The 72,089-nt window shown below is 41.1% G+C and overlaps 1 protein-coding gene and 1 pseudogene across 6 annotated transcripts; one reads left to right on the forward strand and one right to left on the reverse strand.

Annotated features, from left to right (window-relative positions):
• The first annotated feature begins 2,480 nt into the window (after positions 1-2,480).
• LOC115847338 (serine/threonine-protein kinase pim-1 pseudogene) lies at positions 2,481-3,538 on the forward strand (annotated as a pseudogene).
• Positions 3,539-14,654: 11,116 nt separating this feature from the next.
• TMEM192 (transmembrane protein 192) lies at positions 14,655-45,507 on the reverse strand. 6 transcript variants are annotated; one of them, XM_030847039.3, is made up of 7 exons: positions 43,570-44,784; positions 42,304-42,373; positions 38,467-38,613; positions 33,470-33,734; positions 30,251-30,385; positions 17,458-17,560; positions 14,655-17,135 (listed from the first exon to the last, which is right to left on the reverse strand). In XM_030847039.3, the coding sequence occupies exons 1-7, from the start codon at positions 43,806-43,808 to the stop codon at positions 16,997-16,999; spliced, it is 1,098 nt and encodes a 365-aa protein (XP_030702899.1). In that variant the 5' UTR covers positions 43,809-44,784; the 3' UTR covers positions 14,655-16,996. The 6 variants fall into 6 exon arrangements, 5 of the variants coding, with proteins under 5 accessions (XP_030702899.1, XP_030702904.1, XP_030702901.2 ...); XR_009564051.2 differs by lacking the exon at positions 43,570-44,784 and adding an exon at positions 27,815-27,871 and having other exon boundaries at positions 17,114-17,135; positions 40,956-43,509; XM_030847044.3 differs by lacking the exons at positions 42,304-42,373; positions 43,570-44,784 and adding an exon at positions 44,871-45,253.
• Positions 45,508-72,089: the final 26,582 nt, after the last annotated feature.

Here is a 72,089-nt window from a genome sequence, read left to right on the forward strand (position 1 = left end):
TAAAGAGCATGGATTCCCATCTGATTCAGGTCTTACAAACTTATTACAGGAAGATGAGGGGTTTCCTATCTGATAGCCTATATATTTTATCTACATATCTATTCACTTAGTTTCTTTCTTGGTATAAGTTACTGTAAACAATGTTTAAAGGGTTCTGGTTTCAAGTCATGTTTAGAAAGTCACTTCCTATACCCAGATTGTAAACATGGTCTCCAATATTTTCTTATATATTTATGTAAGGGTTAATTTTACTTGTCAACTTGACTGGCTATGGGGTGCCTAGGTTAAACATTTCTGGGCAATGAAAGTAGATGAAGTCACAGGGTGTGAGTAGACAGAGATGACAAGAGGGCCCAGGACTGAGCCCTTGGTCATTCCAACCTTGAAAATCCAGGGAGAGAAACTTCGGATGCCAAACAAAATGGAATAAGCCTGCTATAGTCTATCTCTCCCACCGATTTTGATCTTGGAGAGGCAGCAGTGGGCAGTGGCTTGAAGCGAGGTCTTAGTTCTCTGCCCCGGAATCAGACCTGGGGAACCTGGATGAAAACCAGGAATTCTTGACCAGCAACGTCTACAGGCTAGAAGCAGATTTCCCTGGCTCTTGCCCCCGGGTGAAAACTGCATTTCTCAGGAGGTAAAAACTATAAAAACAGGTCCAAGGTATATTATTAGAGACACAGCACAACAAGTGGAAGAGCACACAGAGAGACGGTCTGTTTATTTAAGATAGACGCAAGGTAGAGATACACACCCAGAGAGAAAGGGTGTGGGCCTCCCCCCTAATGAGGAGGAGTACAGTAAAGAAGCTGTTAAATCATTTATATAGGGCAGCTCTTCCCGGTCTTTGTTTACCCTTAGCCAATTATCTGGTTTCCTTTTCCACACCTGACCTGCCCTAGGGCCCTCCCCAACAGGAGTGCCCAACTTTTTTCCAAGATGGAGTCCAGCCCAGAGGCCTAGGGGGAGCCTTGGCATCACCTCTTCTAGGGTGGTGCCCCCTCCTTTTTGACCCGCAAGGGGTCTTTCTGCCCACGTGCAGTGTCTCCCTTGCCCCAAGGATGGGAAATATGTGGCCTCCTGATCTTTACTCCAACAGGGTTTAGCCCCTCTGTCCTCGGGAGACAAAGCCTGGATATTTACCCTGTTTCTGTAGTTATTTCTCTTTCCAAGAGCAAACAGGAGGCAGGTTGTAAATATCTAACCTGGAGCCCACCTATCTCCTGTCTCAGGAAATGCAAACAGGAGGCTAGTTGTAAGTGTCTGGCCTGAAGCCCATCTTTTTCTCACCCCAAGAAATGTAAACAGGAGGCCAGCTGTAAATGCCTAGCCTGGAGCCCATCTATCTCCTGCATCAATTTCAACTGAAACCTGGACAAAATACGAAAAGCAGTTACCTGAGGAGTCTGAAAAGTAATTAAGGGCAGGCGGACTGGGGAGGGAAGGCAAAACTTGTAGACCAAGCTGTAAGGTGGCAGTGAGTTTCCTGGGGTTTCCCTCCTTTACTCTCAGCTTTGACCCAAGAGTGGGATGGTGAATAGAAGATGGCAAACCCTTGGAGAAAGACCCTTCTAGTGAGAGGACAGGGAAAGGGCACATGGAGAGTGTGAGTTCTCGCCTTGCTCTGCCTGAGACCAGTTCACGACCCAGCAGGGAAACTGCACTCCCGGGCTACAGAAACGGGGGAAAGAGACCACTTCTTACAAAGAGTGTGTGTGTGTTGGGGGGATGGATTCTCCTGTTATTTTTTCTCTTTTGCCACTTTGTCCTCAGGGAAGGCCCGATTGCTCAGAACTGCGCAATAGCATGGGAGGTTAAGTTTGCAGGAAAACACCATCATTTTGTCCACATGTACTAGGAAAAGAAAGTCAGCGAGTGTGGGGGAAGCAGGTGGAACCTGGAGAAGGGAATTCCCTAACTCTGTGGATAGCTCCAGGCCCACCTCTAGCTGCTTTGAGAAATGAGCTGCAATGTAAACCCACAGGAAGTCTCAGACAGCTCCTGAGTGGCTCATGCCTGGGGCACATCCAAATATATTAAAAGCCTCTTAAAAATCAGCAAGAAAGCAAACAACCCAGTTTTTAAAATGGACAAATGACTAGAACGGACATTTCATCAAAGAAGATAAAGAGATGGCAAATAAGTGCACGAAAGATGCTCAAAATCCTAGCCATCAGTGAAATGCAAATTTAAAATAAAGATACTACTACACACCTATTACAACAGATAAAACTTTTAAAGAGTGACAATGTCAAGCTCTGGCCAGTAGGCCGAGGCTGGAACTCAAGTTGCTGGTAGGAGTGCAAAATGGCACAGTTACTTTGGAAAATAGTTTGTCAGCTTCTTTCAAAGTTAGACCAGGGCCGCTGTGGCGGAGGAAGCGGCACCGGCTGCGGTAGCAGTAGCTACAAGCTACCTGTGCCGGGGCGCTGCTGCACGCACCCCAGGAGCCGTCTGCCCCGCTGCCCTTGGAGCTGCCTGACCCCGCCAGCTTGTCTGTCAGCCCCCAGCCCGGCAGCGCCCCCAGGAGTCCTCCGACTTGCCTTTGGCCTTTTGTGCCACCTGCAGCCTCAGCCCCAGCTGTAGGCACAGCCACCGGCACAACCCCAGCCCCAGGTCCTGCTGCAGCTCCTCCAGACACAGTCCCTGCGCCGACACCCTGGAGGTTGGGATGCTCTTCTCCAAAATCAACTTGCTTGCCCACCTGCGCGTCGCGCCCTGCCACGACCTTCACGGCACCAAGCTGGCACCCGGCAAGGAGAAGGAGCCCCTGGAGTCGCAGTACCAGGTAGGCCCACCACTCAGGCATCTGTGTCGCCGACAACTTGCCAGTGACCAACAAGCACGTGGAGAAGGACCGGATCTCCAACTGCGGAGAGCTGCCTAATGGCACCCGAGTGTCTGTGGAAGTGGTTCTGCTGAAGAAGGTGAGCTCGGGCTTCCCCGGCGTCATTAGGCTCCTGGACTGGCTCAAGAGGCCCGACAGTTTCGTCCTGACCCTGGAGAGGCCCGAGCTGGCACAAGACCTCTTCGACTTGATCACGGAAAGTGGGGCCCTGCAGGAGGAGCTGGCCCACAGCTTCTTCTGGCAGGTCCTGGAGGCACCGTGACATCAAGGACCAGAACATCATTATCCGCCTCAATCACTGCGAGCTCAAGCTCATCGACTTCGGGTCAAGGACGCCGTCTACACGGACTTCGATGGGACCCGAGTGTACAGTCCTCCAGAGTGGATCCGCCGCCATGGCTACCATGGCAGGTCGGCGGCCATCTGGTCTCTGGCGATCCTGCTGTAGGATATGGTCTATGGAGATATTCCTTTTGAGCATAATGAAAAGATCACTGGGACCAAGTTTTCTGCAGGCAGAGGCTCTCTTCAGGGTGACAGCATCTCATTAGATTCTGCTTGGCCCTGAGACCATTAGATCAGCCATCCTTCGAAGAAATCCAGAACCATCCGTGGATGCAAGATGTCCTCCTGCCCCAGGAAACTGCTGAGATCCATCTCCACAGCCTGTCACCAGGGCCCAGCAAATAGCTTTTCCGAAAGGTTTTCCCCTCTCTGTCAGATGCTCACGGGAGGGGAAGTATCTGTTCCCAGCATCCCAAGTACCAGTGACACTTCTCTCCAAGCAGGACAGTGCTTGATACAGGAACAACATTTACAACTCATTCCAGACCCCAGACCCTGGAGGCTGCCTCCCAAAGGCAGGAAGAGACTCCACTCCAGCCGCCTTAGGCCGCGACTCCTCCCACAGATGCTCTCCTTCTCATGGAGTCCAGCATCGCTGGACTCTGCAAAATCCCTGGGGGCGGGGGACTGGGCGTGTGTCAGAATCCTGCCATGGAACTGTTCCCTTCATCAAGAGTTCTGCTGAATGTGCGATGTGTCAGGTAGGGGGAAATCGGGGTGGGGTGGGATAGGACTAGCACCATTTTAAGTCCCTGTCACCTCTTCCGACTCTTCTGAGTGCCTTCTATGGGGACTATGGCTATGCTGGGAAAAAACTTGAACTTGTGTCTTTTACCTGTTGCTTCTCCAAAAATCTGCCTGGGTTTGGTTCCCTCTCTTTCTCCCCCACCCCTTCACCCCCGTCCTTCATATGAAAGGTGCCATGGAAGAGGCTACAGGGCCAAATGCTGAGCCACCTGCTCTTTTTCCACCTCCTTTAGTAAAACTCCCAAGTGAACTGGTCTTCCCTTTTTGGTTTTAACTGTTTCTAAGACAAGACCTCACACACACACACAAAATGCACAAGCAACGCACGTCCAAAACAACAACAACAACAAAACTGTAAATGTGTGTACAGTTGGCATGGTAGTGTACAAAAGCATTGTAGTTGATCTAATTCTTTTTTAATTTTGCCTTTAAGTTATTTTACCTGGTTTGTTTTGTTTTGTTTTGGCTTTTTTTGAAAGATGCGCATTTTAACCTGGAGGTCAATGTTATGTATTTATGTATTTATTTAATTGGTTCCCTTCCTGCTTCAAGCTTTCATGGCTGCCACCACAGTTTTCTTTTCTTCTTTCCTCCTCTGACTTGGGGACCTTTTGGGGAGGGCTTCAGCGCTTGCTCTGCTCCTTCATAGGGTGACAGGACTCAGGTGGGACAGCTGCTGCAGCTCCCTGACTGCTGCGGGCCCCCTGGCCTGGTTTCCCAAGTGGGTATGGGGTTCGTGTGTGATGGGGGAGGGGCGTATCTGACTTCTGTACATAGGGTGGATATGTGAAAAGCAGTTCTGGATGGTGCACGTTCCGCATCCTCTCTGGGGCTGTGTTTTGAGCAGCATGTGGTCTTCTGGTTTTATCTGCGTGAAATACTGTACAGGGGAATAAAAGAGATTTTTTTTTTTTTTATACTTGGTGTTTTTTGAATAAAAACCTTTTGTCTTAAAATAAATAAAGTTAGACCATATGACTCAGCAATCCCACTCCTAGGTATTTACCCAAATGAAATGCAAGTTTCACTTCAGGGAAGTTCACACAAAAATCTTTACACAAATGTTTACAGCAGGTTTATTCATAATCACCCCAATCACCTCCTTTTGGGAAGCAACCCAAAAGTCACTCAACTGGGAGATGCATAAGCAAACTGTGGTACATTCCTGGAATACTATTCATTAATGAAACAGAATGAACTATTGGCACTCAGGACATGGATGGATATCAAGTGTATTACGCTAAGCAAAAGAAGACAGACTCAAAAGGCTACATACTGTAGGATTCCATTTATATGACATTTTGGAAAAGATAAAACTATGGAGGTATGGAACAGATGTATCCTTGCCCACAGTTAAGAGTGGGGGTAAGGTCTGAGTATAAAGGGAATGTAGAACTAGGGTATTTTGGGGAAAAGGGCTGCTGACACTGTTCTTTCTCTTCATTGTTGTAAGAGTTTCCTATAAGCTGCTATAACAAATTACAAAACATTTGTGGCTTAAGACAACACAAATTTACCATCTTACAGTAAAGATGGTAAACAGTCCTAAAATCAAGGTGTTGGCAGGGCTGCATTCCTTCCGGGGGCTCCAGGAAAGAAATGGATTACTTCCTTCTTGCCTTCAGCAGCTTCCAGAGGCAGCCCACATTCCTTGGCTCAAGGCCCCTTCCTCAGTCTTCAAGGCCATCAGTATAGCATCTTCTAATCTGTCAACTTCCCTTGTCATACCTTCACTGACTCTCCTGCTTTCCTTTTTTCCTTATAAGGACACTTGTGATTACGTTGGGCCCACGGGCACCTCCATCCTTCATGACGCTTAATTTAATCACACCTGCAAAGTCCCTTTTGCCATGTGAGGGAATAAGTTCATGGGTTCTTGGGATAAAGACATGAAAATCTTGGCGGGGGGCCATTATCTTGTCCACCACAACCCATCCTCTGGCTCCCAAAGAGTCACATCTGGCCCCCACCCAAAAGACATTCACCTCATCTCAACCTCCCCAAAGTCCCAACCTACTACTATTGTGGTATTGGTTATACAACTTTACATGTACATTTTCAAGTCATAAAGCTGCATACCAACAGTTAATTTTACTGTATTTAAATGTTAAAAGTGGGGGTAGGAAAAGAGGAAAGAGCAAAGGAGACTGAGAATTCCACCAGTAAGGTGGAAAGAAACCCCAAGACTGTGGTGACCTGCAGATCAATGAATGTTTAAAAGAAATCCCTTCAATGATAGATTACCCATAATTTATCAAATGTCAATAAACAGTCTGTCCAAATAAGATGGTTCTCCAAGAAATTTTTATGAAACAGCCCACAGTATGGACTTCTGTGGAATTTTTGATGTAATCAATGAAATAAATATATCAAATTTGAAACATTGAAAAAGAAAAAAAAGATTTTTGACCTGGAAGCCAAGTAAAGAAAGTACATCAAGGAGGGCATGATAAACTCCGAAGCTGATGACATCTAGGAAAATAAAGGTAAGAACCATCTCAGAGACACGGAGGCCTCCTTGACAACAGCAGTCTCTGTGGAGCAGTGGAAGCCAAGTGAGCTAGAAATGTGAGGTCAAGAGAGAATCAGAGAAGAGACAGTTAACACAGCCTTGAGTTACCCCAGTGGCCATCCTTGAACTATTTGTTATTGGCCCCCCAGGAGATAAGGAGCTTGCAGGGGAATGCAAACCAACACACCACGTCCTCTGCTGAGAAGTCTTGCTGTGAAAACGTCAGCTCATCTTCACACTTGCTGACAGATGTTGATTTACATCATGGCTCGCTCAGGGCCTTAATCTCAGAGACTGTCCTCCGGGCAGGCTGGCCACACTCTGGAAGTGTTCTTCCACCTGTTTTACAATCTCCACGTTTCTAAAAGGCATTTCCTCTTCTTTTATTTGGTCATTGTGAGTTTATGCCTTAACTTTTTCTTTATTATCATTCTAGGGGTCTAAGGAGGAGAGTAGTAAGTCTGTATGTTCAATCCACCCACCCTCCTTTCTTGCAAACACCAGATTTTCTTTGTATATATGGCACATGTTATTACTTAAAAGGTGGTTTATTAACTGGGCTGGGTTGTAACTTACATTTTAAAATTTAATATATGTTGAACATTTCTTTATTAATTAGAAAATAATACCTAGTCACTGTAAAAATATTAACTAATACAGAAATAGAATAAAGAGCCCCAAATCCCTTGTTCAGCCCCCACCTTTCAGTCTCCCACTCCAGAGTCACCTCTTTCTAGTGAGAGCTACTGGTTTATTATTCTTCAAATATACTGTGTTTGGTACAAATTGAAGGTTTGTGGCAACCCTGCCTTGAGTAACTCATCATCATTTTTCCAACAGTATTTTCTCACTTCTTGTCTCTGTGTCACATTTGGGTAGTTCTCACAATGTTACGATTTCAAAAAGGTTACAGCTTGTTGAAGGCTCAGATGATGGTTAGCACTTTCTAGTAATAAGGTATTGTTTAATTAAGGTATGTACATTGTTTTGTTAGATACAGTGCTATTGCACATTTGATAGACTATAGTGTAAACATAACTTTTATTTGCACTGGGAAACCAAAACATTCATCTGACTCGCTTTATTGTGATATTCACTTGACTGTGGTGTCTGGAACGGAACCTGCAACATCTCTGAGGTGTGCCTATAGTTTTGACCACTATGTATCATCTACAAGCTGCATGTATTTATCTTTTGCTTATTTTTCTTTGCTTTGTTTTTTTAAATCTGAAATTTAATATTTGGATAGGTATAAAAATCAAGATTCAAAATTCAAAGGTAGAAAGGGATATACAATGAAGTCTCACTTCCACCTAATTCCCCTTCTCAGAGGCAACAAAGGATACTAGTTTTTACAGTTTTAGAGAGAGTCAATGGATATATAAGGAACTGCATGTATAAGGAAAATGTACACTTATCTTCTTTTTACACAAACAGTAGCATACTAGCTAGTCTGTACCCTGTTTTTACTCGAAAACATATATGGAGATTATTTTTTCTCAGTAAATAGAAGGTTGCCTCATTCTTTTTGATGGTGCTATTTAACCAATCCTCTCCTGATGGACATTTAATTTGTATTCTGATTTTGGTTAAAACAAATAATCATGCAATTAATGCTTTCGAATTGGTGGGAGTATATCCCCAGGATAAGTTCCTGGAAGCAGTGTTGCTGGGTCAAAGGACATATGAAGTTGTGATTTTGACAGATATTTCTAAATTTGCCTTCCACAGTTTACAGGTCCCAGTGGGACACCAGTGCGCTTGCTTCCCACACCCTCGCTCACGGAGCAGTTAACACGTTCTCACGTCTGGTTTGCTATCTCATTGCAGGTGAGTTCTAATTTTTTTTATGACTGAGACTTATCATCTTTTCAAAGGCTTATGAAGCATTTGTGTTTTCTTTTCTGTGAACTCTGTTCCTGTGCTTGGCCCTTTCGGTGGCAGTTGCTCTTTTTATATTAGAGAATTCTGCCCTTAGTCTGTGTAAGGAGCACCCCCCAGCCTGTGTGTCTGCTCTCCTCTCACACATCAAACAGTCCTGCCAGGTCAGCTGGGGATCCCACAATTTGTGATTCTGCAACCACTCACCTGTAGACAGCATCAGCTCCCACAGGCTTAGGGGTTCAGTCCCACAAAACTGCCGGTCCCACCCACCCCACATGCCTGGGGAGCCGTCACGAGCCCGCGTCGTCGCCTGTGCTTCCCACAGCCCCTCCTTGGTTTCCTTTAATTTCCTAGAGCAGCTCACAGAACTCAGGAAAACATTCCACTGACTACATTGCCGGTTTCTTCTAATAACTCAGGAACAGCCAGATGGAAAGGATGCATAAGGCGAGGTGTGTGGGAAGGGGCATGGACCTGCCCCCCACTGCCCCCCACCGCCCCCCTGAGCACAGCACCCTCTTCCCATCTCCAAGTGCTCATCAAGAACACCTGGGCCCCATCTTTTGGGGTTTTTAGGGAGGCATCCTTACAAAGGCACAAATGAGTAAATCATTGGCCACTGGTGACTGAGTCAACCTCCAGCCTCTCTCCCCTCCCCTTTCTGGAGGCTGGTAGAGAGGGGACTGTAAGTTCCAGCCCTCTGATCACTCGGTTGGTTTCCCAGGCAGCAAACCCCAATCCTTAGGGCCTTTCCAAAAGTCACCTCATGAAACTCAGTTCAGCTGCGGTTGGCTTTGGAGCTATTCAAGAAATGATGACAACAGACCAAATATTATAAGAAAAGATGCTCCCATTGCTGTTAAACGTAGGAAATTTCAAGGGTTTTAGGAGCTCTGTGTCAAATATATATTTCTTATTATAAATCACACTCTCAGCCTGTGACTTGAAGTGTAAATATTTTTTACCCAGTTTATTTGTCCTGTAACTTTTGTCATGTTCATCTTACAACAGTTTTTCCCAAGGGGAAACTTTAATTTTTATGTAGTTAAATATATCAGGCTTTCCACTTATGGCTTCTATGCCAATCCTAAAAACTCTTAGAGCTCCCCTCTCTGAGATGATTTTGAAAACATACCCCATTGTTTATTTCTAATACTTTAATAGTTTCATTTTAAACTATGAAATCTTTGAATCAGCTGATTCAGAAGTTACAAACTGTAAGGTAGAGCTAATAACCTAAGTTTTTTCCTTGGTGCTTTACCCAGTTGTCTTAATACCATCTACTTATTGAGCTCACTTCTCTGTGATTTTAAGTGTCACCTTTAAGTACTAAATTCCCATATATGCTTTGGTCTGTGTCTTTATTTCCTATGTCGTTTCTTTGATCTGACTATTCATGGACAGTATCTCACTGTTTGTTACTGTTATTATAATAATGGGCCCAATATCCTATAGCATTAGTCCTCTCATAGATGAACTGAGGAGGAATCACCATGTTTCTGGTGTCAAGTCTCTACCTGAGGACATGCCACGCCTTTCAAGTCTTCTATTGTAACTTTCAGTAGTGTTCTTAAGTTGTCTTCAAAAAGATTTAATCTTTTTTGTTATTATAGATGGGGCTTTTTCTTGAACTGTATCTTCTAACTGGTAGTTGCTTGTATGAAGCAACAGATATTTACATATTAAGTTTTCACCCAGACACCTTACTGAATGCTTTTATTTCTGTATTTTTTAATAAAAGCTTTTCTAGCAGGATCTTTGGAGTTTTCTGGGTATTCAATCATATTATCTGCAAGTAAAGGTAATTTTCATTACCTTTTCAATCTATAAAGACCCATATTCTTTTTCTTATCTGAATATTTTGTTGGAACCTCCAGAATAATGTGTGGACATTTTTGTCTTAATTCTGAAGTAAATGGGAACATATCTGACGTTTCCTACTAACTTTGTCTGTTTTCTGTTGCATTATTTCTTTTCAAAATGAAAATCTTAAATAGGAATATTTGACTCTTGCATGGTAAATATGTTTCCCATACTGGTAGGTTTATTCTTAATTTTATATATGGTACCAGCCAACTTCTATATCAGTATATGTGTATTTGTATATATATATTTAATCACCTGAAACCATTTCAGTGTATGTATTATGAAATCCCTTTATCATATTGAGATATTTCCCTCTCACATTTTTCACTATTATAAACATTACTGCCATAATTTTACATGTCTTTGTGCACTTGTGTATCATGCAGGATAATGGCTGTAATTTTTTACTTTTAAATCTTTGCTACATCTGAAATTGGGATGTTACATTCCAGTCAGGGAAGAGAAAAACAACGTAAATAAGTAAATTATATAATATGGAAGGTGGGAAGTGCAATGGGAAAAACACAAACAGGGTGTAGAGGCAGAAAAATCTTCCCTTCTTCCCTCCTAGTTTCTTTGGCTGGTTTAATAATAAAATGGATATAAGACAGATTAACAGGAGAAAAACAAATTTAATTTTGTATGCATGGGAGCCCCATAAAAAGATGACTTGTGAAGAAGTGATCAAGCAGGAAGCTACCCTTTTGTAAGAAACATTTACATTTATAAATGAAATCTCTATTTGTAAGGGTATCTCCCTCTCTGTGCCAAAAAGAGGCGGATGACTCTACATCTTGATAAAGTGTTACCAATGCAGAAGGCAAAGACCTAAATCTGTGTAACAACCATACTCTTGTCAACTGTGCTTTGCCTGTAGCCTCCCATAACCAGCTCTCCCACTCCCAAACATCTTTTGTCCTTAGCTGGATGGTATTTAAGGTGGTGGCTTGGGCCACTTGGGGGAGTTACTCAGTATTCCTGGGTATCTCCCATGTATGCACAAGGTATACATGTTATTAAACTTCTATTTGTCTCCTGTTTACTATCTTTTATTACAGACGGGTGTCAACCAAGAACCTAAAAGGATAGAGGAATATTATTTTTCCTCCCCTACACAAGGTTTGTTTATACAGCCTTCTTGGCCCTAAATTCCCTGTCTGGTGATAAGGATGTCTTCTACCCTCCTGGTGTTACCAGACCAAACCTGGGTCCACTCACCCACCATGCTGCAAAGCCAGTCTACTGACACCAGGCTGTGGTGAAGAAAGTACAGCATTTATTTCAGGGCCCAAGTAAGAGGAATGGGCAGCTCATGCTCAAAAGACCCAAAACTCCCAGATGGTTTTCAGGGAAAGGCTTTTAAAGGCAACAATTGGGGTGAGGGTTGCAGGGTACATGACTTTCTTCTGATTGTTTGGTGGTGAGATAACCAGGTGGGGCTCCAGGAAACTTAATCATCAACCTTCTGGTTCCAACCAGTCTGTGCTTGTGGTCAGCTTGTAGTCAACATCCTCCACCTGAGTGGGGTCTTAGTTCCTGCTGAACAACTCAAAGATATGCAGCAGATTGCTATGTATAGCACTTGAGGAGGAAGCAGGACTCTTTATCTCTGCAGTATTGTTTCTTGACTGCTTTTCCTTTGTGTCTGCATTCCCTCACTCCTCTAATTAGTAACTGCTTGTGCCTGCTCTTTGGAACTCAGAGAAGGCCTAGGAGATTAAAGCCCTTTTCTACAAACAAACAAGAAACAGACATAGAGGGGCTTTTGTACCCAGGAGAGCCCTGCCGGGTCCTGCTCAGTTTCACTGGGGAGGGTGCCTTTCACGTGGCAGATTTATCTCTTGCTTTCTCAGGAAAAAAGGAGGGTAAGAGTTTACTTCTGTTTTTTTGTTTCTTAAGTGACTTTTATGAGTGGTAGGGTTTTGTTGTTGTTGTTGTTTGGGATTTTTTGTTTTTGTTTTGCTTTGGCCATGCTGCAGGGTATGTGGGATCTTAGTTCCCCGACCAGGGTTCGAACCCGTGCCTCCTGCAGTGGAAGCGCAGTCTTAACCACTAGACTGTCAGGGAAGTTCCAAGAGTTTACTTCTTGTAGTGGATGTCTCTCAAGTAACTGTAGTTCAAAATAACCAATATGCCAAAGTGACATATTTTGAGATGACATATTCTGAACCCCTAAGGTAAGGGAGATAGAAGGGGCTGAGTGGGGAGGAGGCCTCACTGAGAAAGAGACATGAATAAAGACTTGAAGGAGGTAAAGTTACCTAGGAATTGATCATTCCAGGCTGAGGGAACAGGGGTGCAAGGTCCTGAGGTGGGGACGTGTCTCAGAGTCCAGAAACAACAATGTGACTGAAACAGAGAAAGTGAAGGAGCAGAAAGAGGTGAGGTGGGTGGGAGCTGATCTTCTAGAGCCCTGGAGGTCACTGCCAGGGACTTGGGATTTTACTGATTAGGGAAACCTCAGAGTAACACGCTATGTCAAATGTGTTTCAGAAAGATGTCTTTGGCAGCTACACTAAACACTGATGCTTGTGGTGGTGGGGGGTAGGGGCGGGGGGAGAGTGGTGGTTAGAATCTGAAAGACCACTTAAGAGACTACTGCAACAATCCATGTGAAGGTGATGGAGTGTGACTCTATTGTAAAGGAAAAGCCAGCGACCCCCGTGGAGATAGAGAAGGCTGTGGAGGAGAGCTCACCTTTGCAAAATGCCTTTCAGTCGTTGCAGCGGAGATCTAGAAGAGAAGCAGCGTATACACGTCTGGAGGTCAGGGAGGACACACCTGGAAGTGGCCAGCTTGTACACTGCACTATAGCCATGAGGTCAGCAAGAGCGAGTGCCTGTGGAGAGAGAAGAGGCCCAGGAGACACTAACACCAAGAAAAGGAGCCTGCAAAGGAGACAGGACAGGAGGCCAGTGTGGCTGGAAGAAAGCCAGGAGGCTGCAGTGTCCTGGAAGCCGGAGTAAAGAAAATCAATCAAGGAGGGAGTGGGCAACTGAGAGGAAAGGTGCAGGCAGGCTGAGGAGGGCACTCAGCCCTGGTAAGAGGTATCCTACCCTTGGCCTGGATAAGAAGTTCCAGTGGAACAGCAGGATGAAAAGCTGGGCCAGACAAGAGAGGCTGCGAGGGGAAGAATTAGAGACAGGCTTACATGGTTTACAAATAAACAACCTTCCTTAGGAAACCTAGGAAACATTTTGAAATTTTTGTGATTTGTGATTGGCATATATTCAAGGTTTGTTTCCTGAAGAATTCAAGAGGCTAACAAATGGGAGTTTTGTATTCAAGGCTCACAAGAGCATCTCTGATCAGTTTGCGAGATTACCAAATAACAGTGTCTTCTGTAAAAAGGATGGTGAGAGAACGTAAAGTTCATTTTGTTTGCCATTCTGTTTTCTGAATGGTTGCAGAACATGGAAGCTAAATTCTTTCCACAAGTCATATTAACATCAGAATCTCCATGAGGCCTAACTTACAGAAGGAGAATTGCATTCTTCAATCCCGATACTGGCTTGTCTGTCTGCTGTGTTCACTTCCTCCCCCCGTCATGCCCCAACCCCGCCACGAGAATGCAGGTTCCATGAGAACAGAAACCACCTCTGTCTGACTGACCCCTGTTCTCTGGTGCACACCGGCTCTCAACTAAACGTTAAGTATTAAATGAAATGAAATGCCTGTGTATGGAGACATTTTTAGTTGTCACAACTGGAGGTTGCTACAGGCATCCCAGCAGTCAGAAATACTGCTAAATATCCTACAACACACAGGACAGTCACCATAACAAAGATTATACCACCCAAAATGTCCATAGTGCCAAGGTTAGAGAACCCTGCCTTAGAGAAAAAAGGAAAAAGAATTAACTCAATTCATGTGAAGAAAAACGGCCTCCAGCAGAAGCCTGGGGGTGCAGGGTGTGTGTGTGTGTGTGTGTGTGTGTGTGTGTGTGTGTGTGTGTGTGTGTGTGTGTGTGTGTGTGTGTGTGTGTGTGTGTGTGTGTGTGTGTGTGTGTGTGTGTTTGGCTGCACTGTGAAGCTTGTGGGATCTTAGTTCCCTGACCAGGAATCGAACCTGGGCCCTCAGCAGGGAAAGCACGGAGTCCTAACCACTGGACAGTCAGGGAAGTCCCAAGCATGGGTATATTAAAATTCCCTCAAACACTGCTGGCTCTCACCCGATGTGGCTTTAGGAATTCATTTGTGTGAACTTTCCACTGGTGCTACAGGGAAAGAATCCAGGCTGTAGTGTTTGAAGAGTACGTGGCAAAAGAACCCAAAACAAACTAGCAAATATTTCCAACAAATAGAAACTGAAGACTATCCTTATATATAAAAGAAGATGTTTGTTAGAAAAAGAATATCCCAGGAGAATAATAAGCAAAAGACTTACACATGTACATCACAAAAGATTTGTAAAAGGCCAAAGAATACGGAGGAAAAGAGCTCTAATTCATTAGTATTCAAAGAAATTCAGCAAGTCATGATGCTATTGTCATTTGAAATAAAATCCCCAAATTAACAATACAGAAATACAATACAGACATATACATATATACCCATGATAAAATGTTACTTTACCTGCCCTAGTTCAGCTCCACATACTCTGCCACCCACTTTCCTACACCACACTGGCAGTCTGATCCTTCTGAAACTAAAACCGACTGCCACTTCCTTGCCTAGAACACTTCAGTGGGCCCCATTCCACTGGAGGCCCCTTGGCCTAGAGAGTGTTAGGGTCCCCAGAATCTGCCACTGGTCGTTCCTCCTCCCATGTCCAGCACCACCCTTTGGGCTCAAGCTATACACAGTGCAGATGATCATCTGTAGCTGTTCGACCTTCTTGTTTACTCATAAATTTCCCTGGAATACCTAAAGCCTTTCCCCCCAGGAAACTCTCTGAGCCGGAGCCCCTATGGCACTCTGGGCTTAGTGTCATCATTTCACTTAGGACAGAGCCCGGAAATCCCAGTCCTCTCCTTAGAATGTAAGCTACAAGCTAGGACTGTCTTATTAATTTTTGTATCCACGGTGCTAGCACAGTATCTACTTGGTGCGCAGAATGATTAACATTTAAATTGTTTTGTTCATTCCTTTCTTTCATTTTCTTTTATTGTTTGAAATGTTCAGTACTGAGTTTAGAAAAGAGTGTTGGTGATTATACAGACAGCCCATCGGAACTTGAGTATTCTAACTTTTTAACTAGACCTTTCTCTGTAAACCAATGTTCATCACATAAACCTTAGAAACTGACTGTAGATCCAAACTGAATTTAAAAGTAAATGAGAATTAACCATCTACCACATGTATTTTCCCTAAGGAAAACAGCTAAAGGCAAAAGCTCTTCCAGAACATAGAGACAGGTTTCCACAGAAGGCAATGGCTTTGAGACATATTAAAAAGGAAGGAAAAAAGAAAAAAAGAGAGGAAGGAAAAGTCAGGAAACTTGGATACAATCTTAACTTTAAAAATACAATTTTGGCTTTAGTTTGTGAATGTTTTCAATTTGGGACTCAATGGTTTTGACTACAGGTGACACACAATCACCTTGACCTCAGCAGAAAACCTTGAGAATGCTCTGCAATGGCTGTATCTAAAGGAAACAGATGTTTGCCCTTCAGATGTATGGTATGACTCAATGAACACATCCCTTGCCAAATAGTTATGTACAGCTCAAGGATTTTTAAATCAAATATTGATTATTCAGCTAAATAAAAAAGAAATTCAGCAGCATACATAATCACACATATCCCCTTCTCTCATGTTAAGCTTTCACACAGAAGGCTTTCTGAGGCAGCATGTAAAGGTGCCAAAAGCAAACTGATACATGAAAAGGCCATGCTAGGAAAACTGGAGAAACAATGCCATTTATTCATAAATATGCTTCATTTTATCCAGAGAATTAGATATGTTTAATATCTATATATGTTGATATGACATTTTTTTCATCATAATTTTTAAGTATAATCCAAGACTAAAAAACATATTCTTTTTTTCTTTCAAACTTAAAGCTACAGAAGACCCCTTTCCTGTCACTGAACTTATTAATCCAAAGACAGTCAATACTGAAATACATGGCTACCTCTCAAAGAAGGGCCAAAATAAAGAGAAAGCCCGAAGTCTTCTCTAATTATTTCAGCTGCTGCCAATGGCAGGCGCTCCTGCTTTCACAGGCAGCACTGGTCGGTCTAATGCTGGTCCAAGTAATCTTCAAATCTTATTTCTGGAGAATGGAAACCTGTAGGGGCTGCAAAGTAAATCATCCAGTGAGACCTTGGTCCTACAGTGACGAAATTCTTATAAAAGCCATAAGGGCCAAGGCTATCCAATACCACACAAGCATATAAAATACATAAGGCTCCATGGGAAAAAACACTAACCATGAGAAATGATGACTTCTCTCACCAGTATAAAAGTGGGAAAAACTCAAGCCCAGTTGTAAATAGGTTGTCATTTTAGACTTCCTCTATAAAAAGCCAAATTATTACCAGGTCCCAATAAGTATGGAAGAAGTGCTGGTCAAGGAGATGTTTAATCTATACCTTTGATCCTAGGATAAACCAGGCAGTTAAATAATTTCAAAATGTGCAAAACAGACATTCCCCTTGAGTTCGCGAGGCGCTACAAAATGTCTTTCAAATGATCCGCGAGTCCAACTTATTAAACAGCCACACAGGTGAGAACCAAATTCAGGTTTCCAACAGAAATTGTAGAATGTTACTTGGCAAAGCTACATTTCCCTAAGACAGCTTGTCAGGTAGCCGGTCAGTCTAAATCACTCTGGCTCCTCTGGAATTGCTGTCAAATCCCACTTGGCTGAGAGCTGAGGTCAGAGGACGTGAAGGCCAGCAGACGCTGGCTGAGCAGGGCATTGTGCCGCTTCAGGTACACTATGATGTCTCCTTGCTTCTCCACAATCTCTTCCAGGCTTGAGAGAGTCCTGCACAGAACCAAGGTATTCATGAGTTACACATGTTCACCAAAAGTCTCTTTGCAAATGGATCTCTACTAGTTTCCAGTACAGCACATTATATCCGTTACTTTTTCTTAGATTTTATAAGCCAAGGCAATATCCCCAAATGAGATTCTTTCTTTAGACTTGGTTTCACCACAGCTGAGAGGAAGTAAACAAATCAAACATAGTTGTAAACATATTTTAACATATGCAGAGTCCTTAAACTCCAAGCATCAGAATGGTCTCTAGATTTCCAGATGGAATAAACTTTTAAATCTCTTTCACTAATCTTTTACTCCACACTTACCTGAATCCAGTCTCCGAGGTAATATTGCTGGGGTAAGCATAGATTTTTTCTTCTTCAAGTACATCAGGCTGTGGCTTGGCTTTATTAAATTTTCGAATTTTCACTAAAATAATAAAGTCATTATTGTCAGGTTATCCAATCACGAAAAATTTTCTAATTCCATTTATTCAAATTTCATTAGTAATTGGCTATTCTTTTCAAGTAATATGCAAAAAAAAAAAAAAAAGGGTTCATGAAGTGAATAAACAAATAGGGAAAATGTGCTAAAAGGGAATGGAAATGATGATGCAGAAGCAGGAGAAGAGTCAGGAAAGAGCCATCAGTGCTCATTGCCCGGAAGTGAAGACACGTGGAAGAGCCAGGGAATTCGGCGACCTGGAGGCCACTGACGAACCTGAAGCCTTAACCCCAACATGAGTGTCCCTGGAGACGTGACCTCTGGTGAGGTAATCAAAGTAAGAACAAAGTAATGGGGGCGGTGCTGATCTGAGAGATGAAGGGACACCAGGAATGCACGGGCACAGAGCAAAGGCCACGTGAGGACACAGCGAGAGGCGGCCACCTACACACCAAGGAAGAAGCCTCTGGAGAAGCCAGGTCTGCGACACCCTGATCTCAGAGGTCCAGCCTCCACAACTGAGAGAAAATAAGTTTGTGTGTCTTAGTCACCCAGGCTGGGTATGTGCTCTGGCAGCCCCAGCAGCCTAATGCACGTGGATAGAAGTCTGCTGCAGAGAGTTGAATAATCAGACACAACAAGGCTGTTGTTCCCAACCTCGCAGGTGTGGCTACAGACTGAGCTGAACAATCTGCATGTCTGAGTAAGAGCCACTGTCCGGGGGCCCTGACCCACCTGCGTAATAACCCTGGGACACGGCTGGAATGAGCACTCCCACCACAGATGGTGACAAGGGGCCAAGAGAAAGGGCTGAGCCAGGCCTCAGTGATGGCAGTGACTGTCCAATGAGACTGGCCTTGAGAATTGTTCGTGCAGCTCCAAATGGGTCAAGTATTCAACACGTGGGAAGGGGGAGGGGAGGTGGGTTAGGTCCCAGCACAATTTTTAAAGACTCCACATATGATTCTTTCCTTTCTTGTGACAATCCTTGAGATATAATTCACATACAATGCAATTCCTTCAAAGTGTACAATTCAATGGTTTGGTACATTCAAACAGTTGTGCAACCGTCTCCACAATTTTAGAACATCTTGTCACCCCAAAAAGAAGCCTGGGATCCATGAGCAGTCTCTCTCTAGGTACCCCCACCTCCAGGACTAGGCAACCACTAATGTGTTCTCCTTCTCTATAGATGTGCCTGCTCTGGGCATTCCAAGTACACAGAATCATACAACATTTACGTCTGGCTTTTTTTTCTCTCAGCATAATGCTTTCAAGGTTCATCCATACTGTAAGTGTCAGTGATTCATTCCACTATTCCTTCCTTTTTGTGGCTGAATACTATCCTCTGTATGGGTAGAACACCTTCTGTTGGTCTAGTCCTCACTTTATCCTAACACCATTTAGGTTGTTTCCACTTCTGGCTGCTATAAATAATGCCATTTGTAAAAGTACACATGGACCCAGAAGTGCATGTGCTGAGTCATATGTTCAACCTGTCATGGAACTCCCAGGACCCACAGATGATTCTGATGTGACTCTCAGATGAGAATGAGGCTGGAGAAGATTAAACAAAGAGGTTAAAGAGAAATGTGAGAAGGTTAGGAGACATGCAGAGGGTTCAATCAGAAAGGACCAGAAGGAAGCGGGCAGTGAGATGCCGAAAGAACCAGTGAGGGAATGTAACAAGAAGCCCTTGATTTTTAGGTGGTGGCCAAGAGAGTTAGAAAAGAGAAGCCCCTCACACAAAAACAGACACACACAGATCAACACACAGAAACAGAACAGAGGACACAGAAATAAACCCACACACTTATGGTCAATTAATCCATGACAAGGGAAGCAAGAATATACAATGGAGAAAAGAATCTCTTCAATAAGCATTGCTGGGAAAACTGGACAGCTACATGTAAAAACTGAAATTAGAACATTCTCCAACATCATACACAAAAATAAACTCAAAATGGATTAAACACCTAAATGTAAGGCTGGAGACTATAAAACTGCTAGAGGAAAACATAGGCAGAACACTCTGACACAAATTGCAACAATGTTTTTTTGGATCCATATCCTACAGTAATGGAAATATAAGCAAAAATAAACAAATGGGACCTAATGAAACTTAAAAGCTTTTGCACAGCAAAGGAAACCATAAACAACACAAAAACAAAACCTACAGAACGGGAGAAAATATTTCCAAACCACAAGACCAACAAGGGATTAATTTCCAAAATATACAAAAAGCTCATATAGCTCAATATCAAAAAAACAAACAAACAACACAATCAAAAATTCGGCAAAACTCCTACACAGACATTTCTCCAAGAAGACATCAAGGTGATCAACAGACACATGAAAAGATGCGCAACACGGCTCATCAGAGAAATGCAAATCAAAACTACAATGAGGTATCACCTCACACCAGTCAGAATGGCCATCATCAAAAGTCTACAAAAAAGGGCTTCCCTGGTGGTGCAGTGGTTGAGAGTTCACCTGCCGATGCAGGGGACATGGGTTTGTGACCCGGTCTGGGAAGATCCCACATGCCGCAGAGCGGCTAGGCCCATGAGCCATGGCCACTGAGCCTGCACGTCTGGAGCCTGTGCTCTGCGACGGGAGAGGCCACAACAGTGAGAGGCCTGCGTACCGCAAAAAAAAAAAAAAAAAAAAAAAGGTCTACAAAAAAAAAAGTCTACAAATAAAATAAAATAAAAAGTCTACAAATAATAAATGCTGGAGGGGGTGGGGAGAAAAGGGAACCCTCCTGCACTGTTGATGGGAATGTAAATTGGTACAGCCACTATGGAGAACAGTATGGAGGTTTGTTAAAAAACTAAAAGCAGATTTACCATATGATCCAGCAATCCCAGTCCTGGGCATATATCCAGAGGAAAAACATGGTTCAAAAGGTTACATGCAGGGGACTTCCCTGGTGGCACAGTGGTTAAGTATCTGCCTGCCCGCGAGCCGCGGCTAAAAGCGTGGACCCCAAGGATGGGCGCGAGCCGCAGCTAAAAGCGCGGATCCCAGAGACGGGCGGGAGACGCTAAGGCTGCTGCTGCCAGCACCAAGGGGCCTGTGTGCGAGCACAGGTCACTATCCACACCCCTCTTCCAGGGAGCCTGTGCAGCCCACCACTGCCAGGGTCCCGGGAACCAGGGACAACTTCCCCGGGAGAACGCACGGCGCGCCTCAGGCTGGTGCAACGTCACGCCGGGCTCTGCCGGCCGCAGGCCCGCCCCGCACGCAGTGCCCCTCCCTTCCCCCCGGCCTGAGTGTGCCAGAGCCCCCGAATCAGCGGCTCCTTTAACCCCGTCCTGTCTGAGCAAAAAACAGACGCCCTCCAGCGACCTACACGCGGAGGCAGGGCCAAATCCAAAGCTGAGCCCCTGTGAGCTGTGAGAACAAAGAAGAGAAAGGGAAATCTCTCCCAGCAGCCTCAGAAGCAGCGGATTAAAGCTCCACAATCAACTTGATGTACCCTGCGTCTGTGGAATACATGAATAGACAACGAATCATCCCAAATTGAGGAGGTGGACTTTGAGAGCAAGATCTATGATTTTTTCCCCTTTTCCTCTTTTTGTGAATGTGTATGTGTATGCTTCTGTGTGAGATCTTGTCTGTACAGCTTTGCTTCCACCATTTGTCCTAAGGTTTTATCCATCCTTTTTTTCTAAATAATTATTTTTTAATTCAATAACTTTATTATATTTTACTTTATTTTATTTTACTGTATCTTCTTTCTTTTTTCCTTCCTTCCCTCCTCCCTCCCTCCCTCCTTTCTTTCCTTCTTGCCTTCTTCTTTCTTTCTTTCTTCCTTCTTTCCTTCTCTCCTTTCTTTCTTTCTTTCTTCCTACTTCTACTAATTCTCTCTACTTTTTCTCCCTTTTATTCAGAGCCGTGTGGATGAAAGGCTCCTGGTGCTCCAGCCAGGAGTCAGGGCTCTGCCTCTGAGGTGGGAGAGCCAACTTCAGGACACTGGTCAACAAGAGACCTCCCAGCTCCACATAATATCAAACGGCGAAAATCTCCCAGAGACCTCCATCTTAACACCAGCACCCAGCTTCACTCAACGACCAGCAAGCTACAGTGCTGGACAACCTATGCCAAACAACTAGCAAAACAGGAACACAACCCCACCCATTAGCAGAGAGGCTGCCTAAAATCATAATAAGGCCACAGACACCCCAAAACACACCACCAGACGTGGACCTGCCCACTAGAGAGACAAGATCCAGCCTCATCCACCACAACACAGGCACTAGTCCCCTCCACCAGGAAGCCTACACAACCCACTGAACCAACCTTAGCCACTGGAGACAGACATCAAAAACAACGGGAACTACGAACCTGCAGCCTGCAAAAAGGAGACCCCAAACACAGTAAGGTAAGCAAAATGAGAAGACAGAAAAACACACAGCAGATAAAGGAGCAAGATAAAAATGCACCAGACCTAACAAATGAAGAGGAAATAGGCAGTCTACCTGAAAAAGAATTCAGAATAATGATAGTAAAGATGATCAAAAATCTTGGAAATAGAATGGACAAAATGCAAGAAACATTTAACAAGGACCTAGAAGAAATAAAGATGAAACAAGCAATGATGAACAACACAATAAATGAAATTAAAAATACTCTAGATGGGATCAATAGCAGAATAACTGAGGCAGAAGAACGGATAAGTGACCTGGAAGATAAAATAGTGGAAATAACTACTGCAGAGCAGAATAAAGAAAAAAGAATGAAAAGAACTGAGGACAGTCTCAGAGACCTCTGGGACAACATTAAACCCACCAACATTCGAATTATAGGGGTTCCAGAAGAAGAAGAGAAAAAGAAAGGGACAGAGAAAATATTTGCAGAGATTATAGTTGAAAACTTCCCTAATATGGGAAAGGAAATAGTTAATCAATCCAGGAAGCACAGAGAGTCCCATACAGGATAAATCCAAGGAGAAATACACCAAGACACATATTAATCAAACTGTCAAAAATTAAATACAAAGAAAGCATATTAAAAGCAGCAAGGGAAAAACAACAAATAACACACAAGGGAATCCCCATAAGGTTAACAGCTGATCTCTCAGCAGAAACTCTACAAGCCAGAAGGGAGTGGCAGGACATACTGAAAGTGATGAAGGAGAAAAACCTGCAACCAAGACTACTCTACCCAGCAAGGATCTCATTCAGATTTGATGGAGAAATTAAAACCTTTACAGACAAGCAAAAGCTGAGAGAGTTCAGCACCACCAAACCAGCTTTACAACAAATGCTAAAGGAACTTCTCTAGACAAGAAACACAAGAGAAGGAAAAGACCTATAATAACGAACCCAAAACAATTTAGAAAATGGGAATAGGAACATACATATCGATAATTACCTTAAATGTAAATGGACTAAATGCTCCCACCAAAAAACTGAATGGATACAAAAACAAGATGCATATATTTGCTGTCTACAAGAGACCCACTTCAGACCTAGAGACACATACAGACTGAAAGTAAGGGGATGGAAAAAGGTATTCCATGCAAATGGAAAGCAAAGGAAAGCTGGAGTAGCAATTCTCGTATCAGACAAAATAGACTTTAAAATAAAGACTATTAGAACAGACAAAGAAGGACACTACATAATGATCAAGGTATCGATCCAAGAAGAAGATATAACAATTGTAAATATTTATGCACCCAACATAGGAGCACCTCAATACATAAGGCAAATACTAACAGCCATAAAAGGGGAAATTGACAGTAACACATTCATAGTAGGGGACTTTAACACCCCACTTTCACCAATGGACAGATCATCCAAAATGAAAATAAATAAGGAAACACAAGCTTTAAATGATACATTAAACAAGATGGACTTAATGGATATTTATAGGACGCTCCATCCAAAAACAACAGAATACACATTTTTCTCAGGTGCTCGTGGAACATTCTCCAGGATTGATCATATCTTAGGTCACAAATCAAGCCTTGGTAAATTTAAGAAAATTGAAATTGTATCAAGTATCTTTTCTGACCACAATGCCATGAGACTAGATATCAATTACAGGAAAAGATCTGTAAAAAATACAAACACATGGAGGCTAAACGATACACGACTTAATAATGAAGTGATCACTGAAGAAATCAAAGAGGAAATCAAAAAATACCTAGAAACAAATGACAATGGAGACACAACGACCCAAAACTTGTGGGATGCAGCAAAACCAGTTCTAAGGGGGAAGTTTATAGCAATACAAGCCCACCTTAAGAAGCAGGAAACATCTAGAATAAACAACCTAACCTTGCACCTCAAGCAATTAGAGAAAGAAGAACAAAAAAACCCCTAAGTTAGCAGAAGGAAACAATAGCAAAGATCAATAAAAATAAAAGCTGGTTCTTTGAGAAGATAAACAAAATAGATAAACCACTAGCCAGACTCATCAAGAAAAAAAGGGAGAAGACTCAAATCAATAGAATTAGAAATGAAAAAGGAGAAGTAACAACTGACACTGCAGAAATAAAAAAGATCATGAGAGATTACTACAAGCAACTCTATGCCAATAAAACGGACAATCTGGAAGAAATGCACAAATTCTTAGAAATGCACAACCTGTCAAGACTGAATCAGGAAGAAATAGAAAATATGAACAGACCAATCACAAGCACTGAAATTGAAACTGTGATTAAAAATCTTCCAAACAAACAAAAGCCCAGGACCAGATGGCTTCACAGGCGAATTCTATCAAACATTTAGAGAAGAGCTAACACCTATCCTTCTCAAACTCTTCCAAAATATAGCAGAGGGAGGAACACTCCCAAATTCCTTCTACGAGGCCACCATCACCTTGATACCAAAACCAGACAAGGATGTCACAAAGAAAGAAAACTACAGGTCAATATCACTGATGAACATAGACGCAAAAATCCTCAACAAAATACTAGCAAACAGAATCCAACAGCACATTAAAAGGATCATACACCATGATCCAGTGGGGTTTATTCCAGGAATGCAAGGATTCTTCAACATATGCAAATCTATCAATGTGATAAACCATATTAACAAATTGAAGGAGAAAAACCGTATGATCATCTCAATAGATGCAGAGAAAGCTTTTGACAAAATTCAACACTCATTTATGATAAAAACCCTGCAGAAAGTAGGCATAGAGGGAACTTTCCTCAACATAATAAAGGCCATATATGACAAGCCCACAGCGAACATCATCCTCAATGGTGAAAAACTGAAAGCATTTCCACTAAGATCAGGAACAAGACAAGGTTGCCCACTCTCACCACTCTTATTCAGCATAGTTCTGGAAGTTTTAGCCACAGCAATCAGAGAAGAAAAGGAAATAAAAGGAATCCAAAAGGAAAAGAAGAAGTAAAGCTGTCACTGTTTGCAGATGACATGATACTATACATAGAGAATCCTAAAGATGCTACCAGAAAACTACTAGAGCTAATCAATGCATTTGGTAAAGTGGCAGGATACAAAATTAATGCACAGCAATCTCTGGCATTCCTATATACTAATGATGAAAAATCTGAAAGTGAAATCACGAAAACACTCCCATTTACCATTGCAAAGAATAAAAGAATAAAATATCTAAGAATAAACCTACCTAAAGAGACAAACGACCTGTATGCAGAAAATTACAAGACACTGATGAAAGAAATTAAAGATGATACAAATAGATGGAGAGATATACCATGTTCTTGGATTGGAAGAATCAACATTGTGAAAATGACTCTACTACCCAAAGCAATCTACAGATTCAATGCAATCCCTATCAAACTACCACTGGCATTTTTCACAGAACTAGAACAAAAAATTTCACAATTTGTATGGAAACACAAAAGACCCCAAATAGCCAAAGCAATCTTGAGAACGAAAAACGGAGCTGGAGGAATCAGGCTCCCTGACTTCAGACTATACTACAAAGCTACAGTTATCAAGACGGTATGGTACTGGCACAAAAACAGAAAGATAGATCAATGGAACAGGATAGAAAGCCCAGAGATAAACCCACGCACATATGGACACCTTATCTTGGATAAAGGTGGCAGGAATGTACAGTGGAGAAAGGACAGCCTCTTCAATAAGTGGTGCTGGGAAAACTGGACAGGTACATATAAAAGTATGAGATTAGATCACTCCCTAACACCATACAGAAAAGTAAGCTAAAAATGGATTAAAGACCTAAATGTAAGGCCAGAAACTATCAAACTCTTAGAGGAAAACATAGGCAAAACACTCTATGACATAAATCACAGCAAGATCCTTTTTGACCCACCTCCTACAGAAATGGAAATAAAACCAAAAATAAACAAATGGGACCTAATGAAACTTCAAACTTTTGCACAGCAAAGGAAACCATAAACAAAACCAAAAGACAACCCTCAGAATGGGAGAAAATATTTGCAAATGAAGCAACTGACAAAGGATTAATTTCCAAAATTTACAAGCAGCTCATGCAGCTCAATAACAAAAAAACAAACAACCCAATCCAAAAATGGGCAGAAGACCTAAATAGACATTTATCCAAAGAAGATATACAGACTGCCAACAAACACATGAAAGAATGCTCAACATCATTAATCATTAGAGAAATGCAAATCAAAACTACAATGAGATATCATCTCACACCAGTCAGAATGGCCATCATCAAAAAATCTAGAAACAATAAGTGCTGGAGAGGGTGTGGAGAAAAGGGAACACTCTTGCACTGCTCGTGGGAATGTGAATTGGTTCAGCCACTATGGTGAACAGTATGGAGGTTCCTTAAAAAACTACAAATAGAACTACCATATGACCCAGCAATCCCACTACTGGGCATATACCCTGAGAAAACCAAAATTCAAAAAGAGTCATGTACCAAAATGTTCATTGCAGCTCTATTTACAATAGCCAGGAAATGGAAACAACCTAAGTGCCCATCATCGGATGAATGGGTAAAGAAGATGTGGCACATATATACAACGGAATATTACTCAGCCATAAAAAGAAACGAAATTGAGCTATTTGTAATGAGGGGGATGGACCTAGAGTCTGTCATACAGAGTGAAGTAAGTCAGAAAGAGAAAGACAAATACCATATGCTAACACATATATATGGAATTTAAGGAAAAAAAATGTCATGAAGAACCTAGGGGTAAGACAGAAATAAAGACACAGACCTACTGGAGAACGGACTTGAGGATATGGGGATGGGGAAGGGTGAGCTGTGACAGGGCGAGAGAGATGCATGGACATATATACACTACCAAACGTAAGGTAGATAGCTAGTGGGAAGCAGCCGCATGGCTCAGGGATGTCGGCTTGGTGCTTTGTGACCACCTGGAGGGGTGGGATAGGGAGGGTGGGAGGGAGGGAGATGCAAAGGGAAGAGATATGGGAACATATGTATATGTATAACTGATTCACTTTGTTATAAAGCAGAAACTAACACACCATTGTAAAGCAATTATACCCCAATAAAGATGATTAAAAAAAAGAAAAGAATCTGCCTGCCAATGCAGGGGACACGGGTTCCCGCCCTTGTCTGGGAAGATCCCACATGCAGCGGAGCAACTAAGCCCATGCGTCACAACTACTGAGCCTGTGCTCTAGAGCCCCCGAGCCACAACTACTGAGCCCACGTGCCACAACTACTGAAGCCTGTGCACGTAGAGCCTGTGCTCCACAACAACAGAATAAGTCACCACAATGAGAAGTCCTCGCAATGCAATGAAAAACAGCCCCCGCTCGCCACAACTAGAGAAAGCCCGCACGCAGCAATGAAAACCCAATGCAGCCAAAAATAAATAAAGCTGTTTAAAGAAAAAAAGGATACATGCACCTCAAGGTTCATTGCAGCACTTTTTACAATAGCCAAGACATGGAAGCAACCTAAATGTCCACTGACAGATGAATGGATATAGAAGACGTGACACATATATACAATGGAATATTACTCAGCCATGAAAAAGAATGAAATAATGCCATTTATAGCAACATGGATGGACCCAGAGATTATCATACTACATGAAATAAGACAGAGCAAGACAAATAGCATATGATTATCACTTATATGTGGAATCTAAAATATGATACAAATGAACTTACTTACAAAACAGAAATAAACTCACAGACACAGAAAACAAACTATGGTTTCCAAAGGGGAAACGGGGTGTGCAGGGAGGGATAAATTAGGAGTTTGGGATTAACAGATATACACTACCGTATATAAAATAGACAAACAACAAGGACCTACTGTATAGCACAGGGAACTATATTCAATGTCTTGTAATAACTTATAGTGGACAAGAATCTGAAAAAGAATATATACATCTGAATCATTTTTCTGTACACCTGAAACTAGTACAACACTGTAAATCAACTATACTTCAAAAAAAAAAGATATGAATAGCCCCTTGGCTTCCCATGGCACGAGAACAGCGCGCCCACCCAAGGGCAGACAGGGACTGAGCGCTGGGCTCCACCACGCAGGCCGGGAGAGCTCAACAAAAGAGAAGATGGGGCCATCAGGGGGCCAGGCGGGATGCCAGGAAACCAGCTTCCCAGGACAAGTAAAGAACGCATCTCAAGGAGGGAGCGAGCCACTGTGTCCAGTGCCACTCAGGAGATGAAGGCTGAGACTCGACTGTCTCATGAGGCTTGCCTATAAATTGGAGTTACGTTCGTATGGCATTTCCTTATAATGATGTCTTCCATATAATAACTCCAAGATAAATGAAGAAACTTGGAACAAGTTTAAGTTTCTTGAACTGGGCAAAAAGAAATAACAGTTACAGGATATTAAAGTAAAAGTTAAGAGGCAGAAATAAAAGACAATAGCTCAACAACAGAAAAATGTCCATCTTTCAGACTCATCTTTGTGGGGTTTTTTTTCCTGAAGGTGTTCCTTTTTTCTTTTTTAATTGAAGTACAGTTGATTTACAATGTTGTGATAGTTTCTAGTGTTTGTGGTTAATTTTAAAATAAATTAAATTCCATGCAGTCAGCATATATCAGATCACAGGCCAGGCAATAACACCAGTGCAATCTACATGAAATGAGAATCTTCCACTCTTCCTTTCCACCACAATAAGCCAAGAAGAGCTCTCACTAAACCGCAGGACATTGGACATGGGCCTGCTGCCCCTTACAGTCCTTTCCTCCTGAGCTGAAGCCCAAACATCAGGGCTACTGGAAGGCTGGTAACTGAGTGGCATTTTTTGAATCCTTGCTTATTTATTTATTTTATTTTTTTGCGGTACGCGGGCCTCTCACTTGTTGTGGCCTCTCCTGTTGTGGAGCACAGGCTCCGGACGCGCAGGCTCAGCGGCCATGGCTCACGGGCCCAGGCGCTCCACGGCATGTGGGATCTTCCCGGACTGGGGCACGAACCCATGTCCCCTGCATCGGCAGATGGACTCTCAACCACTGCGTCACCAGGGAAGCCCCGTTGCTTATTTTTAAACAAATGGAAAGCTAATCAAATCACCACAAAGCTTTTAAGTTTTATTTCCCTAGTTTTTTCCTACAGGGGCAGTCAGGTGCCCAATGAGAAGAGTCTATCTTGACTTTTAGAGATTAACTACTTTACTGCAGACAAATTAGTCAAATTTAGATTAGAATTAGTATATCAAAGAATCATATCATGAAGAGTTCCTATCAGCATTACCAAAACTAGGAATCTTTTAAATCTTTTTAATATAGAGAAGCGAGAAAAATGCATGTATCAGGGAATCAACCTTAAATTTTTTGCGATACACTGAACAAAGTCAACATTTGCCCTAGAAGGCTTAAGAAGAGGTACAAAACAGTAAAATGAAACACAAGCTTTGGCCCATGTGACTTTTCCTTCATAACTGAAGAAATTATCTCTTTCAAAATGGACAGATAAGGTATTTTATTGTCACAAAACAACTGTTGCTCAATGCCACCAAATTAGCTGCTATTACAGATTTTAGTGCATGTCAGTACTGCAGCAGGAATGAAATCTTGTTTCTTCCGGGCATGGAGTTTTTTCTCTTCAGGTATCCTTCCATCTATTTTTCATGTTAACATGTTTGAAGCTTATTTAATTTTACCACTGAGAGTTTTGAGAGACAGCCAGACAGAACAATCCTCAGACAGTTCTAAATTTAGAAAGAAGTGGGTTCTTAAATGGTTTATCAAAATCAAGTTTGGGCTAAATGCAGTTTTGCATGTATTAACTTATTTACTTATTTTATTTTACTTTTATTTTGCCGCACAGCATGTGGGATCTTACCCCTACCACGGACTGAACCCATGCCCCCTTTAGTGGAAGCACAGAGTCTTAACCACTGGACAGCCAGGGAAGTCCTATATTTAGCTATATTTTAATTTAAAGCCAGAGTTACATCTCAGTTGCTTTTGAGGATGCAAAAGTTTGTAGATCTTATTTTTTCATTTTCTTTGTTTTTTTAATGGAAAGCCTTCATTCTAGTTGATAAGAATTTATTGATGACACAACTTTAGAAATGCGACTCACCGGTATGTTCCTGGTGGTTTGAAATTACAGAAGTCTGGATGTGGTCAGCAATGAGGTATGGGTGCTCAATAGGGTAACGGCCACGTAGAAAAGGTTTCCCGCCAGGAAGGTAATGGGCTGGGCTTCAGGTGGGGATGCGACCAGCAATGAAAGGCCTTTCTATAAGAACAGGCTCCTTGTCATTCTCACCTGTGTACACGAGCAGGCACGTCAGGGAACAGACCAGCTCCACGGCCAGGGTGGCCAGAATGAGGTCCAGGTACAGCGCGCTGGGCTCGGGGAAGGAGTGCTGCAGGCAGAGCAGGAAGAGTAGCGCCGTGTTGCCTGCGGGGAGGAGACGCAGCGTGCGTGCGTGCGTGGGCTGGACGGAGTCCCGGAGCCCGCGCCGCTGCCCCCAGCGCAGCCCCCGCAGGAGTACCGCGAGGGCGCGGGCACCCACCCAGCTACGCGGCGACGAAGGAAGGTAGAGGATGGAAATCAAATGTAACACGGCTAAGAGCAAATGATGCCCCATGACACAAATACGTAAGAATCTGGACTTTTTTAAAACTCAAGGAGTGAGTTTCTACGAGGACCCGGTGGCCCCTTCTGGTCATGCAGCACAGTAAAGGACGCAGCGAGTATCCAGAAAAAAAACGGGGACACGCTGCTGCCCTTGGACAGATGACCTAACACCTCCACTCCTCGTCTGAAAAATGGGGTGACAATAAATATGAGCTGTTTCCCCCCTGCTCAGCATATCCATTATTTATTTTTGAAGACCATTTTAACCTCATTCTGCACTTACAGTCTGAAGACTGTCAAAGAAAAGTTTAGGGGCAGAAGTCATTCCTGTAATGTTTTACCTTAGAATTTCCTAAAACTAACATATTTATCCAAGTCTGATCAAGGCTGGGGAGATGCTCATTTGATTTACCTTCTGCTTCTTGGTACAAAGGGATGACTGTGAGCCAAAGAACCCTGTTTAAATAACCTATCAGAAGTCCCTCTACACAAAGCAGTGGTCCAGCACAAATCCCTACGCCCTCCTCTTACACTCACAAATGTCATAGTGTCTTAGCATGTTGACCAATAGCTCAATTTATGAATTAGTTTTGTGTACAAGACAAATATAACTTTACAGCTTTAGGGAGAGGAAAAAACTAGGGAAAAACCTCTGCAGGGAAAGTGAACACACAGTTTCCAGAGGATTTCTGATGCCCTGAGCAAGGCCTGTGTCAGCAGTGTGGCAGGTCACAGGGTGAACTTGCAGGCTGGCAGCAGAGACTGCAGAAGTAAGACATTCCCCTGAATGATAAGTACTGTGGACATCATGAGAACACCCTGCCCAGCACCATGTCTCCAAGGGTCAAGTTTTCGCTTCAATGAAAAGAACAAATATGCAACTTGCTATGCAGCTAATAACATTTGATAGAGTTCAGGATGTATTTCGATCTAAGGAAGGAGAACAGATAAATCAGATAAATATTTTCAACTTATTTGGAAGGAAAGAAAAGCCCTTCTCCCATCTCCACAAACTAAAGTAAAATCAATTTATTTTTCTCTCTGCAGAGAACAACAAGCATCAGGATGAAGCCAGACAATACCCAGCAATACTATCACAGGCAAAAAAAAAAGAATGGTTACACCCTTCGGATTAGCTGGAAGTTCTATACCCTCATAGATTTACCTTCTTTTTCTTCAAATAAGAAAAAAAAAATATTTAAAGAAAATAGAAACAAAGTAAACACCTGCCCCAATTCTCCTGGATTTTCTGGGTCCTTATATGAGTAACTTAAAAGTGATGCCGCCTGTGATTAAACTGAGGGTCCAATTGTTTAGAAACAGACTGTGATTAAGGGTCACATGTGTAGCAATAATTTGAAAGTCAGAGGAAAGGCAAAGATTAGACAATCTCTTGGTGGGCCTCAAAAATACTATTTCCAGACCATCAGTGGAGAAACTGAACATTATTTTGGTCAGTATACAAACAGGTTTCTGCTTTTCTCTTTGTCAGAGGCGCAAAGATTATAGGGACATCTCCTGGCCAAAAACAAGTACTGCAATCAGCAGTAGAAGTAGAAACCGCACTCTTCCTCAGGGGGCAGTAAAGGCCGCCCCTCGGAGGTGCTTCAAGACCAGCCACTCCAATACAACGCTTCTTTCTCTGCAACTGCTGGGCCCTCCTGCTCCCATTGACAGCCTCGCTGAGCAGATGAACTCAGAGCCTGCCCTTTAAGAAAATGCACTACCAGAACACAGGAAAAACATTAAATTCTGTAGAGCTGTTTTTCTGGGGAAAAATTAATTTCTAATTTGGTTTCAAAATGTTCAAACATTTATTCTGGACTCAAATTGAAAAAGAGGGCTTTTTAGAAAAGGTAGAAACCTTGACAATTAGGCAAAAATACCTAAAGAAGTTCAATTTAATTCCATTAAGCCTTTAAATTGTCTGCATCCTGGATGGACTTTCTGACCTTGCCTTCATAAATTGTTTTCCAGGTTTTCTGCTTTAGTAATACATCTTATTATATAACAGTCTTTCTCTTACTGTGGGAAAAGCACTGAGCTTCATTTAAAATAAAACAATCCCCTCATCCTACAAGTATCAACTAGCGTCAGCTGTATATCTCCTTGCGATGAGTAAGTCTGCTAGTATCAAAAGGCGGAAAAAGTCCACATTTCACACAGGGGTAACTTGCTCATAATGAAGGGGACAGAAAATGCTACCCCAAAATATGCCTCCTTTGTCTTAAGGATTATTTTAAGCTGATTATTTTTAAGAAACAGCAGACACAGATGAAGCTCTGAAAACCAAGTAGGAATTACCTTTTATAAGAGACATTTACAATTATAAGGGAAATCTCCATTTGTAAGGTTATATCCCTCTCTGTACCAGGATGACTCTAAATCTCTAGCAACTCTAATCAATGCAGAAGGCAAGCATAACAAACTTACCCTTGTTTACTGTGCTTTTCCTGGTCACCTCCCAGAACTATCGCCCCTCCCACAACCCTCCCCATCTTCTTTGGTCTTTAGCTGGAGATATTATTTGAGAGGGTGGCTTAGGCCATTGTGGAGTTACTCTGCTTTCCTGGGTCTCTCCCATGTATACAGGAGGTATAATGTTATTAAACTTCTATTCGTTTTTCTCCTGTTAATCTGTCCTTTATTGGTGGAATCTCAGGCAAGAACCTAGAAGGGCAGAGGGAATATTTTTCCTCCCTTACATAACAAATACAGATTTCCAAGGGAAATATAAGAAAAACTTCAAGACATTAAGGTGATCCTAATTTTAGTGGCCACGTCACTCTCACAAAAATGAGAGCATGTATTTGATTATAAAATCAAACTTAACATTTTCTTTCTGCTGTCATTTATTACACTCAAGCAAGCCGCCGAATAGCTGAGTGAGACAACTGGGCTTACCAGTGGAGTGTATCATCAGCGCAAGGCTTTTAAGATGCCTTGTTGACCGGTAGATCTTGTTATAGCCTCGGTTTCTTACTTTGCTGTGGTGATACTGGATGTATCGTTCAAGGAGGAAATGCAGAATCCACAAAATAACTTTTCCGAGGATTATGACTGTCTGAACTTTCAATGGGTTGGTATAGTTTCCTGGGCACTTGTCCTCAATTGGATTGGGGTAAGAACAAAGCACACCTGTTAAAAATGCTAAAATAACAAACACAATCTGGTGGAAAGGAAAACAGTAGAATTAATATTCAATATTTGGATTTAAGAAACAATAATGACCATCCCCAGCACATATTCTTATACCTATGACTTTCAGTATCCTACTTTTATGAGTTTAAAAATACTTTCTTTTTTGCCATTTTTACAAACTTTTTAAACAGATAATCTGGAGAAAAATTTGCAGAAAATTTGGGAAGCAGATAAAATCACCCCAAATCCCATCTAATAAAGATGAGTACTTAATGTTAAATTCAATTTCCTGCCCACTTCTCTTTTATTAAAAAGAGTAAAAACAGTTAATTTAGCACCTCAAAACTAAATAATAAAAATCATGAATTAAAAAAGTTTATTTCTAGCTTCAGTTTTAAGAGAACAAGAATAACTATCCAATTAGATTGACAAAAATTTAAAAGATTGATGTCAACATATGGGCAAACAGACAGTCTCATAATATGCCGACTGGTCTGGGAAGTGCTGCTGAAAAATAATTTGGAAATATCTTGACCCAGAAATCCTACCTTAGGACCCTATCACTCAGAAGTAAAAGCACAGTACCTAGGATATATGGACACATATATTTACTGCAGTGTTCTCTGTATTTGAAAAAAACTGTAAATTGCCCAAGTATATGTATGCATCCATAGCAGAATATTTGAATAAATTAAGGTATACCCACTCACATAATAGAATGTTATTCAGCTATAAAAGAATTAACTAGGCAACTTCCCTGGTGGCACAGTGGTTAAGAATCCTCCTGCCAATGCAGGGGACATGGGTTCAATCCCTGGTCTGGGAAGATCCCACATGCTATGGAGCAACTAAGCCTGGGTGCCACAACTACTGAGCCTGTGCTCTAGAGCCCACGAGCCACAACTACTGAGCCCTGGTGTCACAACTACTGAAACCCACATGCCTAGAGCCCGTGCTCAACAACAAAAGAAGCCACTGCAATGAGAAGCCCGTGCACCACAATGAAGAGTAGCCCCCGCTCTCGTCACAACTAGAGAAAGCCCAAGTGCAGCAACAAAGACCCAACACAGACAAAAAAAAAAAAAAGAATTAACTAAAGCTCTATGTATTAGTTTGGGTGGATACCTATGATATGTTAAGATTAAAGAAAGTAAGGTGTAAAGTAGTAGTTCAAAGTGTGATCTCCAGACCAGTTAGAAATGTAAATTTTCAGGCCCCAAATCAAAATCTCTGGGCATGTGGCGAGCAGCCTGTAGTGTAATAAGCCTGCCAGGGTATCTGGTGCATGCTCAAGTTTGAGGAACACTGCTGTTGAGTAATAAATACCATATTATCCAATCTTTTCTTTTCTGGAAATGGGGGACATCCTTTTATAACGTGGTAATCTTTTTGTATACATTTGTATGAACTTAACAAAAGACACTGAAAGAGATACAGTGAACTGACCCCATTTATTAACTCAGGGAGAAGGGGTGAAGCAGAGAAAAGGGAAGATTATATCTTTGTATACTCTGGTAATGTTTTACTTGTTAACCATAAGGCAGTATTATTCTATAATTTTTAAAAAAAATCAAAGAAAATTTTAAATGCTGTCATTAACATCCATCACCAAGCATCCAATAGCAGCCAATCTTAGCATGTAATAAATCTATTTAAAATTTATGTGGTTTGTCAAGAGCAGTAATATTTGCTATAGCAGCTCAAGATGCACATCCTCATAAAGTAAAAGTGGAAAAGTCAACATATTCCCTCTACTGTAACATACTGTACATTGAACCCAACTGATCCATTTTATACAAAGTAGTATATAAGGACATTAGGTTTTCTTGTTCTTTAACATAAGATTTTCTTAGTCCTAAAATTAGGGCAATCAATCCCACAGTATCAAAGGCAGGCAATTTAACATAAAAAGTTTTTTTTAAGTGGTGTGTGTGTGTACTGTACATACATAAAGAGTATGTTATACTCTTTATATAATTTATAATTATATAATTTATAAATTGTATCAATACAAAGAGGCACAAGGAAAGAAGCGCTTCAGCTGCTATTTGGGGATCAGGAAGCCATGGCAGAATCAGGCCACTTACTAGATCTACATGAGGAAAACAGGTGCACCTCTGTCCTCAATGCACTCAGTTCTGAGCGCAAGTCTTCCACAGTGCAACTCACTGGAGCAGCACCTGGGCCAGTCCTCAACCACATCCACCCCCTAATGAACACCCAAGGAGTGGCGAGAATCTGCCTTCTTTTGATCTTTCACATTGCCGCAAAGAACAACTACAGCCCCTAGTGTTTGAGACTGCAGTAACCAAAATGAGGAAATAATTAACAGACTTGGAGCAGAGCCCCCAGTAAGCCTACAAGACCATTCATACATGTGTCTTGTTTTGTTTTTATGACGTTGAACTTTATTTATTTTTATTGAGGGATATAATTGACATAACACTGTATAAGTTTAAGGTGTGCAATGTGTTGATTTGAAACATTCGTATATTGCAAAATGATGGCCACCATAGCTTTAGCCAACACTTGTATCATGTCACATAATTACCATTTCTTTTTTGTGGTGAGAGCAATTAAGATATCTAGTCTCCTAGCAACTTTGAAATTTATAATATTAGTGTTGACTATAATCACTATGCTATGCATTAGATCTCCAGGATTTATTTATCTAGTGGTTGCAACACACATTTTTAAAAATCCCCAGACATTTGTAATTTTATCATATAAAACATGGGGCAACAGTACACTGATTTCTCTGCTTAACACTATTTCCTAGGTGTAAATAAATAGATAAATTTCCATGTCAACATATGTAGATTTATTTGTTTTTATAACTTAAAAAGTAATACATGCATATGATAAAAAAAATTCAAATAGTACAAAAAGTAAACATTAAAATATATTAGGTGTCCCTTCCATTGAGGCGCTCAGTGCAACTAGCATTAAAAGGGTCTTGTAGGGCTTCCCTGGTGGCGCAGTGGTTGGGAGTCCGCCTGCCGATGAAGGGGACACGTGTTCGTGCCCCGGTCCGGGGGGATCCTACATGCCGTGGAGCGGCTGCGCCCGTGAGCCATGGCCTCTGAGTCTGCGCGTCCGGAGCCTGTGCTCCGCAACGGGAGAGGCCGCAACAGTGAGAGGCCCGCTTACCGCAAAAAATAAATAAGTAAATAAAAATAAAAATAAAAAATAAATTTAAAAAAGGGTCTTGCGAATGCTTCTGGAAATATTCTATTACAGAATACAGGAATAAATGTTAAAAGTTTCCAGTACCAATTCCAATGTGTTTGTGGGGGGGAGGGGACGGCGGAGGGGGGCGGCAAATCTCTGACACCAACTGGGAGCTCAACTGGTGAAATGGGTGTCTTGAAGAAGACAGCTCAACTCAATTCTGACACTACCTGGAGAGAGCATCAGATCCCAGGGGTTGAAGGCTCAGTCCCACAAGACTGCCCTCACTTCAGATGCTAACTGCAAGTCCAAGTTGTCACCAGTGCTTCTTACCCACTGGCTACAAATCAGAGGTTCCCACACCCCCCTCCTTGGACTTTAGATACCACTTGCAAATCCAGGTTGTTACCTGCACTTCTGACTGACAGGCTATAAATCAGAGGTTCCCATCAACTCCTTCTTGGGTTCAATTAGTTTGCCAGACTGGCTCACAGAACTCAGGAAACCTGTTTACTCACCACATTACCAATTTATTACAAAGGATATTAAAAGATACAAATCAATAGCCCGATGAAGACATACTTCCTGCCAGTTCCCAAACAAAGGAGCTTCTATCCTGGTGGAGTCTGGGGGCCTGGCAGCGGTTCATAACAAGTGTTCTAGCTCACCAACCTGGAAGCTCTCTGAACCCCCTCCTTTTGGGTCTTTATGGAGGCTTCATTACATAGGCCTGGTTGATTAAATCATTGGCCATTGGTGGATGATTTAACTTCCAGCCCCTTTCCCATCCCCAGAGGCCAGGGCGTGGGACTGAAAGTTCCAACCCTTTGTTCCTGCTTGGTTCCCCTGGCAAAAGCCCCCATCCTTAGGTGCTTTCCAGAGTCACCTCACCAACATAAATACAGCAGTGGTGGAAAGGGGTTGTTATGAATATCAAGACACCCATTTCACCTTTATGACTTTGAAGCGATTTTAGGGACTGAGGACAAAAGACCAAAAATTATAACAAAAGATGCTTCCATTGCTCTTATCACTCAGGAAATTCCAAGAGTTTTGGGAGCTATGAGCCAGAAACCATGGATGAAGACCAAAGACATATGAGAACTATATTTTGATCATCTGAACGACCAAATATATTTCTTATAAGTCACAACATCACCCATATACACACTTCTCTCAACACCCTTTTAAAATGTACAAACAGGAACATTCTGTACACACCACTGTAAACCTCATTTTTTTCCATTCAACAATGAACCGTGAAGGGTACACATCCACCCCAAGTTTCTCTTCTAAGTTTCTCTTTTAATATTGTATAAGCATTCCTTCATATGGACAGGACATACAAAGCATCTTCTGGATGGTGGCAGATTGTAGTTTCCTCATATTACAGACAACATTGGTATCATAAACGATATCCTTACATGTGTGCAAATATGTCTACAATAAATTATTTGAAGTAGAGATATGAGTAAAAATGTATGCACACTTTAAATGTTAATAGATATAGCCAAACTGCCCTCTGAAGAGGTTATAAATTTTTGAAAAACATTGCCTTTGGATGGATCACTTTCTCCCAGTCAACTTACATGTATCAACAAGAGAAGATTTGCAATGATGACTGTAGGAAGAGCCTGGAATCTGGGCCTAAAATGAGCGTGTAATGAGTGATGTGGGAGATGCTGGGTGTCCAGAAGGGGATCATCTTCAATACTTTGGATGAGATCCAAGGAACCCTGAGGTGCAGAAAAAAGCAAGCTATAATCACCACTCTCTGGATTATGTTTCCAAGACAAATCTACTAAACTATAAAGCTTTAAAATTCATTACACAAATTATAGGCAAGAAAACACACTCCCTACCTAAAGGTAATTTTGAAAAAATACCATAAACTTCTTGATGACTACTGTAAACTGGTAAAAACAATTATTAAAACAAGTAGAAGAAATCTTAATTCTTTATCTCAAAATGAGGTAAGTCAAAATGAGATTATGTATAAATAATCTCATTAATTATCAATTATTAATCTCATTAATTTCAAATAATTTTCTTCAAGCCCTCAAAACTTAGATATTGATTTATTTAACATTACACACACACACACACACACACACACACACACACACATATATTTACATTTCTGGCTGTGCCGTGCAGCATGTGGGATCTTAGTTCCCTTACCAGGGATCAAACCCGTGACCTCTGCAGTGGGAAGCGCAGTTTTAACAACTGGACCACCAGGGTAGTCCCCAACATTATTTATATTATTGATAAAAATTACATATGATTGCAATTCTTAAACTATATCTCGGTGTTCCACAAAATTTTGGAAAGCTGGTTGAGGCATTACTAAGAGGTCTTAAACAAACTTTCAATCATGAGAGAAATATGTTAGAGTGTTAATAGAAACAGATTACCCTGATAGACCCTCGAGATTTCAGTTTGTAGATACCAGATTCTCAATGAAAACAACTAGTTGCCATGTCACTGAAGTAGCCAGCAAAGGCTGAGCTGCAACCTCAAAATCTTGTTAGTCATGTTTAAAGTTAGGGTCTTGACAGGAACAGCATCTTAGGTATCTGGTGCATAAAACAATCTCTCAGTCTCAGAGCCTTACTGAAAACTGTTCCTGAGATAAAAGAATGTAAGACACAGTCCCTATTCAAAAGGAGATGACATTTTCATCGGGGAGGTTAGGATAAAGGCATGCAGGATTGAACAATATAAGAATGCAAAATAGAATACAGTGTGTGGCATATTATGGGGCAGTACATAATAAATTAGCAAATGAATAGCACAAATGATGCAAAAAATTTAGGTTAGATAATTGCACTAGAACAAGAGGGAAATGAAAATTTAGTGGGAAAAGGGGAAGCCTGAGAATTGGATTTGGAGACAGAGGATATGGGCTCTTCACTTTGGAAGGGGTAGAGAGGGGGACCAATGGTGTAAGGGCAGGCTGCTGTGCACCAGGATTAAAAAGATAATACAGCAATCTGGGAAATGATCAGATCTGGAATGGGCTTCTCAATTTCCACTCCCAGGCATTCAATGCTGCTGCAATTTTTTTTATTCAATGCCTAGATAGCTTCCTGTTTAGTTTGCCATAACTCATGGAGCAATTCTGATGATTTCTAATCTCTTCAAGACTCCTCTGTTTCTAGCTTTCTCAGTTAGAGGCTGTCCCACCTCTACGGCTCTTCCCTTAACTAATGTCCATGAACCTCTCCAGGCCATCCTTCCAGTCTCTGTGCCTCTTCATCCCTCCCCACCTGTCAAGTGTCTGTCTTAGCAAAAATGCTGCCTTCTCTGATGCCTCAATGCTGTTCCTTTTTCATCTGACATTGTAGTTTTTATTTCTGCAAGTTTGAGTGGGTTTGTTTTATATCTCCCATGTGTCTTTTTAACCTTTGGAACATATAGAAAACAGTTATAATAATTTTTTTAAATGTCCTTGTTTGCTATTTCTAGCATGTCATTTTTGAATCAGTTTTAATTGACTCATTATGTCATATTTCCCTGCCTCTTTGCATGCTTGACCATTTTTTCCACTTTATTGAAATATAATTAACATGTCACATTGTGTAAGTTTGCATACCATGAGTTGATTTGATACAGTTATATATTGCAAAATGATTACCACCATAGCATTACCTAACACCTCCGCTAAATCACATAATTAGCAGTGCCTGGTAATTCTGGACTGGATGCCAGACATTGCAAAATTTATCTCTTTGGGTGCTGGACATTTTTGTATTCCTATATTACTGAGCTTTGTTCTGGGATTCAGTTAAGTCACTTGAAACAGTTTGATCTTTTTGGTCTTTCTTTTAAGGTGCTTTCTTAGGTGGGACCATACCATGTTTGGTCTAGTGCTAATTATTCCCCACAAGTGATGCAAGACCTTTCTGAAAACCTAATACCCTGTGATTATGAGGTTTCCAGTCTGGCTGGAAGAACAGGCACTACTCCTGGCCCTGCATGACAGTACTGCTCCCTCTGGTCTTTCTGAGTGTTTTTTTCCCCAGTCCTCAGGGAGTTTCCTCAGAGGCACGAAGAACAGGACTCAGCTGAATACCTGAGGGGACTCTGCACCTCTTCCGAGCTCTCCCTCTGCACAGCGCTCTCCTTTCTGGGTTCTCTGTCTTGTGAACTCCAGCTGCTTCGGTATCCCCAGATTCAGCTCCATCTCCTCAACTCGGGGTCTACTGAAGCCCCACTTGGTTCCCCTTCCTCTGCCCACCCCGAAAACTCTCAAGGCAGTGAGCTGGGGCAATCATATGGCTCACGTCATTTGCTTCCCATCTCTCCAAGATCACTGTCCTTCATCACCTGATGTCTGTGATCTCAACAAGTATTTTTTCATATATTTTTTTGTTTTGTTTCATTTTGGGGTTTTTTTTTTTGCTTTAAAATATACTCTTTATTTTTTTCTCCAATTATAAAAATAATACATCATCCAAACAGATAGCTTAGGAAGCACAAAAAATCACCCAGGAAAACGACAACAAAAGCCCCTCCATCGCACCAGCCAGAGACTGCTGGTGTCTGTGACAAAGGCGCACCTGAGGCCACGAACCATGTACATCTAGATGATGCCTTTTAAGTCCGGGCAGAAGACAGAACAACTCACACTAGAAGGAAGGCTGCAGTAAGGCTCCAAAGTTTCTGCACATACAACAGTGACCTTAAAGTCTCCACCCCTTGACCATTTCTGATGCTGCAGAGCCCCACCCACCCGGGGACAGAGGAAGAGCAAGTCCTGGCTCCCTGGGGACAGGGCTGGCCTCTCCTCCTCTCAGCCAGACGCCCACGTCCATGGCCACATGAGATGCCCCAGGGCTCCACGGGGCATAGCGGGGACTTGCAAGCAGGGACCCCGAGACTGTGGGTGCGACTACGCATTCCAGAGCAGGCAGCAGGAGACAGGGCTGGAGTCCCAGCTCTGCCGTCCACTGCCCTTGGACCAGGCAGTTTCTTGGGCTGGTCTCAGTTTCCTTGTCTATAAAATGGGAATAACGCCTACCTCATGGGCTTTTGAAGGGACTAAATAAAACATGAGAAGCAGGTCACAGCACTGGCACATCTCAAGGGTCAATAAATGTCACAGTACGCATCACTCCTTCCCATTAACCTGCTTCGTGTCAACCCTGTGGCTCTCATTTAAAAAAAAACTGTCCCTCTGAGAGCTGACCAAAGCCCGGGGGGGTAAAGGGGAGGTTTATCCTATCCAGGGCCAACCTGAGTCTAGATCCAGCCAGGCCTGCCAGGTGACAAGAACCTATGAGCCAGGGGCCTGGACCCTGGACCAGAGAAAATCAGACTGGTGAGGGCTCTGCCAGGGCCGCGTTCACGCTGCAGAGCAGACAGGGCCCAACAAAGGGCGGGCCTGTGTGGAGGGGCACCGTGGGGGGCACCGAGGCTACCTGGCAGATCTCGGGGGAAGGAAGCCCTCGGGAGAAGGAAGCCCTTTCACCGGCCAAGCTGGAACCCTCCCTGCAAAACAATGAATCCCCCATCATTGTTTTGCCTTTAATCACATTTTTAAACACTTGACAAGCGAACATCTGTTCCCTGATGTTTTGTCTTTGTGCGTCTGTCATCCTCAAAATGAAAGTCTGGAACCTTCTGCACTAGTTTTAAAGTCAGGCTGGACGTTTAGTCATGAACAAAGCTGCTTAAATTTCCCTCTAATTCTAAGTTTTCATCATAAGTAGGGTCATCATAAGAGAATTTCTGAATCATTCCAATCAACGATTCTAAGACCTTCATCTTTTTGCTGTCTTTCTCAGTGGCGTAGCCGTGCAGGAGACATCTCCAAGCAAAAGCAAAATCCTGGTAGCACCCGATCTCAGATCCGATTCTAGCTCCATGCAACGTGCCATACTGTCTCCCTTCAATCATACCCAAACTACTTCCTTCTTCATAGCCTTCCTGATAACCTTCCCCGTGAAACCGATCTTGGCAGGCGAAGTCCACTTCCGGTGGCGGCTGCGCCTGTTTTTTCATATATTATATACAGGTTTTTGGTTCTTTCAGGCAGAAGGAAGGACAAGGTATCAAAGTGGTTCAAATAAGGTGTGCTTCACAAGGGCAGGACTCTACATTATACTACGTTCTTTGTACCTTTAGTACCTGATACACAGCAGGTACTCAATATGTGTGTTGAGTGAATGAAAGACGGCCCAACTTCTTGAACAGTTGGGATCTGGGAACTTTTTAAAAGGTAGCATTGAAACCCTGACTGTAAGACAATAGTCTACTTTATCTCCCACTCGTTCCCTTTCATGCACCTTCTCCTCTAGCCTGCATGAGCTTTCTGGAATACCCCACAAATACCCTTTCTTATCTTTTTCAGAATCCAACTCATCTTTCGAAGTCCAACCAAAACTTACATTCTCTATAAAACTTGTCCTGCCAAGTGTTTTCTTTCTACTTTAAAGCTCCTAATAAATTACTGCCCATAATATTAATTTGGAATCTTTCTTATGCTGCCTTGTATTGTTTCCTTTATGTGTATGCCTTTTGTTTTCCCTGACTACACTGAAGGGGCTGGGGACAATATGGTTTCTATGTCACTTATTCAATGTTCATGAAATACAGTGTATTTGGTGACTACATCAAATGCACTGCCCTTTGGAGCCTATAAGAAATGTGGGAAAACCATACAAACAGCACCCTCTGGAACTCACCATCTGCAAGTGAAGATAGCTGTTGTTTTTTCCACACCATCTCCTCCCTCTTCTTTTGTGACAATAGCTACTTCCTTTGGGGACCCAATGTCTACCTCTGCATTAAGTCTCAAGGGGAACATCCTTTTATGCTCTTCACCCTCTGTCCTGGGGTGGTCATGGAACCAAAAAGGGCTGGGCCAATCCAACTCTCTCTCAGAGCAGCAAAGCAAACGGAGTCCATGGTTGAGGCGATCCATCCCAGGACAGATTCTGAAAGGACCCCTGTCTCTGGATCCTTTGAGCTGCCCTTGTTTGGATCCTTTCAGAGGCCTAGGTGTTCATCTACCCTATATCCTTTCAAATAAATCCCTTTCTTCCTTAAAGTAGCCACAATTGGTTCACCCACTGGCAAACAAAGAATCGTTAACTAAAAAGCCTTTGCCTCTTTTAACTCATTTAGGTGTCTGGGCCTAAGACATGGCACACAGTTTTTAGCTTACTACTGAGTGGTAGAAACCATACCCACAAAATACCAAAAGCAGGCGACTTGCTCAGATCTAAAGCTATGTAGCTATTGGTGAAACATTACTCTCCAACTGTTTGGTGAAACAAATTTCTAGGGTTGTACTAAGCCTAACGCTAAAAGCTACAGACCCAAGAACCCTGGGGCAGCTTAGCACCAACCAAGAAGCATTTACTGCACACATTTTGATGTGTCTCTAATTTTCCTCTTACTCATTTTCTCCACACATTGTCAGTTCATGAATCTCACTCTTAAAAGATTTAGAAACAATCAGTTTTTCTTTAAATATATATGAGTCTCAAATCTACTTCCAGGTGTTACAGTTAGCTTTCCATGTTCTCAACTGAAAAAAAAAATAGAATTTTTTAGTCTTATCATTAGAAATTGTTCGGTCTTTATTTAGTCAAGATAATTGAACTATAGTCACTATTTGCACAAGAATCTAAGGTCTTGTGTAGGGCTGGAACTTTGTTTCATGTGTCTTGCCTGATGCACCTCATTCAGTGGTAGGATCACAGTAATATTCCTATTAATCTATTAACTCAAATCAGTGCTTTAATATAACTATCAACTTTGCGTTTTTCAAGAGCAAGAATTTTGTGCCAATGGGTAACCCAGTTAATTCTGGGCACAAATACATTCTTTTCCTAAAAATGTTTTAATACATTTAAGCAAAGATTTTTGCAATTACTCTTCACTCTGTACACTATATACACTGTAACTAGTGCACTGGTTTTTAAATAATCTGGTTTGGATCCATCTAAGTAAAGAGATTTAAAAATCCCTTCACTCCTACCATGCCTCGATTCAAAACATCACGACATTGTTTTTCTCCAATGTAGGTTTTCGGGTGATGATAACGACAGGTCTGCCGCAGCCGCTCCAAGTCACAGCCCTCAGGGCCAAGGCCGGGACCCAAGAGGACGGGGACTCGCCCCTGCGCCAGGGCGTCCGAGCGACCCCGCGCCCGGGGCCCCGCGCGCACCTCGGGCCGCCCCAGTTCCGGGACTCGACACGCGCCCGCACCGGGCTGGCGCCCGCCCGGCCTTCCGCCAGGAAAATAAGCCCGGGGCCGGCGTGGACCCCGACGCTGCCCCGGACCCCGACGCCACCCCGGTGCCTCCTCCCATAACCCCGCGCCCGGGCAGCCCCGCGCAGGAGGCGCCCCTCCGGCCAGGGCTGCCCCCACCCCCGTCTCCGCCCAGCGCGCCCAGCACCGGAAGAGTGGGCTCCGGGCCTGTCGCTCGCCACCAGCATCCGCGAACTCACGTCCTCCATACTGCCCGCCGGCGGAGGCCGCAGCCCTACCGCCCAGCCTTCGCACCTGCGCCTGGCACCGCCTTCCGGGACCCACCCCGGGACCCGCCCCTCGCTTTCAATTAGCCGAGGCGCAGAGGGCGGACCCCTCTTCCTAGCTCCAGGGCTCCACGGCCAGCGGCAGGCCTTCCCGGTCCCGCCCCCTCGCTCCCGATTGGCAGAGGGGGCAGGATGGACTGGCCTCGCCTCTCGCTTACTATTGGCAGATGCCCCGACACCTAGATCCGGAATGGCCGAGGAGGAGGGGGACGTTATACTCCCTGAAAACCAGCCTCCGGCCGCCGCTGCCTCTGGGAACGCTGCTGTGCCTGGGGATCCCGTAACCTGCGTTCGCGTTCTAGGTTGGCCGGAGATTTGGGCACCAAAGGATGCATTCCAAATCCAAGAATCGAACTGTTTTCGGCCGCCACTTGCTTCTTTGTAAAACATTAACTTTTCTCGGTCGTGCTTAATTATTGTTTGCAGCACAGCTCCGTGCACAGAAGGAGGCAATAAGGAATTTTTAGGGCTTTCTCTCTCTCTCTTTCTTTTTTTTAAGTGGAATTGAAAAAGAAAATTTTATGACATTTTTCTGAAAATACACGATCGTTGTAAAACTGTAAGGAAAGTAAAATTTTCTGTTAATACCAGTCCCTATGCTGATACTACAATACATACACTTTCATATTTTTTAATGCTTATTTGTACATTGTGTATGGTGTAATCTTGTTTATACCGTTGGTGAAATAAAATCATTTAAGTAGCAGCAAAGAAAAAGATGGTGTAAGACTCCACTTGATCTTTAAAATCTCATGAAAATTTTAAATCTTTAAAATTTCCTGAGATTCTATGAATTATTTCTTAAGAGGCTTGTCTAAATGTGTATTTCCCCCAACATATTATTTAAAAAAATTTCAAACCTAGGGAAATGTTGAAAGACTAGTACAGTGAACATCCAGGTACCCTTCACATTGATTCAACAGCGGTTAACATTATGCCAACAGTTAGTTGCTCTGTGTGAGGGTGCATGCTTGTGTGTGTGTCACACATTTTTTAACTGAAGCATTTGAAAGTAGGTTGAGGACATAATGAAACTTCATTCCTAAATACTTCATTGCTAAAAATAAGGACATTTTCCTACCTAACTACAATTATATTATTACACTTAAGAAAACTAATAGTAATTCCATATTTGCAAAAAATTTCCAAATTGTCCCCCAAATGTCTTTTTTGCTGCTTTTATTTCCATCATCTAGGATCCAATCAAGGTTCACACACTACATTTAGTTATGTTGACATGTATTTTAACAGGTATAGTAAACTGTAAGCCAGGGTTCTGGAATTAGTCATGGAGGTTTGAATTCTGCATCTTACTAAGGGAGTGATCTTTAAGTTCTCTAGGGCTCAGTTTCCTCATTTGTAAAAATGGAACTGTTACTATTTCTAATTTCAGGGAGCTATTTGACTAAACGAAATATGCATGTAATGCTCTTGTACAGGGTGGTCTCTACAAAGCACCCAGCAAATATTAGTCACATTTTTGTCTAATTCAAGTTTGTTGAAGTATTATTAACATACATAGTCACTGTTTTAATAACACACTAAAATACTGTTATTCAAATCGTTCAGCAAGTCTTTTTTCCAAAGGTTAACATTTTTCAAAATAATTGGAGGTGTTACCAAGTCCAAGATTGTACCGCTTGCTGCACAGCAGGCCAATAAATCGAGAGACGAGTTGTTGGGGCAAGGAACACCAACTTTATTCGGAAAGCCAGCCAGACAAGAAGATGGTGGACTAGTGTCCCAAAGAACCATCTTGCCTGAGTTAGAATTCAGGCTTCTTTTATATTAAAAGAGGAGGCAGTAAAATCAAACACTTCCTGGTTCCCATCAGCCTCTGGAGGGGAATGTGTTAATTTCTTCCTCCCTGCAGTCATTCACAGGTGGGCCTGGTCAGGATGTTTCCTGTGAGCTAAACAAAGGTATTTTAGCTTAATGCTCATTACCTGGGAGGCAGGGTTCCCAGAGATGGGCCATTATGTATAATTTAAACTTATAGGCAACATCCCTTTAGTGATTAACTTAGAATACAAAGGTTCTTGCCTATTACAAGGGGACAAAGATGATGGTGTACTTGATAGGTTAAAGGACTTGCTTATACTTTAGGGTAGAAATAATCTATGATTACCCAGTATAAACCAGGGGGAGCAATGGTCTTAAGAAATAGAATTCTGAACTTCATGAGGTTATATTGGAGTGGGTTGTTGGGGAGTGAGGTTGTCAGGTTAAGAGGTGTGCTTCCGTAGGAGACCTTGACTTCCAGGAATAACAGTGAGTGGGGGAAAAGGGTGCTCTATGGAAAGGTAAGAGTGAATATTTAGAAGGAAGAAGTAGAACAAGCTTATCTTTGCCTCACCAATTTGTGTAGGCCTAGACATGCAGGAGTAGGTGCTATGTCATGTTTACTGTGTCTGGGTCAAAAGTTAGAAATAAAGAGAAATATATAATTGCCACTAAAAGTCATCAATACCCATAGTAAGGGAATATAAGCAGAAACAATGGGTTAGGTACAGGAATATGGTTCTGTGGAATTCTGTCCAAAAGGCAGCCTCCAAATTGTGTTTTTATAGAACCAAACGCATATATGATAAGTATGGGGAATTAAAACTTAGTCATCATCAGGAAAGATGATTAAAATCTTATGTCTACATAATGCTCTAGTGATAGACAAAACAAGTTAAATAAACATAGCCCTATGAAGAAATTATATTTATAAAAGTGTCTGACACTTCGTATTTGCATGATTAAAATATTTTTGGTGAAGATTCTTGTACTTGTTTACCTATGAGGAGTAAGAGGAGAGCAGAGAACCTGTCTTTCGGCTAAACAGTTCACCTGGTAAAGATTCAGGTCTGAAGTGCCATCTTTCCTATGAGTGTTGTCACCATTTATACAGTTCCAAGCACAGTGCTTAGCCCCTATCACAGATACTACAGTGTTAATAATATCTCATTTTTTCCAACGTCAAAACACAATGTGTCCTTAATTCACTGTAACTTCCATTTGTCAACGAAAAATTAATGTTGATCTAACAAAGAAATGGAAAATTTTACTCGAAACAAAGTGAGGATTATAAGCCAGGAACAGCCTCTCAGAAAGCTCCAAAAACTATTCTACCCATTAAAAGTCAAAGCATAGTTACATAATGTTTTGAGACAGAGAGTTGTCCATCAAATGACATACATATTACTGACAGTTTACACAATCCAGGTGTATACATACAAAGCGAGTAGTGGGTCATGGGTCACTGTGGCCCCTTACAACATTAAGAAGGAACGTTATCTTTTAAGGAGTTGTCTTGTTGGTGCTAGGAGAATGTTGCTTTTTATGGTTGAGCAGGTATTTCTGCCAATGGAGAGGTTTGTTTGATGAACAATGCAGACACACAATGCACAGTGAGGGGAGATAGGAGGCCAAAAGGCAGAGAAAATTTTTATGCTTAAATTCTTCTTGTCTTGCCATAAAATACAAATTTTATTTCATACATTTTTCAGCTTAATATATCTAGTATCATGTATTATGCAAATGATAGGTACATAATTAATATTTATCATTGATTTTAAAGTGAGATCTCTTTACTCTCTTTCACAATTGTGACATTTTCACGATTCTCGTAAGTTTCCCTGTACCTCACGAATGCACATATTCTAAATTCTGGCTTTGGATAATGCTTTGTAGTTAAGTTTCTCTTAGCTCCCCAGAGATGTGTCACTGAAATTTTCCCTTTCAATGAACAGTCAGAAAAAGTAAGTCAACAGTTATTTTAGTGTGTCAAATTATTTTTGGCTTATGTACTTTTTCTAGAAAACATTTTACCGAAAGAAATGTAAGGATATTGTGAGTAATTGGAAATATTCCACAGTTTCTATTTATTTGTTCCATAAGTGTTCATGTCTTTCAGAGCACTGTGTACCACAAATAGAAACAAACTGCAACCACACATTTCAAATTTGGGTGAAAATGGTCTATTAGAGGTCCTCAGAACCAATGAAATTTCAGACATTATCCAGTACTTCCTCCCACGTTATTGGTTTATGTTCTCCAGGAGTTCTTGTGCCTGACTTTTAAAAACACACTTGTTTTTGAAGACAGAAAAATTTTATTTTGGTTTCACTGACTGATTCGGGAGTGGGAGAACAAATTTGCTAAAACTTCCAAAAATAGTTTGTCCTTGGATAGACACCAAATATGTGAAGTTTTAGACCAGAACCAAAATTTCCCTGAAAGTTTAGAAAAAAACTTTTATCATAACTCAGGAAGGAATGAATTTTGTAACTTTCATGGAAATCAAGGCTACTACTTAGTACTTCTAGAGCTGGTCTCATCTGATCTCTGCTCTTGCCTTATTCTACTCTAATGCTAAGTCCCAGGCTCTGCAATCCAGCCAGGTTAGTTCTTAACATTTTCATGGAGGATTTCCTTATACCAGAAAGAACCAGAAGATGAGGCTTTCAGCTTTCTGCAGTGATGTCTCATTTAATCAAGTAAGATTAAGAAGTAAAATTTTTCTTTTAAAATACAATTCACAATTCTGTGTGCTGAATTGTGACATTTGAAATGTCCTCCAATAACTTATAAAGTAATTATTTTGATTTTCCAGTATTTAGAAACAATTGTAGCTTCAGTCTCTGAAGTTGTGTGGGCAGAGGTGACATAAAGCAGGATGTGTGATGATTTGCTGTTTGCAGCATCTTTGTTATATAAGCTAGTGATGAATTTGTTCTTTAAAATAAGTGAAAATTAAGTTACTAGAGTGTTAAAAGGAGAAAAAACAGAAAACAAAAAGAAATAATATGTAAATTTGTACACGGACATGTGTATATCCTGCCTCTCTCTAAGAAGGATCCTAGGTACAGCATTTATGGAGGGATGACAATTGACAAAGCCTTTACACATTTTTAAACAACATTTCTATTTTGGTCCTGATGACAATCCTCAGAGGTGGGGTTGCACAATATTATTACTTTCATTTTATAGTTCAGAAAATTGGTAAGAGTGTTTAAATGACTTTCCCAAGATCATCTGTTAATCACAGGGACACTGGAGTTTGACTTTATGTTCAGCACTGCCTCACTCATTCATTTATTCATTCATTAATAAATATTTGCTAAAGTCCTCCAACATGGGAAACTGATAGGCATTGTGGGAAACTAAAAAATTAGTAAGTCCTATGTTTCCTTGTTTTTATTCTTTGCCTCCTGGCTAGTCTTTGTAAATGCTGCTCTCAGATTTGCCCTTAGACTCTTGTCTTTAGGCTTAATTTCTACATGGACTGAGTACCCTATACTCACAAATGCCCGTAATTCTCCCAATTATACCCTCATACCATACGATGTACTGGTCTCCAGCATTAGCCCAATTCTCTGGTATCTCCTGTCAACCCTCTCCCATTTTCAGGTTTCTATTCTCAGCTGACAGTTAAAAAGGATTCCTGGATGTCCTGATATGTGTGTTTGAAGTAAAGCAGGAGAAAAACCAGAAACTTTTGGAGAGCAAATAAATATTTCATTGTGGTTGAGGTGGTAACTGAGTTGGATTTCACAGAGAAAAGTAGAAAGGGAGGGATATTTGGATTAAAGGGAATGAGCAAAGAACCCAAATTAGAAGCCATAGTCTCACACACTGGGCTGAGCAATTGTTCTTAATCTGGCTCCAATTCAGTTCTGAATGATAAGTAGGTTTCATCTTCTTTCAGGAGACTCATGCTCCAGAGCATGAGTCTTTGTCTGCATAACCCTCCTAGGAATAAAAATGTCCTAGTCCTTTTTCAACTTGAACTTTATATTTCTTTTATAAGTACCTCGTAGTTGATGGATTATTTGATGAATGATGTTGGGAAAACCAGACAGCCATTTAGAAGAAAATGAAACTGGATCCCTCCCACATTCCTTAAGCCAAAATAAGTTCCTAAAAGTATAAAGATTTAAACATAAAAGATAAATCAACAAGTGTGCTAGAAAAAAGAACATTTTTAACATAGTCTTATAGTAAAGAAAGACTTTCCATGCATAACCCCAAACCCAGAGGCACCAAAGGAAAAAAGTGTAGTGGATTTGACTACGTAAAAGATTTGAAACTTTTGCATAAGAAAAAAAGACAGCATAAAGTTAAAATATAAATTCCAAATAATTGAAAATAACCTAAATATCCATTGTTTGTGGAATGGTTAAATAAACTGTGGTATGGTATAATTAGAATACTATCCAACAATTTTTAAATGAGATAGATCTATATATGTTGCCAAAGAAAATTCAGCTGTATAATTTCGTGTGTCATAAAAGCAGGTTGCAAAATTTTTTCATGAAAAAGAGAGTACACGCATAATGCAAAAATCAAATATTTTGATATCCAAATATATGCTATAAAAGCATACAGAGCTAAAGAAATTAGGCAAGAGAAAGAAAATAAAAAGCATTCAAATAAAAAAGAAAGAAGTAAAACTATCTCTATTCACAGAAGACATGATATTACATCTGGAAAACCTTAGGGAATCCGCAAAAACACCATTAAAGCTAAGAAGCAAATTCAGCAAAGTTTCAGGATGAACAATCAACTCATGAAATGATTTGCATTTCTAAACATTAGCAGCAAACATTCCAGAATAAAAGAACTCCACTTAAAATAGCATCAAAAAGAATAAAATACTTAGGAATAAATTTAACCAAGGAGGTGCAAGATTTGTACACTGAAAACTGAAGAACATTGCTGAAAAAAATTAAAGACCTAAATAAATGGAAAGACATCCACATTCCTTGATTGCAAGACTTAACATTGTTAAGATGGCAATACTATCCAAAGTGATAAACAGTTTCAATGAAATCACTGGGAAAATCCTAACAGTATTTTTTCAGAAATGGAAAAACTCATGCTAAAAATCATACAGAATTTCAGGTGACCCAGAATAGCCAAAATAATCTTGAAAAGGAAGAACAAATTTGGAAGACTCATCCTTTTCCTGATTTCAAAACTTGTTACAAATCTGTAGTAATCAAAGCAGTGTGATACTAACATAAGGTTAGACATTTACACAAGTAGAATAGAACTGATACCCCAGAAATAAACCCACACATCTATAATCAATTGATTTTCAACAAAGGTGCCAAGATCATTCAATGAAAGAAAGAATGATCTCTTCAACATGTTGTGCTGGGAAAACTGGATATCCACACCATATTCAAAAACTACTCAAAATGGATTAAAAACTAAATTTAAGAGCTAAAACTGTAAAACTATTAGAAGAAAATATAGAGTCAAATCTGCATGACCTTGAATTTGGCAATTTTTAAAAAATATGATATGAAAATCACAGGCAACAGAAGAATAAAAAGATAAATTGGACTTCATTAAAATGAAAAACTTTTGTGCATCCAAAGATGCTATCAAGAAAGTGAGAAAACAACCCACAGAATGAGAAATATTTGACACTCATATATCTGATACAGGTTTAATATCCAAAATATATAAAGAACTCCTACAACTCAACAACATCCCAATTAAAAATTGGGCAAAGGACTTCAACAGACACTTCTCCAGAGAAGACATACAAATAACCAATATGCACATGAAAAAGTATTCAACATCATTAGTCATCAGAGAAATGCAAATCAAAACCCCAATGAAATAGCACATCATACCTACTATACTCAGAAAAATGGAAAACAGCAAATGTTGGCAACAATGTGGGGAAACTGAAATCCCCAAACATTGCTGGTAGAAATGTAAAATGATGTAGCTGAAAACAGTTTGACAGTTCCTCAAAAAAGCTAAACAGAATTACCATAAGACCCAGCAATTCCACTCCTAGGTGTATACCCAAGAGGATTGAAAGCAGGCACTCAGACAGGTACTTGTCTGACAGTGTCCACTGCAGCATTATTAACAATAGTCAAAAGGTGGAACACTCCTTTTTCTATCTTTTCTGTTTTGTTGTTGTTGTTTTGCAGTTCTCCATGTTTATTTTAGAATTACAGATAGGAAATATAAACATCATTAAATAGTATGAGTAGAAATAATAGCAGTCTTGTTAAAGGCAATAATGGTAATGTGTGTGTGTGAATATATATATATATATATATATATACTGTATATGTACACATAGGATAGATTTTACATATTTACATATGAAAGGAGTCAGGGGACTTAAATCCCTGTAATTTTCAGCTACAGTTATGATTTCCTGCCACTGAAATTAAGAAGATTGACAGATGAGGCTCTGGAAACATCACAAATGTAAACAGATGGAATGAAGAGCTTCAGAGCTGAGCTGTTCCTCACAGGTGCATGGAGAGACACACAAGGCAGTCACACCGTGCACATAATCACCCACCAAGTCCCCTGTTTACAACTCCTTTTTTAGCAATTCCTGTGCCAGTCAGGCCCTAGCACCTGGCCTGAACTCTTTGGGCATCTTGGGGACATGAGCCTCTCTCTGCAGGGGTTAGGGTGTGGAGGCCAGGCCTCTCCCTTCCAGCACCTCCCCTCACTCACAGCTCAAGCGTCCATCAACAGATGACTGGATAAATAAGTTCGGTCTATACCTGCAATGGAATATTATCCAGCCATCGAAAGGAATGAAGTTCGATACATGCTACAATATGGATGAACCTTGAAAATATTATGCTAAGTGAAATAAGCCAGATACAAAAGACAAGTACTATTATGTTTCCACTTATATGAAATATGTAGAATAGACAAGTTCATAGAGACAGAAACTAGATCAGAAGTTACCAGGGGTCTGGAGAAAGGAGGAAGTAGGGAATTATTGTTTAATGGGTAAAGATTTCTGTTTGGGGAAATGAAAAATTTTGGAAATAAATAGTGATGATGGTTGCATAATATTGTGAATGTAATTAATGCCACTGAATTGTAAACTTAAAAATCGGGAACATGGCAAATGATATGTTATAAATATTTTACCACAATAAAAATATAGTTAATAAAAAGTCTGGAATAGGAATACACACACAAAACTGCTTACTGTGTAATTATGAATCATTGAATGACTCTAACTTTAACTCACATGATAAAGAGCTAATTTCCTTATTATACAAAGAATGCTTCAAATCACTGTTAAACAAAAATGTAAAAAAAGGGGAGGGGGCAAATGATAATAAGTGGTTCACAGAAACAGAAATACAAGTAGCATAGGAAAAGTATGTTCAATTTCACCCATAAGTTTTTTAAAGGCAAATTAAAACAACAGAAGATGCTATTTTACTTATCAGATTGACAAAGGTGGAAAGTCTGGGTGACAGTGTGGGAAACATTCCCACACCATTCTGAGAAAAATTTGGCCAAATCTGTCTAACCCATCAAATAAAATCCAAGTTTTAAATATTTATCCTTTGACTCTAGGAGTTTTTCCTGATGTTATACTAGAAAAGATAAGAAAGATATTTGTTTGTGGACATTTGTTGGAATATTGTTTCTAAACTCTCTTCTTTATTAAAAACAGTAATAATCTGAATATCCATCAGTAGGGGACTAGTTAAATAAAATATTGCACCAAAGAAACTTACCATTAAAAAGCATAGGGGTAGATCTCAATGCCATAGCAAGTAAAAAATTTCCAATTTGCAATTATATGTATATTGTATATGTTTCCATTGTGTTTACCTCTACTGAGAAGGAGTTAAGGGTATTGAAGAATGCTTTCTTTCCAGTTAAAATTTTCCACACTTTAAAGTGTTTACTATATGTAACTTTTAACACTTAACTTTTAAATGTTTCATTAAACAGGTAATTCATGACTACACCATGAGCAGTTTGGCATGTGTTTTCTTGCAGACTATTTTCTGTATACTTATATAGCATACATTTGCATTTGGTTTTTCTATTATGTATACATTTTTTAATGAATAAAATAATATCATAACTATTTTTTTCTACACTGTAGAACCGAGTGTTTTTGGATAATGTATATAGATCCACTTCATTTTTAAAAAATTGCTGAATAGTATTCTAATTACGAATATCATAGTTTATTTAACCTCAATGTATATCCTCACATATTATATAAACTCAAATAATATATATTCTCAAATAATATCATCAAATAATGGATATTTAGCTTGTTTTATTTGATATTTCAAATAACGCAATAAATGAACATTTTCCTACTTCCTTCTTTAAGTACACTTGTGCTTCTTGATGCATTTTCTGGAACAGGTATGTTATTTTTACAATTAAAAATAGTTTGACAGGGCTTCCCTGGTGGCGCAGTGGTTGAGAATCTGCCTGCCAATTCAGGGGACACGGGTTCGAGCCCTGGTCTGTGAGGATCCCACATACCTCGGAGCAACTAGGCCTGTGAGCCACAGCTACTGAGCCTGCACGTCTGGAGCTTGTGCTCCACAACAAGAGAGGCCACGACAGTGAGAGGCCCGCGCACCGTGATGAAAAGTGGCCCCCGCTCGCTGCAACTAGAGAAAGCCCTCGCACAGAAACGAAGACCCAACACAGCCAAAAATTAAATAAATAAAGAAAGAAGCTTTCATTAAAAAAAAAAAAAGTTTGACAAAGAATCATGCTTTGGAAGGCTACTAGACATAAATTTGGAAAGTTCAGACATAAGTATCCAACCATATAAATAGAATATATATTATAAGGCTGAAGGTGTCTCTCTATGTGTCATTGGAAAGCAGCCAAGAGAAATAAAATGGGGGGAAAATGACTTAAAAACCTACGTCATAGTCAACATACCTAAAACATGGTTTGAATTAAATATATTGAATCAAAGATGGGAAACTATAACCGAAGAAATTAAGAAAAATACTATAAGGAAAACAAACATCAACAGGAATGTGAGGAGGAGTCCTGGACAAGGGGAGTCAGAGAGTAAAGGTTTCCTCAGCCAGGATCAGGCCGGACTCGAGAGAAAGATGCACTGATGCCCTTGGCTCCTTGACGCTCCTGTCTGGACCGGTGGCTCCTCTTCCTTCCCTAACAGCAGATTTTCTCCAGCCACTTAAAAGTAACAAAACTGAATTTCTTTCTTTCAAGGTATTCTTTTCTCATACCTTTTAACATACATTTTAAGTTGACTTTTATCCTTTAGTGACTGAGAAATTAGCAAAGTTTAAACCAGATATTTAGAGTTTAGAAGGTTAAAAAAAGACCAAAGCCCTCTCCCACCGCGGAGCACAGGCTCCGGACACGCAGGCTCAGCGGCCATGGCTCACGGGCCCAGCCGCTCCGCGGCATGTGGGATCTTCCCGGACCGGGGCACGAACCCGTTTCCCCTGCATCGGCAGGCGGACTCTCAACCACTGCGCCACCAGGGAAGCCCTCTCGTCTCTTTAGATCCCAGTCCACACCGTGTTTCTGTCTGACTTCCAATAATGATTTCCTGTAATCGCCGAGTTTCATGGTTATGCCCCCCCCCCCAAAATCAGACACTTTAAAGTGTGATCCACACACACAGCCCAGAACTGAACAAGCAACAAATGGAGGTTGAATTGAACTCAAAGAGAAATGAGGGAAAGGGATAAAAATAAGGTGCTACTGGAAGGTGGGAAGTGGGATAAATACGATCAAGAAGGATGGGTTAGGAGAGATGTGGGAGGGAGGAGGAGAGAGAGGGATGGTGGAGGAACAGATAAGAACGCTTGCGGCAGTTGAGCAGAGGTACAGAAAAGCAGTGGGGCGAGGCCTGAGGGGCACTGACCTGGGGACTCACCGCGCCCCTCCTCAATTAGTTCAAGACCTGGAGAACAAGATCTACGTGAAACACCAAGGGCTGGTAGGGGCACAGGGAGATAAACCGTGTAGGTGCCTGGCGTAGGGCAGCAGAGGCACAAAACACACAGACACTCCGTGCTGACAGTGAGTGGCAGACGGATGCCAGGCAACGAGCAAACATCTGCGTGGTGACAGGGTCCCAGCCCGGCCACCAGCAGCAGCGGGCTCTGCGCTTGGGCGTTTCTGTGGACCCTGCCGTAGCTTTGCAGCCTTACTCTCCGAATGGTCCTGCATCTGCGGCAGATTCACTGTCCAGAGGCGTTAAATACGAAGGGCAATCTCGGGATCTCATAACAGCCTGGAGGGGCGTGGGAGGGGCAGGCGCTTCTCAGTCCCCTGCACTCTGCAGCACCCCAAGCCTGAGAGAATAAGCAAAGTGTTTTTGCCTCAAGCTTTCAGGACTGAATAAAGAAGTCTCTTTCAGGATGTCTACAGGACATACTTTCTTTGATCCCAAATTACATTTCATTCATCATCTCTGCCTTCCATCCCCAAATGCTGGGAAGCTGTCTTATTGTTTTAAGGGGCCATTTTGCTCTGAGCACACTTTCCACGTCAGCCTGTCCTGTCAGAGGCACTGTGGTGTCCAGGAGAGAGCCTGGCACTTAGAAAATTCCAGCTCTACAATTTCCCCTCTGAGCCTCCCTTTCCTCATATATAAAATGGACAAAATGATACTTGTCTTATAAGGTTCCATAAGGATTAACTCACATGTTGATGGGACTGGGCACAAATGAGGAACTCATGATGTGTTAGCTTCCTTCCTGTCTCTCCCTCTGCCCTCCCTCCCTCCTCCTCTTCTCTATACTGTAAACTGCAGGAGGGGGGCCTGGGGCACCTAGTTCTCTCTGTGGGTATCCAGCACAGCAACACCCGTAATTAAGTACTTCACAAATGCTTTTTGATTAAGCTCAGCAGCATCCTAGCAGGAGAAAAGCACTTTGCTCAATCACCCTGATTAGATGTTTTTCCTTGGCAGAATTTCAGATGGCACCAATGCTAAATTCAGAGTGTTGTTTTGGCAAATCACATAATGCACTTCAATTCATTTCTCCCCAAGATGGAATGATACTTCTCACACCTGTCTCACAGCTTTGCCTCTATGGCACTGGGCAGTCAGGCGTCTAGAATTTGAGTGTCCTGCCCTTAGATCACATAGTTATCTAAGATGGAAGCAAAGAGGTTAAGCTGGAGGCTGGTCAGAGAGACTGATGAAGTGCTTTGTCGCTTGTTCACAGTCATGACCCCTTCAAAGGTCAGGAAGAGAGGGTGAGATAAGGCTTTCAGTAGGAACCCAGATGTTAGCTGGGGTCTCCTGGCCCTTCTCCCTTCACTGATTTCTGCAAGAAACCAATTTACACCAGGTGTTTGTGGATTGTAGAATTTTCTGAGGATTTGAGGAAGCGTGGGGCTTTCTGCCATCCTACTGGCTCAGCCCATTTCCCCGCTGTTTGCTCCGTGCATACTCTTTTTTTTTTTTTTCCTCCAGTACGCGGGCCTCTCACTGCTGTGGCCTCTCCCGTTGCGGAGCACAGGCTCCGGACGCGCAGACTCAGCGGCCACAGCTCACGGGCCTAGCCGCTCCGCGGCATGTGGGATCTTCCCGGACCGGGGCACGAACCCGTGTCCCCTGCATCGGCAGGCGGACTCTCAACCACTGCGCCACCAGGGAAGCCCTCCGTGCATATTGTTGCTTACATCTTTTGTTGTCCCATCAGGCTCTTGATGCCTGCCCTCCTCCACTAGCAGCTTCCAAACAGAGCTTCAGGGCTCTCCCTAGGAGAAATTCTGTGGTGTGGAGTCTTCTCTACCTCATCACCCCTCCTCCTACTGTTTAACTCCCACCCCTCCCCTACACTGCTCTGGTGGCTGCCCCCTAGGAGCAAGCAATGAAGTTTGGGCAGGATGGAACACGCTCATCTCACTGCCTTAAGGACTGCAAGCTATCCAGCAGCTTTCCTGAACTGACTTGCTTTGCAAAAGCTGAGCAATTTCGTTCTAGGTTCCCTGCCCACCCCTGCACTTAGAGACGCCTTTCTCATCCAGCCCTCTGAGCGGTGCTGCTCCTCCACTAGTAATGGACAGTGGACCCTTAGAAGTGTAATCTTTCTCATCAAATGGATAAATAGTATTTCTGGCTAAGTGTTTAAAGATAGATATTTGTTTCCTTTTCATGATGTGTATGAAGAGGCTCTTTAGTGGACACTAAATAATTAAAGCGAGCTGTTATCTGTATAGCACTTAGTGTGCATCAGGCATTGTGCTAAGAGGTTGACATACCAGAATATCTAAGAGTCTTAAAACGTGAGACCTTAATAATGTGCCTCAACTCTGATGAGAATCATCATCATTTTCATCATCACTAAGGCCGGAGTCTTTAGTTCTGTATTAAGCTGTTGCCATGTACCTGGATACTCTTGTCTTTGTGCAGGTGGCAGGAACATGAAGCCAGATAACAGAACCAAAATTCTTTACCTGTGAGTTTGGGAAGAGGCATTCTGGGTGTCTTTATTTTTTTTCTCGAGAAGGAGAGCAGGGAAAGGAGATTAATATTTATTAAATGACCACTATACAGTAGGTATTATGTGCTTATTTTATAAAATTACCTCATTAAACTTCATAACCTTATGAGGTAAGTGATAGTATGCTCAATTTAAAGAAAAGAAAACCAAGGCTCGGTAAGCCAGATGATTTGGCCAAAGTCACACAGTTACACCAATGTGTAAACTCAAATATATGTGACAGCAAAGTGATGGTTTTTCACCCTAAACATACACACTACAACAACAAATGGAAGGCAGATGTTTCTTTCTTTGTTGGGTCTTTGTTGCTGCATGCAGGCCTACTCTAGTTGCGGCGAGCAGGGGCTACTCTACATTGCGGTGCACAGGCTTTTCATTGCAGTGGCTTCTCTTGTTTCAGAGCTTGGGCTCTTGGCGCGTGGGCTTCAGTAATTGTGGCACGTGGGCTCAGTAGTTGTGGCATCCGGGCTTAGTTGCTCTGCAGCATGGGGGATCTTCCCGGACCAGGGCTCGAACCTGTGTCCCCTGCATTGGCAGGAGGATTTTTAACCCCTGCGCTAGCAGGGAAGTCCCAAGGCAGATGTCTCTGATGGGAGAGAGTATTTTTAGGTTTCTGAAATTATTTTAAAATTTCAAGATTAGGAAACTTGAATAAGGTTGCTGTGTTTTCTAGAAATCAGTGTTGAGCATTCATTCTCTTTTTAAGACATTTTCTTCAATATTGATTGACTTTATAGAAATCTTAGATGACTGATGATTTTAAACTAAATGCAAAGCAACATAAAACTATTTCATTGCATACTCTTCAGCAGGTATTATATTCAAATGAACTCTGTGTGTATTAGGGAGTTTCCTTTTTTGCTCTAGGCAGAGATTACATGACTTTTACGTGCTAACATAGCAGCATAATAAAGATACATTTGGTTCTCTGTTTCAGGTTGTCTTCAGCCTTTTAAAAGAAGGTTAAGGAGGGAATGAAAGTTGTTTGCTAGCAAGAGAATATGACTGATTATAGAATATTTTTTCTCCCTCACAATTTTCATGCTACATCTGGGCACCTGAAGGAGTTGTGTCTATCTGAAGCCTGTTACAGACATCCTTAGCAATTTTGGTGACCATATCAAGTACGTACTCCCATGAACTAAATAACGGTGATTAAATCAATCAGAAGCAAAGTTGACTGGAATACAGGTATTGTAAATGTTCTCTTTTGTTTCAGGAGCTTCATGGTTATGCCCTAACCCACTCAGCTCAACTTCAGACAGCCCATAACTGAACATGCAACAAATGGTAGTTGAATTGAACTCAGTCAAAGAGAAAAAAAGGGAAAGGTATAAAAATAAGGTACTAGTGGAAGGTGGGGAGTGGGATAAATATAATCAAGAAGGATGGGTTAGAAGGAGAGGTGTGGGAAGCAGGAGGAGCAATGAGAGGAATGGTGTCAGGCTTACCAGTGACGCTATTCTAGATTTTCAGCCCCCTTCAAGCTTCCAGACGGCTGCATCCAACACTACATGGGGAAGAACCACCCAGTTAAATCCAGCCCAAATTTCAGAATTGTGAGCAAATAAATAGTTGTTATTTTAATCCACCAGGATTGGGGTGTTTAGTTATAATAGCAACAGGTAATTGAAATAGAGGTCTATATGGAGAGTTACGCTTCTGGTACCGTAGAAGAAGCTATCAGCTCAAACTGCCTGCAGATAACAATTATAAACTCTGGAAAAAATATAAGAAGCAACTACTCAAGGGCTATGAAGTCTGGTCAAAGCAGTAAGTTTTGGAGAAGAGTTGAATCTTGAAAGAAGAGACTATTACAGGGTGAGTTTCCCGTTTATTTGCAGCTTTTCCCTGAGTGCAGACCAAAGTCAGAGGAGGGCACAGAGCAACAAAAACTCCAATGGAAAGTTAGCTATCTTTCTGATTTGAACAATAAGTTTGGGGCAAATAAGGGTAGCCAGAACATGAGAGAGGAATCCCAGAAAGGAAAGAGCTAGAGAAGGGAGCCAAAAATTTTGTGTGTAAACTTTGTGCCAAATGCTGGCTGACTCCTGAATTATTCATGGTGTCAGACTGCAAGCAGTGAAGCTAAAGGTAAAAGAACAGAACTGAGATTTGAGTTGCCACCCACCACAGGTGAGATAAGGTTTCCATTGAGTCTAACCAAATTGACTATGTGCTAAAACAAAAGTGTCAACATTCTTCAGAGAAATAGAATCCAGAGTCTCTACAACATAACATCCACAATGTCTAGGATATAATCCAAAATTATTTGGCTTAAAAAGAACTAGGAAAATCTGAGCTATTCTCAAGGGAAGGAAAATCAACAGAGGTCAACTATGAGATGACCCACATGGTAGAATTTAAAGGACTTTAAAGCAGCTGTTATTATGTTCAATCAGATAAATGGAAATATGCTCAGAATAGAGATCTGGAATAGGATTTGTAGATGGAAGAGGGAAATTGGGGAGAAAGAGGGACAAATGACATATACAGACAAGTTCTTCCCCTTTCTCTGTCAGACTCATAGAAAGCATTTGATTGTCCTTTCACCCTTGGCAAGGGTAAGTATCTTGGCAAGGCGGTGTGTATTTTCTTGAAAAAGCCTCTATTGATAGAAGAGTTACTGTTTCAAGGTACAGAAATATGAGTCAAAGTTGAGTCAGTATTGTGGGTGGGAAGGAGGAAAATGCAAAGAAGTAGCACAATATGGAATCTGAAGAACTAGAGGATAGCCATCAATTTATATTATCTTAGGCATATCATTTAACCCTTTTGAGCCTCAAATTTCCTCACTTGCAAAGGGGATATTAATAACACTTGCTCCAAAAGGTCGTTGTAGAGATCAGCTAGATAAATATAACACATGTGTAAGTATATTTTGTAAAGTACTATAACTTAGACATGTTAAACACAACACTCTTAATGCAAGACATAATAAGATAAAGGTTTTTATTTTGAAGAACACTTGGGAATAAGAAACAATAACATAAAAATAAAATAGTGGTTTTGGCATTGTTTTCTGTTGAACCATTTTGGGGAAAGTTCCCTTTTTTCCAGCTATAAATCCAAATAGAGAAATTTAATTTAGCTACTGAGAAATACAGTTAAGTTTAAGTGTACTTCACAAAGAAAACTTGTGCTTCTTTGCCTCTAAAGAAGACTGACTTTAAAGCATTTTTAATATGTTGTATTTTTCTTACACATTCTGATATGGTGCTGTGATTTTTGTGTCTCTGTTTCCTGATAAAGTTTCAGCCTGGAAAGATATTTACCTCTCTCTCTCTCTCTCTCTCTCTTAGGCCATTTTAAAAAACCAGTGTCATTTATTGAGCAAAATAGTTTATTTTAAGCACAATTTTACCAGCTATCTGTCTAATCTAAGAACATATTTACTCCAAGAAATTTCCTTTGCAAAGTGGTGAAATGTCACGATACTCATTTGACATTTCTAAAAGGATGCCTGCTTCTTGATCATTGAGATTATCATAAGGACTGACTAAAAAGTATTGTAAATACCTACTTATGGGGTACAGCTCAAGTAGCACTTAGTTGCCTTTTTTATTCACCCCAAATTGGAGCAATATGAATGTCTGAAATTTTGCCACCAGAAAATGGCATAATGCTTTGTCCCTTATTGAAATTAAACTATCTCTAAAAGGAGAATGTGTAAAATTTCCATCAAAATTTGTAGTTTGATATGAATTAAGTCTTTGCCTGAGAACACAGGGGAAGGAGGGAAAATATGAAGGGACCGATCCTCTAAGTTACAGTCTCGTATATTAAATGCCAACTTCATATTGACACTTGAATGTCTAAAGGGCATCTCAAACTTGAAATATCTCCCCCCAACAGCAAAAAAACTCTTGATTTTCTTCCCTTCTCCTTCATGAACTTCTCCATATTATTGAATAGAAATACTACCATTCAACCAGCTTCTAATGCCAAGAAACTTAGAGATAGCCCACGATCAAGCCATCAACAAATCCTATTTGCTTTAGTTGTAGAATATATTTTAAAAATCTATCTCCTGTTACCTCCTATACCACCTTATAATCTAACCATCATTACTTCTCACTTGGACTATTTCACTGGCTTTCAAATAGTTTCTGTTTCAATCTTTACCCTCATCCCGATTTATTTTCTACATATCAGCCAGAGTAATCTGTGAAAAGCAAAAATTAAATCATGACAGTTCTCTGCTCAAAATGCTCAGATGGCTTGCCATCTCACTCTGAATAAAGTCAGAAGTCCTTACCATGGCTTTTAGGTAAGGAGAGCAAAGCATCAAAACTCACTTTATTTTAGTCTGGGAGATTCTAGATCTATACACACAGAATTCATACAGAATCATGAAGGTCCTAGGGGATTTGGACAAGGCATTCAGGGTACCATGCTTCAGAACTGACATAATGAGACAAAACCCAGAACCTCCAGGTTTTAACATTGGAAGGAGAATTTCCAGAGAGAGGGGAGTAACTAACCAAACCCACCTGCCTTCTTGAGTTTTACATTAAATTTGGGATCTTTCTGTAATTCATGATTTTATGCTGCCACTACCAGGCTGGTACCTTAGTTTCCTCATTTTGTAAGTGGAGCTACTAACAGTACCTATCTCATAGGATTGTGGTAAAACTTTGAGTTACATGGGTAAAATGCTTAGAACAAACCCTGGTACACAGTAAGTCCTTAGTAAAGTTTAGCTGTTATTATTAGAACAATTCTATCTTAGTACCTAACCATAACCGTTGTATTCATGTAACATAATTGGTCTCTCTTGAGTAGTAGCTAACTCCCTTACGTATCATGGCTCATAGGCAGTTATTCACATGGGTAAAGACAATGTTCAGGGCAAATTTCTCCCAAAACATTTTGATGAGAAAGTAACATGTAATCTAAACTCTCTACGCACATACTGAATTACAAAGACATCACTTAATCCTCTTCCTGTAAATTCACTTTAATTTTGGATGGGAATATTGGTACCATTTTAATTATTTTTTTAAAGATTAGTAAATACTATTTCTTTTTTTAAAAAATAAATTTATTTATTTATTTATATATTTTTGGCTGCATTGGGTCTTTGTTGCTGCACGTGGGCTTTCTCTAGTTGCAGCGAGCGGGGGCTACTCTTTGTTGCGGTGCACGGGCTTCTCATTGCGGTGGCTTCTCTTGTTGTGCGGGCTTCAGCAGTTGTGGCTCACAGGCTGTAGAGCGCAGCCTCAGTAGTTGTGGTGCACGGGCTTAGTTGCTCTGTGGCATGTGGGATCTTCCCAGACCAGGGCTCGAATCCGTGTCCCCTGCATTGGCAGGCAGATTCTTAGCCACTGCGCCACCAGGGAAGTCCCAGTAAATACTATTTCTAAAGAATTTATTTTTTTCTTAAGAGTCTTTCTTTGGAATGGGGTCTGACTTAGTGAAAAGTTTAGTGCATGGCTGCCTGTGTAACTGACTTACCATCATAACTCATATAGAAACCCCATCCTGTCATTCTGTCACATGGCAAGAATTCAAAAAGTGTTTGTGCCTCTCGGAGAACAAAGGGAAATGTAAGCTGTGTGATCAGCAGTTAACAAGCAAAGGAGAACAAGCATCTGGTCAGAGAGATAAAAAGTCCATTTTGTTTCAGGGACCCTTAATAATTTAGTTTTGTTCTAAGATTTGTCTTTGACATCAATTTCCATGGAAAGCCAGGATTCTAGGAAGGATAACAGGCTGGATCCACTCTGGGGTAGTTATAGGAGGGGTAAAGTGTGGCTTAAGTACTTTCCTACCCACCAACAACTTCTGCCCTTTTTTACATTCCTCTTTCCTCTTTCTTCTCTCTACTCCACAACCTGATCCCCCACTACCCCTCTCATAGGCCCCAAACATTAGTGCTACCTTCTGGTGCTCAGGACCTAGCAGGACATAGTTCGTTCTTTGACCATTGCCCACTCACCACTATGCCTTCCCCTATCAACTGTCCACATTGAAAAGAACTTACACTGTTCCATCATATTTTCTCTCCTCAAGGTCCCAATAAACGATAGCTGCTTACCTGAGAGGTTAACTAAAGGAGTGAACAGCCGATACTGGTTTTTTTTAATGTAACTCTGCAAAATATATTGCTTATAAATAGGGGTTTCCAGAAGTGGCAATGCCTTAACTAAAGAACCAATTTCTCTACTAATAGAATTAGAGGCATCTTGGCATGGTAGCTGGGGAGGGATTTTTTTTCTGAATTATATCATCAACAAATTTAATTTTATTATATCACGTTCTAATTTAAACATGTATTACCCACCGTGGCTAAGTTTGTTGTTGTTTTTATTAATTTTTATTGATATTTAACTCACATATCATAAAATTGCCATTTAAAGTGGATAATTCAATGATTTTTAAAAATATGTTTACTGCTATCTAATTCCAAAATGTTTTCATCACCCCAAATGGGGAAATATTTTTGAACAAGAAAATCTTTCAACAGTATGTCTCAAAACATGCCTACTTTACAAGATTGTGCCTAGAAAAATAATTAATTGGAATGCCCTTTAGAAGATTTAGAATTCTTTTGAGTAAGAGGAATATCCAAGGCAATCATACAATAACATGTCCCTACAATTAAATTGATTACATTTGCTAATTGAATTGATCACAGTTAAATTGATTACATTTACAAGAACACTGTGATAATAAATGGTTTGCAATTGTTTTGCTAAAAAAAGAGAGAGCAGATGGAATAAGGGCAGTATAGGAGAAAATACATCCTTTCCTCACCAGTTAAAAGTAATTAGCATGCTCTTTATTCTCAGGTAGGGTGGTAAAAAAACAAAAAAGGGAGGTGGGTTGTTGTATCCTTTAGAATTGTCTTGTCTGCAAATAGGAGAAACCAACCCTAGCCAGCACTAAGAAGAGATGGAGATGGAGATGGAGATGGGGAGAGTGAGAGAGAGAAAGAGAGAGGGAGAGAGTTGTGGGGCGAGAGAGGGAAAACTTGAGAGAATTTATTATAAAGAGGCAGGGACCCATGGCAGTAGACTGGAAGTAGGACGCCTACAGCATCCTAATGAACCAAGGAAATACTTGCCCCATTTTTCTCTACTCGCTGACCAACTTTCTCTGTTTCCCAAGCCACATGGCAGAAAACCTGGCTGCCAAAACATCCCCAGTTTTTATTAGCCTACAGGTCCAGCCACCTGGTGAAAGAATTTTCTGATTCCTGAAGACTAGGATTGGCCCAGTTTTGGACAGTTGTCCACAGTAAAACCAATCTGTCAGTGATAATTTATATAGACTTCAGGGGTAAGAAGTCTAATTTTTATTAGCCTACAGGTCCAGCCACCTGGTGAAAGAATTTTCTGATTCCCGAAGATTAGGATTGGCCCAGTTTTGGACAGTTGTCCACAGTAAAACCAATCTGTCAGTGATAATTTATATAGACTTCAGGGGTAAGAAGAGCAGGAAAGAGGTCACAAAAGAAGAGAAATTTGGGTAATCAAATAGGTTTTCACTATAGTGATCTTTGTGGTCTCATCCATCTAAATAAGATTGTTTCTGTTTGAAATTTCTACAGTTCCCTACCCTTACTGCCACTAGCCACAAGAAAAGAAATATACCCACTGCCTTGTTTGAAAATTAATTACAGGGATTGGTGGCGCAGTGGTTAAGAATCCACCTGCCAATGCAGGGGACACAGGTTCCATCACTGGTCCTGGAAGATCCCATATGCCATGGAGCAGCTAAGCCTGTGTGCCACAACTACTGAGCCTCCGTTCTAGAGCCCGCAAGCCACAAACAACTAGTGAGCCTGCGAGCCACAACTACTGAAGCTCACAGGGCTAGAGCCCGTGCTCCACAACAAAAGAAGTCACTGCAATAAGAAGCCGGCGCACCGCAAGGAAGAGTAGCTCCTGCTCTCCACAACTAGAGAAAGCCCGTGCGCAGCAACAAAGACCCAACACAGCCAAAAATAAATAAATTTATATTAAAAAAATTAATTACAGTCAACACTTCCAATATCCAATGTCTATTTTCCAACTTGAAAAAGGAGGGGCACTTAATCATACATGGTAGAAAAGTGTAGAGTCTATTCAACCTAACCTTTCAGTGAACTCCAGTGAAGACTGACTAGAAAATAGCATTCAGAAGATAAGAAAGACTCTGTTACTGACATACTCTCAGATATCCACTAGAGTTTTCCATTCCAGCATATAAATAATGAAGAGCTGTTGGGAGTGAAGCCAAATGTTTCTGTTACCCAGCTATAGCTTGAAAGGAAACAAAGTTCTCTTAAGGTATTGCAGAAAGCATTATTTCTGGGATTCTGGTAATAATACTTGAAAGGAGGCTTCCATCGCTGTCAAACGTTTTCCTTTAAAGAGGATTCAAAAAGCATTATATTAAAAACAAATGGCCAATAAAAAATTTATGTGTGCAACCTCACTAATAATAAAATAAATAAAAAATAAAGCAAAAACCATTGGTTTGGTCAGCAATTTGGCAATGAATTTAAGAAAATGATCATTGTTCATTATTATTAGGGATGTGTTAAAATAGACACTATCAGGCTCTGATGATGGGGTGAAAATTGGCACAAACTTTCTAGAGGTAAATTTGGCTGTCTGTATCAAGTGAGTTTTTAAGGATTTTTTAAAAAAGGAATTTATCCCCAACACACACACGTATGTTCATTATGACATTGTTTCAATAACAAAGATCAAAGAGAAAGAAAAAATTAAAATATCTAGTATGAGAGGATTAAATGGCTAAGTAAATTAAGGTTTAGCAACACAATAGAACACTATGCAAGTGCTTTAAATGATGCACAGATACTAATATCACTCTTTGATAAAAGTAGCTATTTGATAAATGAAGTACAGTATGTCCATAAGTTAGAGTCTGGACAAAAGCTATGATATAAATGTTAAGCAAAAAAAGTAGGATTCAATTTGTTACCCCCATACGCACATGAATATAGAAAACAAAACTAAGGAATTATAGTTTTAATAGTGACTATCTCCCACATATGGAATTACATAATTTTTTTAGAGTTCATTATTCATATTTTCTGGATTTTCTAGTTTTTTATATAGATCATATGTATTAGTTTTGTAATAAATATATTAAAATTGAAATGCTAGTCAGCTGCTCTCTAGGGGTCCTCTTTGATAGCACTATCGATGGTACCTTCTAGAAAGTATCAAAGGTTGTCTATCTTCCCAGCCCTCTCTGCCTGACTGTTGAGTTCATTCCTGCTTTCCTTACCCCATTCCCTCAGAACCATGGCGCCCTAGTGGCTCAGATGCAATCTAGCCCCGTACCCCCAGCCCCATGCTTCTGTCCCCATGAACTTCATATTAATAATAGTGGCTATTTCTTAAGTAGTTACCAAATGTCAGGCACTTGCCTTTACAGGCATTGTCTCATATAATACTTACAATAACACTATGAGATAGCTACTATAGGGGGGAAGTAGAACTCCAGGAAGTTAAGCAATTTCCCTAAGGTCACACAGCTAGAGGGTGACAGGACCGGCTTTCAAAACCAGGTCTGTTTTGACTACAAAGGCAACGTGCCACTGGAAATGACCTGGTCTGCCCCAAACATTCTTCACTTTCATTACGCAGACCTCTCATAAGACCCCTTCTCCCTCACCTTGCTGCCCTCAACAGCAGTCTTACATTTACCTGTACTGCAGTTTGACTGGAGTTGCCAATCTTGTAGATGATTAGTAATGACCAACCCCTCTTTAAAGCCATACTTCTACCCTGAGTTTTTCTCTGCCCCAGCTGCCCTCCACGTGGCCTCTGTATCTGAGCAGCTAGCTGACAGATTGTCACTCCTTCTGCTTTCTTCCTGTCAGCCTTTTGGGGACCACCTTGCTCGTGCCATGTTTACTACCCCTCCCTTACTTTCCTTTGTCTGTTTCTTTTTAAAACATTTTTTTGCACATAACATGATGCAATGCATTTAATAAATGTTCCTTAAATGTTTCTTCAGTTAAATTCAATCTTCCTTTTCTAACAACTATCATTACATTATTTTACTGTCTTGCAAGGTTATTCCTTTCCTATGGCTTTTCTAACCATCTTTCTTCCTAGCAATTTGGCATTCATCCTCACTAAAATTACCCTCTCTCATCACTGGTGATTTCCTGATTATAAAATAATTGAAATTTTTTTTTGGTGTGTTCTCATCCTTTTTGATCTTCTAGTTCATTTAACAGCACTTCTTTTTTTTGCATTAAAATTTTTTTTATTGAAGTACAGTTGATTTACAATGTTTCAGGCATACAGAAAGGTGATTAAGTTATACATATATATGTATTATTTTTCAGGTTCTTTTCCATTATAGGTTATTACAAGATATTGAATATAGTTCCCTGTGCTATACAGTAGGTACTTATTGTTTATTTTATATATAGTAGTGTGTATATGTTAATCCCAAATTCCTAATTTATCCCTCCTCCACTCCCTTTCCCCTTCAGTAAACATGTTTTTTTTCTATGTCTGTGGGTCTACTTCTGTTTTGTAAATTTGTATTATTTTTTTTAGATTCCACATATAAGTGATATCATATAATGTTTGTCTTTCTCTGGCTTACTTCACTTAGTATGATAATCTCTAGGTCCATCCATGTTGCTGCAAATGGCATTATTTCATTCTTTTTTATGGTTGAGTAATATTCCATTGTGTATATATACCACATCTTCTTTATTCTTTCATCTGTCAATGGACATTGAGGTTGCTTCCATGCCTTGGCTATTGTAAAAAGTGCTGCAATGAACATTGGGGTGCATATCTTTTCAAATTGGATTAACAGCACTATCTCTGCTTTACCTTAGCCTGAGATATGGGCTACTGTTGTTCTCTTCTTTCCTTCTCCTGTTCTCTCCCCATCTCTCTCTCCTTCACTAACCTTTCTCCTGTTCTTTAATTGTGGGCTATCTCTTAAACTTGATCTTTGGCTTTGGCTTTTCTCCCTTTTATACAGTAGTCACCTTTAGAATGAAGTAATTCCAACAACCTGCCTTTCCTTCAGTAGCCTCTTCATGGCCGTAATGAGTGCTTTTAAGCCTAGGATTTGCTTGCATTCAGTAAGAAGTTAGCAAAGGCAAGAAGGAGGTCTGCTACGAATCCAGAATTTACCAGGCATGTTCCATGAGGCTGTATTCACAGACTTGCAGATCTTGTTGCGTAGATAAGTGACTCCTATTACTTCATTCTACTTTGGCTAATGCTCTGCTTGCTGAAACCTTCACTATCTGCTCCATCCCTTCTGCCTGGCTGGAGTTCCCTCTCTGGCTACTACTGGGTGGACCTCTCCAGTGTTTCTTATGCCTGCGCAATTCTCTATTCTCCTAGTTGTTACAATCACCTAACTAAATAAACAGCTTTCAGATATAAAGGACTAGCACTCATTTCTCACTTTTCTCCAGATTTATGCTACCAACTTCTTTTATTTTTTTTTATTTTTTTATTTTTATTTTTTGGCTGCGTTGGGTCTTCGTTGCTGCAGATGGGTTTTCTCTAGTTATGGCGAGCGGGGGCTACTCTTCGTTGTGGTGCACGGGCGTCTTTTTGCGGTGGCTTCCTGTTGCAGAGCATGGGCTCTAGGTGCATGGGCTTCGGTAACTGTGGCACACGGGCTCGGGAGGGCAGGCTCAGTATTTGTGGCACACGGGCTTAGTTGCTCCATGGCATGTGGGATCTTCCTGGACAAGGGATCGAACCCGTGTCCCTTACATTGGCAGGCAGATTCTTAACCACTGTGCCACCAGGGAAATCCCACTACCAACTTTACATAAGAGCATTTCACTTGATTGTTGAGACCTGAAACTTCACATACCTGTAATTGGCTGGATCATCTTTACCCACCTTGTCAACGTTCCCACTGGTTCCTAGCAACACTACCAGTCTGGCATACTTAGTATCAAACCTTGGGCTATATTTTGACTCATTCTTCACTTTTCATTCACGGTCTCAATGGCTCTTCTTTCCAGGGTCTTGAGAAACTTCCTGTGCTTGATATTTCTGATTCTCATTATTTTTTACTGTATTGCCCCACTCTCCTTTATTCGAATACACCATTTTTCCATTTTCTCTTAAGCTGAATTCTTCAGATAATTTCACTTAAACACAGTTTTCATCATGGTGTTTCCCTTTTCAAAGTTATGTAGTGGCATTTGGAATGCCTAATCATAACATATAAAAACGCTCCAGCAAAATCAACACTGCTCAGTCACTCATCCTTACATGCTCCCCCAAGCTTATTTTCTATTATTTTTTGTCCCAATTCTTCTGCTCCATCCAAAACTATCTGCTTTCTTTCTTTTGTACTAATACACAAATATTGTTCAGGCAAAGGTCAACTACATTAATTATCTCTGAGAGATCATTGTGTGGAACACTGCAGTC

The sequence above is a fragment of the Globicephala melas genome, chromosome 5, assembly GCF_963455315.2.
Source record: "Globicephala melas chromosome 5, mGloMel1.2, whole genome shotgun sequence".
NCBI lineage: Eukaryota > Metazoa > Chordata > Mammalia > Artiodactyla > Delphinidae > Globicephala > Globicephala melas.

Bases quoted from the DNA above. Each gene is read 5' to 3' on its own strand.
- TMEM192 (XM_030847039.3), bottom strand. From the start codon at position 43,808: ATGGATCGCCTCAACCATGGACTCCGTTTGCTTTGCTGCTCTGAGAGA. The intron at 38,614-42,303 runs GTAGCCTCGGTG...TCTGCACCTCAG, and splicing joins CTTCCCCCGAGATCTGCCAG to GGTTCCTTGGATCTCATCCA. The intron at 17,561-30,250 runs GTGAGAATGACA...TTATTATTTTAG, and splicing joins GTGCCTGCTCGTGTACACAG to TGAAAATTCGAAAATTTAAT.